Below are 71877 nucleotides of genomic sequence, written 5' to 3'. Positions count from 1 at the left end.
TCATCCGCCCTCTCTCAACCCTATCTCTCACACCACTTCCTTCACCGAGCTCTTGAGTGGCGGAATCGGTAATATCACCAACAATTCTACCAGCCCTAATTCCAACTCCGCCGCCCCAAGGCACTGGTCCTCCACCCCCATGGACTACTTCACCTCCGGCCTCCTAGGCCCGCCCTCCGCCGCTCGTCCCGCGCAAATGCACCTGCCGGCGAATCCCTACACCTCCGCCGTTGCTTCGCCGCTGTTCAGCATCGCCGACCACCACCACCCGGAGCTCCAGCACTTCTCCTTCGTGCCGGACCACTTAATACCAACCGTGAACGCCAACAACAACAACAACAGCGGCAGTGGCAGTGGCGGCAGCAGCATTGAGTACAATTTCAACTTTACGATCTCCTCTTCCGCCAATTCATCAGGCCTTGGTCATGGTGGCTTCAATAGGGGGACCCTTCAGTCCAATTCATCATCGCCGTCACTTCTGCCTCACCTCCAGAGGTACTCCGACGGATCCGCCCCGAGTTTCTTCATCGGCACGGCCGAAACCCACCACCAGTTCCTTTCTGGCTACGATCCCCGCGGCCTGCAGCTCTGCCATGGCGACGCCCACGCCAGCAGCGGCCGCCACTCCGCCCAGGGAGGAGGGAAAAGCAAGAACTGAAGCGACGTCGTCCAACTGGTAATCATCTTTACATTTTCTTTAATTTCAAGAACCACTCCGGCGACATTGTTGCCATATTTTTCAGTGCAGTACGATGAACATTAACAGCAGTAGTATCGGGAAAAGGAGGGATGGTATAATTAATTGAAGGGAATTTCTCTTCTCATTGCGTTTGGTCTTTTTTTTATTAAAATCCTCGCACGGTAATAGGGATCGGCTGGCTGTCTGTTTGTTTGGTTTCCTTGTGTCTAACACGTAATGAAGGAGGAGCCATGTGTTGCTCTACCATTCAAAGATGCACACTTTAGCATCTCCCTCTCTGTAACTAGGCTTTTACTGCTGTCTCCTCTAACTGTACCTGCTCCACCATTGGTCTCTCAAGCTCTCCTACCATCAACACTTGTCATTCCAACTTTCCCTTTTTTTTGCTTTTCTTTAATTTAATGATTTACAGTTTTTAATTACTTACATTAAGGTTTAAGTAACTTGGCCTTTTCTGCCTGCAAGTAATTATAACCGGATAGTAGATGATCCCTTCAATAATTTTTAGGTTCATGCATATCATAAGTTATAAATATATTACTGTAGTACACATTTTGACATTCTCCCATGGGTCTTCCAAAAGTAATTTCTGTTCCTTGTCTTTTCAAATTTCGGTAACAAATGTTGCGTTATCTTTGGGAGAAAATAGAAACTTTAATTTGGAAGAAATTCAGGTTTTCTTTTAGTGCCTATAAATAGAAGAGATTTATGCAGGAAAAAATGCAAATTTTATTTTCTAGCCTTTTTTTCACTAGCGACTCAGTCGTACAAAAATGTTGACATTGGTCTTCTGCCATAGAATAATAGTGCCTGAAGTGTCACTTGCTATTACAGTATAATCTATTAGAGCAGCTGAAGCTATATAATCATGTAGTTCTATCTTATGGCTAAATGTAATAATTTCATTTAGCACATACTCAATTTGAGGTAATGCAGAAGGCTTGAACTATTTTCTGCGAAAACAATCTAGGTGTGGTTAAAAACTTAAAATTAAGGAATACTTGGATTTGAACCATTGTTGAAAAAGCTTCTTTAGGGGACATGCCTTTCAATTTTCTGATACATATATAAAGTTTAATTTTTTTTCTTTATTGATTTTTTTAGGGGAGTAAGTATTACTAGCACTACTTTACAAGTTGCTCTTGTTGAATGAAATACCATATTTGGAAATACATTAGTCTGATATAAATACTATTCATGCCAAATTTAGGGGGCTAAACAGGGATGCCAAATTGGAACAGAGGATCTTAAATTCAGTGCTTCGTGATTTTACAGATACTGACTTTAGTTCAAATCTTGTTTATCCTAACTATTACAATCTCATTTCTTTTAGAATTCTTGGACCAATGCCCATAAGCAACCAAAACCAAACTGTTGTCTACTTGTCTGCCTATATGCAAATTGGATATGTATAGTATGTTAGTGGTTTGCAATGCAAGTATATGCTGAGGAAATGAACCCAACAGGAGACATTGCATGGCTTGAAACTTTGCAGCTTGATTTTCTCTTTGCAACATCACTACAGATTCAGCATTACTACATAATGCCATACTCTACTATACAGCACGTACAATCAATGTAATCGAATCATATGTTTCAAAGATTTCTTATTCATCTTCATCATCATCATCATCATCATCATCTCACTCATTTGAGGTCTAAACAAATTTGAATGGTTTGTTGCCGTGCAGGTAAAACGTGAAGACAAGAAAATGAAACAGGCGCAATGGCTGAACAGAGTGCCCTGTATTATGATTATTATGCCTCCGGATTTCTAATTGTTCTGTTCCAACTCCCATTCTATTAGCACTATCTGTTGCACATTGCTGCTCTATTATATATTGTGCCCAACGCAGCAGTTTGTTTGTGTTTGTTTGTTTGATTGATGAGAAAATGTTTTGCTGCATATCCTCTCATTTTTTTTTGTTTTTGTTTCTGTTTATGTTTCTGTTTCTGCCTGCAATCGACAATGCAAGTGTCTATATAATTTGCTTTAATTAGTAGCAATTTCGGTTCTGGCACAATAATGCATATAGATCCTGTCTGTGCAGCTGTTGCATTAAGACTATGTATGTGTAGTAGATTGCCAGATAATGAGGCACAAATAATTGAAGTTGTGAAACAATTTAGTATTTTCAAGAAAATAAAAGTAGCTGGAAACAGCTTGCTTCCTCAATAATAATTGCCCCTAGTTATATGGGTGCAACTTGTGAGTTGTCTACAGTGGTACAGCCTCAATAAACTATCACAACTAGGCATGCACAAACCGACCCGGCCCGGCGGTTAACCGGCGGGCCGTTAACCGCCGGTTCGGGCCCGCCGGTTCATGAACCGGAACCGGGCCCGGAACCGGCGGGTTGAACCGGCAGAAGGGTTGAAGGGTCGGAAGGGCCGGTTCAGGTTCGGCAATATATTGAACCTGAACCGGCGGTTCGAACCGCCGGTTCAAAGGGTTAAATAGTGTTTCGTAGGTTAGGGGTTCGTAGGGTTCGCATAGGGGTTTAGTATAGCCGTTGGAACCGGCGGTTCGCGGGGTAAACCGCCGGTTTGTCGGGGTAAACCGCCGGTTCGGGAGCCGGTTTCTGACTGTTCCGGCAACTTTTCAGAGGCTAGGCCGTAGGGTCAGTGTGTAGGCCTGCAAAACCGGTCAGAAACCGCCGGTTTTCGGTCAGAAACCGGCGGTTTCTGACAGAAACCGTGGACAACCCGCCGGTTTAGGGTTGAACCGCCATATGTTTTTGTATATGCAAAAACAATTACATAATTGTATTTGTATATACTCTAGTCGATGAAGTATATTTCTCTATACGACTAAATGAGGGAAACTTTTGACAATTCTACTATATTTGTTGATTGTTAGACGAAACTCAACATTTAAAGTTGAATTGCTAAATGTGTCCTTAATTTAGTTATGTAGAAAGATCTTCTTCGCCGGTTAAGAGTATATATATAATACACTTATACGTTTAAGAACTTCAACATCGTTTCTTGTCATTTGTAATTAGTTCTTCACTAGTAGTCTCATTTGTATTTAAATTTTGTTTAAGACTTCAAGACCGCCATATGTTTTCAATTTGTAATTGTTGTAACTTGTAACGTGTAATTTGTAAACATGCAATTTCAATAAAATTGCAACTTTATCCGTATTTTTTTCAATTTTATTTACTCACATTTCATAAAAAAACAAACTTGAAAAGTGTAATGTAAGTTGATTAAAATTGAAAAGTTGAAAAATGCAAAAAAAAAAAAAAATCGTCGAACCGGCCCGGAACCGGCGGTTCAAGCCGAAAACCGGCGGTTTTGAACCGCCCCGTAACCCGCCGGTTTTTTGAACCGGAACCGGAACCGCCGGGAGCTAGACGGGCCGGTTCAGGTTCATACATTCCCCGACCCTTGAACCGCCGGTTCATGACCCTGAACCGGCGGTTTTCGACCCTTGTGCATGCCTAATCACAACTAAATACTCTCCATAACCATTAGAAGTCTCACTGGCACTTTAATGAATGTTACAATACATTTATAATGAAATGCAAATGCAAATGAAATGAGTTAATGGGCGCGTGGGTATAAGGGGATGGAAGGAATATTAACTACTATGAAAATATGCAACCGACAACTTAGATATGTTGGTGAAATTATTGCATAGGATGGGATGAATGAAGTGTGGTCTTCACATTTTTTGTAGTGAAAACAAAATCCTTAATGGAACCAAACATGCATTCATGGAATTGAAACATCATCAATTATTGCATGCAACCACTCACCAACTAGAGGGTACTTTGGATGAGGAAAAAAGCAAGGTGGGTCAGTTCTATTTATTTCACTTTCTTAGCTTATTTTATGAAATCAATACCTCTCCACCTTATTTGAGACATCAAAACGGCTGCTACTACTATTACATCTAATGGGGACCCTATTTCCAGTTGGGATTCAATACGCCCTTCCTTACACGCTTCACATCTAATCACCAATAACATCTTTTCATTTTCACCAATATATATCAAATCATATCAAGTATCAACACCAAGGTAGAGGCGTTTTAGCATTTATTAGAAGGTAAATCAGCTGATATAATATGCAGCTGAACCTTTAAGAAAGGGGAGGGAGATAAACATAGTCATCATACCTACAATATTCACATATACATATATAACTAACAGACAGATTTATCAAAATCTCATTACTCTTACAACATGATTATCCAGTTGCATAGCATGCGCTCTTTGAAGTATAGTGTGGGTTCGAAACGAAAGCAGTTGCCTATTCTCCAATTGCAGAAGGTGTGCGGCTAGATCACCTGACTTCTAGCACCGCAGTCATAGCTGAAAGCTGTATAAATTCTCCGCAACTTCGCATGCAGCTTGCTATGCTCTAAACAAATTTTGCACTCTGCGCTTTTGGGATCTTCAGTAGCCGCGCTTTACCTGAAGGATACTTGGCTAAGGAAGTCAGAATAGAATCACCAGTGTCATAAGCAGAAAAATTAATCACTAAAGAAATCAAAGCTTAAAAGATATGGCGATATTGCACAGAATCCCTCCAAAAACTAGTATTCAAACAGGAAATTGGTGGACAGTCACTCTCATATAAAGTAAGATATTTGTGTCAACAGTCCCTCTCACAGCAGCTTAGATATAAAAATGTTAACTGAGAAACGTAAGATATATAAAAGCCATCATGGAAAAACTATAGTCTAAGTCACTCAACTTCACATTGGTTTGCCACCAAATCAAAATTAGCATTCACAATGTGCAGCAAGACACAGAGGCATCATATCAGAATGAAATATCCACCCATTTTTCTAGCAATGGAGATACATAGTACCCTTCAATAGTTCAATTCCAATTAAGATAAAAGACGAGGAACAGATCACAACAAAGCATCTTCTTCGTTTGGAGTTAAATTCATAAATTGTGGCAGACTGCAAGAGAATAAAATGGTGGATCTAATAACAAGAAATCATTGGAATAAGACAGAAGCAAAGGGAGTCAATAGCTTCAAGCACCTCTCTTATGTGAAGTAATTGAAATTCCAATATGCAATGTAGAGAAAAATCAGAATCAAATGGTATGAGAACTTATTCATGATTTTCAGAAACCAAGACAGCAATTTAGCATCATTGAAACAACAATATTATACTCAGATTAAACTAACAAGAGACAATTCAACTTCGAACCTAAGGTAAAAAAAAAACAGAATGGATAATTACACTAAACTAGCTAGCATTAAACCACAGATCTCCAAAATAATCAAACACTTATTCAAGAATGCAGTAAAGAAAACGAAAATACCTCTGCATCTGTCTCTTCATCCTTAGACAAGTCCCCCCACCCTCAGAAAGAGTTCATTTCGAGGCAGTAGGTCCTCCTCTTCACCAACATCCTTGCAGCAGTCCCAAATGGTTCCTCAAACGCCGATGCAACCCAATTCGCCTCCGAACCCACCACCTCCTTCTTGGGCTGCTCACTCGGCCTGATCGCGACCAAAGTCGCTCCTTTCAACACCACACCGTTAGGCAGCTCGAGCTGAGGAGCATACCACAACCGCATGTTCAGAGCCGGAACAAGAGTCCTCTTCGAGGCAGACGACGCAGATAGAGGCTTCACCCTGAGCTCCTCCAGCTGCTCCTTATTCATCGACAACACCCCTTGCCCATCAGCATCTGTCAAAACCAAGCTCGCGAGCGTCTTGTGCTCCGCTATTATAGGCTGCAGAAGGTAATGCCTGGCGGAGGCTGCGATCAACGAGCTGATTGTCCAAACCACGCGCAGCTTCAGACCTCCATTGGTGTAGAATGATTCCGGTATGCTGCCATTATCGCTCTCCACTCCATTATCACTACTAATTGCGGTGGTGTTCGAGCCCTGCACGACGCTGGAAGCTCCGAGGATCACGCAGCTATCAAGGGTGGAGCCGAATTCCGCCTTCCACTTGAGCAAAACGCCCTCATCAATCCCTAATTCCCCCGTGGGGAGCTCTATCCTGAGCAGCTTGATCTCGTTGAAATTCTTCAACACCTGCGTGGGCGAATGGTGCGTGACGATGCTCTGCTCCGCCTCGCAATCGAAATCATCCGAGAGCGGAAGGCGGCGCGCGGAGGGGACGATGAGCTGAGACAGGGACTGCAAGGGTTTGAAGAGCCCCGAGAAGAAGATGCGGAAGAGGGAGGAGATCGGGTGGCGCGACTTGTCGGCGGCGGAGGAGGCGGAGGACGAGGAGGATGAGGTGGAGGAAGGATCGTCGTCGGAGATCACACAGTCGACGCGGACAACGACGTTGTCGACCTGGGGAACAAGCGAGTGGAACCGCCTCGAAACGACGCAGCACCGCCCCAAGGCCTTGACGTCTCCGATTATATTGAAGATCAATAGGATGAGCGAGTCCGGCAACCGATCGAAGTCGTCCACCGGCTCCGGGTGGATTTTCCGGCTCAGATCTGCTCCAATCGAACCCATGGATATCGGAAACAATCAGAGCTCCTCCGCAGCCGTAATACCCCCAAAAAATTGGCGGAAAATACACGAGAATCGGAAGGTAATCTGAAGCGAGTTCCGGCAGAGAGATGTAAAGGGAGAGATTGAGTGTAAAAACTGAATGGATCTGAGAGAAAGAGAAGAGAGAGAGGGGTTAATTGGAGGAATTAGGGTGGGAGATTAAGAAGGTGGGTGGAATTTGGGGGAAGCGAGTGAAGGAGAAGGATGAAGAAGAGAATGGTGATGGCGAGCTGTTTTGGTGTGTGTTGTGCGTGTTTTATTAATTCTTTTATTAATTCTTTTTTAGCTATTTTAGTTCGTAAGAAAACAGTAGATATTGGGACAGTTGAAAATCATTGCTGCTCAACACTGTCGTCTCTTTTCATTTTTTTTTTACTTTTTCTTTTCCACTTCAACGCTTTATTTTCTAGTACCCCTATCCTACTAATTTGACAATAAATAATTTCTTTTTAAATATATACGTACGAGATTGATTTGATCCAAATTGGAATTTGAGTGAAACGAGAGAAGCATAATCGTCTTAATTTAGTTTTATGTTAAAAAAAATCTATATGTGACTAACAACAAATATGCATTTTATAACAAGAAAGAGAAGTATGCAAGGTTCTATTGCAATTTACAATTATAGTGCATATTGCTGAATTTAAATTAAAAATAAAATAAATAGCTGCCACATGTCGCTTATCTAGTGTGTTGGCATGCCCTCAACATGATGTCAAAATTTAATAATTTCAAGAGCCCAATCCTACATTACCATTTCTTTTAAGTGGTGATTGATGAGGTATAAAAGGATGTGGAGAAAATGGCAGTCACAATCAAGGGATAGATAAAACACATATATAGTGTGGTTCGTAGCTTATAACCAATATTTCTTGATTTATACCAAAATATCCAAGAATGACTAAGCAAAATCAATTTGGATTGAACTATAAATATCCTTGAGAAATAGAAATGCAGAGATGTTTTTGACAATTATTGGTGGGTAAATCAGCTAATAAAATATGCAGCTGAACCTTTCAGAAATGGAAAGCATATAAGCATAAATTTGGTCATACCTACAATATTCACATATACATATATACAAACTAACACAGACAGATAGATAGATGATCAAAATAACATAATCCAGTTGCATAGCATAGCATAGCATAGCACCTACCCCCCTCTCTCTTTCAAGTATTCAAAATGAAAGCTGCAGCCTATCATCAACTGCAGCTTCTTCCTAGGCCGACTTCGCCTGTCCGCGCAAGGCAAGTCATCACCAGAAGCTGTATTAGCTGGCTTACAGCTTGCTCTTCTCATGACAAAATTTGTGCTCTGCGTTTTCCGGACCTTCTGTTACCGCCCTCTACCTGAAAGATCGTTGGGTATTAGATAACGAAATCAGAACTACAGATCGATTAAGGAGAGAGATCAGTACTATAAGAAAGAAGAGCTTATAAGAGATGGCGATATCGCAGTGGCAGCACCGAATTTCTCAAAAACTAGTATGCAAAGACGAAATTGATGAGCCGGGAAAGTGGTTGGACTTGGCCGTAGCAACTTAGGCAAGGATAATGACAAGCTTAGAATATCAAACGAGAAACGCAATACATTCAACTGCAACTTTATATTGGCTTGCATAACCACAATGACAACACGTTCAATGTCCCGACCCGATGATGGATGCATCACAGTGGAATGAAATTTCCACCTAGCTTTTCTAGCAATAAAGATGCACATGCCCTTCCACCCCCAATTAGATAAGATGATGGACCAATGAAACAGTATTACAACAAAGCACCTTCATTTGGAAACATCAAAACAAATTGACAAGAGCCAACAAAAAATAACGGCAAGGAAATATGGCAAACTGCAAGATAATCCACGGCGGCTATAAATTAAAGGCAACATTTGAACCAAACTGGCAAAATTTATTTAGTTTAAAGCGGACGCAAAGGGAGTCGATAGCTTCAAGAACCTCTTTTATGTAATTGGGATCCAATTGTGCAATTCAGGGCAAAGCCGGATGCAATTAGTATGGAACACATGATTTCATAAAAAGCTATACAAAGCAATGTACAATTAATAAGAAAGAATAAACTCAAAACAGGCATTAAACAAGAGAATTGATAATTAAACTTGGAAGGGAATGTAAAAAGCAACAGAAAACAGAGCTGAGAGGAAGTACCTGATGCATCTGTTTCCAATCTTGATCCTAAATCAAGGTTTCTCGATCAGAAAGAGTTCATTTCGAGGCAGTAAATTCTCCTCTTCACCAACATCCTCGCAGCAGTCCCAAACGGCTCCTCAAACGCCGATGCAACCCAATTCGCCTCCGATCCCACGGAGGCCGCCTCCATCTTCGGCTGCTCGCTCGGCCTGATCGCAACCAGAGTCGCCCCTTTCAACACCACCCCGTTAGGCAGCTCGAGCTGAGTAGCGTACCACAGCCGCATATTCAGAGCCGGAACAAGAGTCCTCTTTGACGCCGACGACGCAGAGAGAGGCCTCACCCTCAGCTCCTCCAGCTGCTCCCTGTTCATCGACAAAACCCCCTGCTCATCAGCATCCGTCAAAACCAGACCGTCCAGCGTTTTGTGCTCCGCGATTATCGGCTGCAGAAGGTAATGCCTGGCGGAGGCCGCGATCAACGAGCTGATGGTCCACACAACGCGCTGTCTCAGCCCCCCGTTTGTGTAGAACGATTCCTGCGTGCCACCATTGCCGTTCTCCGCTCCATTATCGCTCACACCGCTGCACCTGCTGTTTCCGCTCTGCGAAACGCTCTCAGCGCCGAGAATCACGCAGCTTTCCAGAGTGGAGCCGAATTCCGCCTTCCATTTGAGCAAAACCCCCTCATCAATCCCTAATTCACCCGTGGGGAGCTCGATCCTGAGCTGCTTGATTTCGTTGAAATTCTTCAACACCTGCGTCGGAGAATGGTGAGTCACAGTGTTCTCCTCCGATTCGCAGTCGAAATCCTCCGGCAGCGGGAATCCGCGCGCGGAGGGGATGATGAGCTGAGATAACGACTGCAGGGGCTTGAAGAGGCCGGAGAAGAAGATGCGGAAGATGGAGGAGATCGGGTGGCGCGACTTGTCGGCAGCGGCGGAGGAAGGAGAGTTGGAGGAGGAATCGTCGTCGGAGATGACGCAGTCGACGCGGACAACGACGTTGTCGACTTGGGGGACGAGCGAGTGGAAGCGCCGCGAGACGACGCAGCAGCGGCCGAGGGCCTTGACGTCGCCGATTTGGTTGAAAATCAGGAGGATGAGGGAGTCGGGGAGGCGGTCGAACTCGTCGACGGGGTGGGGGTGGATTTTGCGGCACAGATCTGCAGCAATGGATCCCATGTTTTGCAGCAAAAAAATCCCAACAAATAAGGAGAATCGAGAGGTAATTGAGAGGGAAAGATTTATAGAGGGAAGAAACAGAATGTAGAAAAGTGAATGGATCTGAATGAAAATATGTAGAGGAAGAGAGGGTTAATTTGAGGAATTAGGGTGGGAGTTTAATGAGGTTGGGGGAATTTGGGGGAAGTGAGTGAAGGAGAAGGAGAAGGAGAAGGAGAAGAAGAAGGACGAACAAAAATGGTGGTCGAGGGTTGGTGTGTGCTGTGCGTGTTTTTTCTTTCTCCTTTGCTTAAATCCTTTTTAAATGAAATACCAAATGTTCGATTTTTGAAGTTTAGTTTTATTTAATGTACTTATACTTTCTATACTAAACTGATTTGTCGTGAAATTAGCCGATAAATTTTGACTTAAGGATAAAGCCAAGCCTCTTTACATTACATTAAACTTATCTAATTACTATTACTTACTTTCTCTCGGCTCAATCCAAATAGAACATGTCATATTGGATATGATTTTCATTTCATCCATGTTACTACAAAGTTCCCGTTACACGAAATTTAAGAAATATAGAAAAAAAATGAGTAAGAAAAAGATTAGTGTAATGTTAATTCTATTTTTATACCGTACTATTAGTTTTTATAATGAAATGTGAATTAAATAAAATTATTGGAATGTATGGTTATTATTAAAATAGTGAAAAATAAATGAGACAATTATTGGTGGAGGAAAGAAAACGACAAAATTAGAGGTTTATTAGTTGACGGAGGGAGTATATTTTATGAGTTGAATAGAGAAAAAATAAAATATGAAAAATAATAAATAAATATAATAATATTAATATTTTTATTTAAAAGTTATACTTATATCAATTAAAGTATAATCTTCCCAAAAAGAAAAATATGTACTCCATGTATCCCAGCCTCCATTTTCACAAATATGCATAGAGCTCTACACATAATTTTGGGATAATGTTACAAAGAATAGATGATTAGTGTTGTTTATGTGAGTTTTGGACTTCTCCTTTAATAAATCTAATTTTAAGTGATCTTAAGATTAAATCAATGTTGATGTACGTTTTAAAAAGGTATAAACAACATTTCGCCTGGTCCTTTCCTTTCCATTAGTTTCGCAATACTCGTTTCTTTTTTCTTTTCTAGTAAATAGGATAAATTATTTTGCTTTTTCAAAATTTATAGAATTAATGCATGTTTTGTAGCAATAAACATAATTATCCAAAATGTATTCACGAATATTAATCAGGGGTTCAATCATTTAATCAATGATTGCCTAAATGTTGGACTTTCTAGTCCCTATAAAAGGAACAGTACTTTCTTAAAGAATGGAGTAATTTTATTATCAGATTTGTATTAGTAGTATTTGTTTAATTTAAGGGTACGGCAGTGATAATTAATGAGGGACAAAATAAAAGGGGGTGGAGAAAATGGCAGTCGCTATCAAAGGATAATTTATAAGATATCATATGGTTGTTTTATTTTTATCTATTTACTTTTACTATGACTTTTAAGTGCAGTAATATCATATGCATAAATAATTAAATGAGATTATGATTTGACAGAATTCTAATATAAATAGAGATGCATGATTGCACCATTATAAAATTTCAATGAACGTGTTGGCAACATCATCTACGAAATTATAAGGTTTCTACTCGTACAGATTCGATTGAAATTTGAAATTATACTCAATAATTATTAAGATGAAGATTAATTGAGTTTCTTTATTTAATGAGTAATTCACGCGTTGGTTGAAAAAAAGCAAAATATAGTATATTGGAAATTAAAAAAAGAGCTATTTATATAAATAGTCGTCGATAAATTTTTTTAATCAGAAACTCCCTCTGTGGGTGGGGGGTTTAGGCAGACCCCCAACCCGTAAATAAAATCAAAATGTAATGTTCCAAAAACATGATCATAGCCCAAAAGTGACTGAGATATAAACAAGAACATGAAGGGGCAAATAGAGGTCCCACAAGTTGGGATCCTCCATTCTACAAGTGGAAAAAAGATGACTAAATACACTAAAGGGGGAAATGAAAAAAGACCAAAACCAACCACCAGAAGAGCTAGATCAACCCACATCTCTACGTCGGAAGCGGAAGTTAGGATATCCCAGCTGGTCCATCCTAACTAGCGCTTTCAGGTACCGAAGCGCAGAGATTGGATCAAAATATGTAAGGGTAGGGGTCTGGACCCCCTACCTGCCAGGAAATCAGCGGCCCTGTTTCTTTCTCTGTAGAAGTGTGAGAATCCAACATGCCGCTGAGCTGTCATGCTCCGGATCAAAGCCATATGGTGTCTAAAATCCGCGGAGCCAAAGTGTCTAGATGACAACAAACTAACCAGAGCCGCTGAGTCCAGCTCTATCCAAATGTGAGTAGAAAGCTCCATAGCCATCTCCAAACCCCGAATCAGAGCCAAAAGTTCCGTTTCAAAGCTCGATGATGCAGCTATCGGAGCACAAAAAGCCCGCAGAAGGCCTCCATCAGACTCACGAACCAATCCTCCCTCCCCCGCCGCCAGTGTCGATGTAGAGAATGCACCATTTGTATTCATCTTTTGACCGAGTATTTAGTGTTAGGAGTTTATAAGCTTATTTTATCAAAGACTTATTAAAACATTCCTAAATCTTTTAAATTGTGTTTAATCCACTACCATTTCCAATAAAAAGCACATCTATTAACTAGGACTCGAATTGGATTATATTTTTCATAAGTTATTCTTATTTTTATACTATTATATTATTTCAAATAATTAAGGAAGTGTATATTTAATTTAGTGACAGATCACTTCTTAATACTCCCATAATCGTAGTTAAGTGAATTATTATTTTGATGATGCATTACAAGCTGTCATAGATCCACACTTTAATGAATTATCTATGAATTATGATTTCTTGATCCATCCAAGTTACTTCCAAGAAACTAACTAAAATCATCAATTATCAATATCACACGCACACATATAATTAAATTTACATCATTTAGGTGACAAATGTATGAACGGTTGCCAAGATTCAATTATTCTGAATCAAACCACATGCATTATTATAGAAAATACATGTGCACATAATAACAACACATGTAATTCTTCCTCACCAAATCACATACGATTTCAAAAAGGTGTATTTGATCTTCTAAATTATCAACCACGTAACAAAAAATACATTGAAATTTTTATAATTACACTATTAAAACAACTAAAAACTACACTATTAAAACCCTACACATCCTTAAAGCATGTCTAGATTTCTTCAACTAAATCATGTTGGAATCAGTTGTTTGAAATATACTTATATATTGGCTATTTAATTTTCTTTTATAAATTATAATTTCAAAAAAAATATAGGTGGCCGTATTTGCTCACCCATTAACGAAGGAAAAATGTGCTTGGGCACGCTAATGCGTATAGCTGCCACGTGCTGAGTGTTTCCACTCAGCACGCGACTGCAAATGCCCTTAGTCTCTTGATTTTTTCTATTTATTTTCATAATGACAATGATATGCTCATTAAAAAAAACAAATGAGGTATCAAAATCCTTGTCCATTTTAGATAATAATTTTATTACTGCATAATGAACAATTTGAGATATGAATAATAAATTTTCCTTATCATTTGAATGAAACGATTTTTTGTATGGAATTGGCTAAAGATTTTCCTTATCAATTAAAGAAAGATACCCAACTTTTTGTATGGAGTTGGCGAAAGATTTTTTCCTTGAGAATTAAATTAAGTGGAACATGGGATTAAAAAAGATGTGTGCAATTATGGCAATGTAGGCAAAATAGGAGTACAAGTTTTCATGTGCAATTGTAAAAACCTTAGATCTAGGATCATATTTATTAATTAATGTAATAAAAGTATAAACACCATACCACACGTTACTCCATGTTTACATGTTTATGTCCATTTTTTAATTCTGTTAAAAAAAATTATGTAACCATTTCTAGAGGGTATTTTATTCAATAAATGAGAAAGATCCAAATTTTCACATCTTTCAAGTAGAGATCTATGGAACCATGCATTGCCGTGCAATCCGTACCAAAACAGATAGAATCAACATCGCCGTTGCCGTATAATACTTCAAACTAAGACCACCAATTTTTTATTTTAATTCCTTTTTGTTATAATAATTTATTTCAAATAAAATATAAGTACGATTTTTCTGAGATTAATATTATCGCAAAGGACGGCCAACACTTATAAATAAAATTAATTATATGTATTGTTTCAATTGACTATCGAATAATATTTATAAGATTCAATTTTGCCTAATTCGTCAAACCGCTTTTAATTACAGTTGGTTTTTAATAAATCTTGATATGTATACTCTACAACATTTATGAAGTGGACCGATTTGTCATTTATCATTACAAATATTTCTACAATTAGACGGCTAATTTGCTCGTTTTATTATTATAAATATGGTCAGTGCAATTTATGGCGCAAACATTTTAGAAACAAAATCTGAACTTTTGTTAATTTATTTTTAAAACTTCAAAATTTGCAGAAAGATTGTCCACGGTCGAGAAATTAGCGAGCTCAAATCATGGCATGCAATATGAATTTTAGTTTAAAAATGATTATATTATATTATTATTAGTAGTAGTAGTAGAAAAGTCTTATGTTAAAAATAATTATAATTGTAAGTGAATAAAATGGGTCTAACTTTAAAGCATAGTACATAGAAATTAAATGTCAATTTTTGGTGACCGGCTTTAAATGAATAAACAGCATGTCTATTTTTTTAGACTGGTGAATGATAAGCTAAGTAAGATTTTGATAAAATTAACAAAACTTATAAAGACAGATTCACCATTTAAACTTCTTCAATGTTAAATTCAGTTATAAAAATAAAGGAGAGTTCATATCAATTTTCAGTTAATCCTCGATATTAATATTATACACGTCGGCAAAATCTAGTCATAATAAAAAAAAAAGAAAATAAAAGGAAAGATTGATGATGATCATCATCTAATTTGTCTGGTCTGCCAATAAATTGGAAAAAGAACGCAAGGGAAAATGTCTACCTCAGAAGAATTCCATCTTTTTCATTTTAAATTTCTCTCTTCCTTTTAGGTTGGGAATTCATCATATTTATGGTCCATGCAATGTTTCGCCATCATATTTTCTCACACTGTATTTGTTTACTTAATTAATTATTTTAGTTTTTTGGTGGAATCCATCTTAAATCTTGAAAATGACTTTACCAAATACATAATATAAAGATGAATCATGAACCCATCCCCACAAAACCTTCTTCAATGCCAATCAAAAGGAGACAATGAAGTCCCACGTTAACCTCAAATTGATTTAATTTATTGCACATCTACATAAAATGGAATATGATACACACATACTAGTACTATGTATGTGTATATTTTTTTTCATTTGATACCTACAAAAATATGATTATATTGTGGAAGAATGAAGTGCTTTCGAACTCCACAATATGAGAGCATCCACTACGCTGTCCCATCACCGTTCCTTAAACTACTATTTGAGGGCCCCACTGTACTTTATTCCTCCATCACTTAACTAAGGGACGGAACCTGCAACGCTCCGTCCCTTAAATTACTATTCATTCAATTTCATTTTTTATTTTTTCCCAACCAAATTCAATTAAAACAAACACACTTTATTAAAATTGAGTGGTTGGTACCCACCCGGCGTCGCCGAACCCTGGGTCCCCGGCGTTGATGAACCGGAACCTCCCAGTGTGTTGATCATGGTCTCCCAATCGCCGAAGGCGTTGAGATCCCACCCGCCGGAGCCGGAACCGCCGTAGTTGCCGTCGCCGGACATCTTGAGTTGTTATATGAAAATTTGAGAGGAAATTGAGATGATAGAAAGAATAGATGTGTAGTTGTGTTTGAAATGAGGATGAGTTTATGAGTATTTATAGAGTAAAAAATTAATTAAAAAATAAAAAAATTAAAAACAAAAAACGGTATTATTACCGTTAGTATTTTTTTCCATTTATTTTATTTTTTTTAAAAAAAATCGAATTTTGTAAAAAAAATTTATTTATTGCGTCAGCACGTGACGACGCCCACTCGCGGCGAGTGGGCGTCACGCACGACGCCGGGTCGCGCCACGTCGCTTAGGCGCGTGGCGAGTCGGCCCGTCGCTTGTATCGGCGACACGGGACGCGGGAGGGCGAGCTGCAACGCGTCGCGCGACGGACCCGTCTCTCCGGGATGGGTCGAGGGACGCCGGCGTGGCGCGTAGTGGATGCTCTGAGGCATTGAGAGAGATGGAGAGATGGTTGTGTACAAAGATATAGAATGTGCAAATAAAAATAAGTAAAAAAATTAATCAAATTCTACTTATAAAAATAATTATATAAGAATCTCATACTCTTCTCTACATTTTCTCTTTAGTCTATATCTAATGATATTTGTCGGCCCAATTCATGCATAACAACATCATAGTTAAAATAATAAATTTATGCATTTAACGGTAAAATGCAACATTTGTATATGTAGGTGTTACACTTGGCAATAAGGTATGACAAAATTATAAACCTTTTGTCGTTTAATGATAGAGGAAAAAAACTTATAAGTCACAATCAATTTATACGTACGTTGAAATTATTCAAATATGTTCGTTCATAAAGTAATGAGAAATCATTAAACTTAAACGTCTCATTGGAAGTTATTTTACTTATTTTCCTTCATTTAACTGAGGCAAATCTAATATCTTTATTTTTTTTTTAAAATAAAATGATGTTGTTTCTTTCATAAAACTTTCTAGTGATACATACTCCTTAGACAACATTTAATGAAAACAAGAAATAACTTTACTTATCTTTAAATTGATTTATTTTCACATACAATATTCAAATTACTTTAAATGATATCGAAGCGTATAGTGTGGTGGTAATGGTGGTATGGGTTTAGGACTAGCGTAACGTGATGAAATCCAAACCCACAATTTGGGCTTTAAAAATAAAAATTAGATGCCCATGCTCTATCTATATACCATATCACATTCTTTCATCATTTCAATTTTATTTTTATTTTTTGGTAACTAAACAATAAAATTTCATTGAGTATGTGTAAAGTATACAAGTTATGTAAAAAATTAAGAGAGTTAATTAAAGCTGGCTGATCAGCTATCAACTTAATACACTGTCACTATATTAATCCCTATCCACTCTACATTATTTTACATTTGGTGATTTAATATTATATTAGAAACAATACTATATTTTGTTGCTACACTATAAAGTAGCTAAATTTTATTTTGATATAAAAAACTGCTGAAGCTAGGAAATGTTTTATTAGGCTCTCAACTTGAATGGTGAAAGACTCGACGAAATTCAAACTCATAACTAACTACGGTCTACGGTCATAGACTCGTAACACCATAGGTAGAGACTATAGAGTTGTCAAAACAAGCCTAGCACATGACAGAACAAACACGCCCTTGGCCAGAGCAAGCCAGATCCTGGATTGGGCCGGGCCATGCCTTTTCGGGACCAAACTGTATCCGATCCGGCCGGGCCTGGCCCAAAAGTTCACTGCAACAACGATGACTCACACTACGAAATTGTCGTCTTGCCAATATAAAACAAAATCCAGCTAAGCTCCTCAAGGCTCAAACAACACCAAGAAGTGTAGAACTTTTGTGAAGAGGTTAGTTAAAGTGTGACTCTATATTGTTGTGGAAGGGGACAGAAGCTAGATTTATATTCAGAGAACAGCAATCCAAACAAAGATCCAATTTTTTCACAAAACAAATGATCAACATTACATGCTTTATTGGGCTGACACGGCCCAGCCCAGCCCAGCCTGATCATATGTTTTCAAATAAATTTGCTTCAATGCTCATTTGTTTTAGGCTGGCCAGAAGTCGTAATTAAACAATTTCCATTGAATATAACTTTAATATATAAACCCTTTAATTTATATTAATATCAATACATACGTTAAAATTATTTTTATATTAATATCATATAATATTGGATGAATGAATTGGAAAATTCAGTAAAAAAATATTTTGAATTTTAAAACATCAATAACTCAAGATTTGTCAAACGTAATTATTATCCAATTTTATATTTTTAAATTTTTACTAGTACTATTATCTTTAATTTTGAAAATGTTTATACATTATAAATATAAATTAATTGTAATACTTAGCTTGTAGCCCGATTAGTCTTCTGGACAAGCTGAAACAAGAACATTTATTGTTATAGTTGGAAATTTCTAACCCGATATATAACAATCTAACTCTAATAGTCCATAATCCGAATGGGGCTGAGCCAAAATCTGATGTACTGGCTCGATTGACATCTTAGTTATATGCGATAGTAATTCTTTAGGTGAAAAGTTTATGATCCATCAACGATGCAATTAATCTCAAATAAATGATATGAAACTTTGTTACTACGAGAGAAAGATCATATTCATATACTCTCTCTCTATATATATATAATTGGAAATAAGCACAACAAAATCATGATAGCTACGCTACCACGTATGAAAATTATGAGACAGCAAAAAACAAAAATGGGTGCAGCAGCAATCAGGCCAAGGGTCGTCGGTTTCTGACAGCTTGAAGCCTAATCTGTCGGTTAAACCTTCGAATAAACTCCTCAACTCTTTCATTCACTTCTTCATCCGACATTCTCGAGTACTCGTCTTCTTCCCTTTCAGCTTCAGACAACGTCTCCACCACCTCCTCTTCCACTCTCTCAATTTCACTTTCTTTCTCATCATCATCTTTTCCGCCTGTCTGTTTTTCGATTTCGAGGGTTTCTTGTGTCAAGACAATGTGATCATCATCTGAAGCAGCAACAACCACCACTTGTATTATCTTTTCTGGAGGTTGATCGAGGCTGTCGTCTTGTGGCGTGTGATGATGATGATTTGGTGTTATTGTTGGGACATATTTGGTGGGGAAATTATAGGAGAGAGGAGTTGGTGGGAGGTTGTCTTTGGCGTAATCTTGGAGGGAGAAGGCGCCGGAGTCAGCGGCGATGATGAGGATGAGGGTGTTGGACATGATGAACCAGAATTTGGTGGTGCGGATTAGAGTTGAAGGGGAGAGATTGAAGATGTAGAATGTGGAAATGTACATGATTATGAATACAAAGAAGAAGTAGAAGGAGTTTAGATTGGATTTCTTCTCCATTTTCTCTAAGTTTAAGAGTTTCTCTTTGTGATTTAACAATGCCATGCCCATTTTTGGGTGGTGGGGTGGGGAAGTTGAAGATGAAGAGGGAGGGGTATTTATAGGGGATTTTGAGTTGAAATAGGAGATGGGATCATAGGAGATCCTCTATTTCGATGTTTTTGTATATTCTAAATTATTGCTCTATTATTTGAAAAGGGAAGATATATTGTTTATCAATCAAGTCGAGATCAATAATATTAGAATTGGACTAGGAGCATAGTAAAAGCAATCAAGGGCATGGAATAATCTATTAAGGAATGAAAAATCTGATGCCAATATTTGGAGGGCGTACTAAAAAAACCCAGACTTTATTTAAAATAAAATCTTGCGGTAACTATTCGGACCAGAAATTTTACATGTACTGGAAATTTTTTGGCTAATTACACCATTTCCAAATGTTCCGACAATTCTTGCACATGTTCTGAATCGAAGTGTTCGAAAAATTCTAAGACTGTTTATGCTCGGTAAAGTCCATTTTTTTGTAGTGACATAAAAGATGGAATTTTGTCGACAAATTTTTACCGACGATCAAAATCCATCGGTTAAATTTTACTGGCGAAATAATATTCAATAAATAAGTGGGATTAGATATAATTTTAAACATCACAAATCCAAATAAATTTGAGTCAAGGCTGTAATTATGTTAATATAGATTTCGAATTTAAAATTTTGACCTCTCTCACCGTAAATTGGAGACATGACGACACCCCCTTAAAATCAAAATAAACAATTCATATGGATTGATCATGCATGCATGCGAGTAGTGAGTTGGCTTAGTTAATAATTGAGAAGTCATAAAATTACAAATAATGTTAATTACCCATGACTTGTTTGTCATGCTAATAAACAATATAGTGCTCATACGTGCACTTGCTAGGGATTCAAGGCCCAATGTATCTCCCCACCTATTAAAGACGAGTCGTAGTAATCAAAATTTATTTTGCAAACTATTAATTTTGTTGCATTTTATTGGTGCACTAATATGTTTACCAATGTCATTAAGCTTACAAATAACATAGAAATTTATGAAATTAGAAAGAAAATGTACTCCACTTTGTAACATAAGATCTCTCGTGATGAATTTGACTTATTCTCTACTTGCAATTGACAATATATTTTTGTATAAAGTAAAATATTATGACAGCTAGTCATAATCCTTTTTTTGTCCTTAATATTTTCATGTAGGATATTAGGTAGACACGAGGGATGATTTAAAATCCGGATAGTTATAATAAAAATTAATTAAATTTGAAAATTGAGATTTTGTTCTATGTTGTAGCTTTAATTCTATGGCAAGTTTATTTCTCTATCTAATCTCTAAATTATAATAATATTGGGATTTTTAGAAATTCAGTGTGAAGTGTTTGGCTCCGTCACTTTATATATCAAGAAATTATAATAAAATAATAACTATTTAATATTTTGTTAAATTTCTATTTATTGAGGTTAATTTTTAATTTAGATTTTAAAGGGAATTTTGCTGAGCAAGCTATGAAATGTTTTGTTGAATGAGGAATGCGATATCAATCATGATTTAGCAATCATTGCATAAACTAATTGCGGCTCAATCTCTATCTCCCCTCAAGTGTAGTTTTCAACATTGATGCTAAAATCCACAAATTGTGAATAGTAAAATGACCCCATTTTCCAAAAGTCTGCAAAATAACCTCATCTTATGCTACATAATTGTGAGATGTAGACCTCTCATCCAATTACCACTTTTCTCTTGTTCCACAAGTGTACGCTTCGAAATTCACTTAAAATATAAATTTAGGTGATGTGGCATCCCAATCATTGTGTGCCGACCGTTGGATTTTCGCCACGTGTAACCTTAGTGGCATACATGTAGCACATTTTAATCACCGGCACTTGTTAGTGCCAATTAAATAATTGTGACAAAGCCCTAATTTGCGAGATCTTTTTGAAAATATTTTAGCTACTTCAATGTTTATAAAAAGATTCTTGGCCTATGCCCTAGGTATGTGGCAATTTTCAATTCAAAATTTTTGTCTGGATTAGTTGGATTGGTTAACATGAATTTATTAATTGTGTGACAAAATGAGTTCTTCAAGAAAACTCAAAATAATACTCCTAGTTACATTTGAAAAGGATACCAAGAATATAATATTAGTCTAGGTCAATGGTTTAGATTGGGCTTTTCGTAAATTGGTAATGAATAATGGGCTTATAAGTTACATAATTAGTGCTATAGCATATTTTTGGGGGCTGTCTTGCTATTTGGGCTTCACTCAAGATTCATTTAAAGCCCAACGGTTTGTAATATTGAACTAGACCTAAGTGACATAATTAGTGTATTACCATCTGTTTCGTTAGAAACTCCAAAAACCAAAAGGATATAAAAAATAATGCTCACTCCGTCCCATAAGAGTCACACTTTGCCATTTTTATCCGTCTCATAATAAGAGTCACACTTCTTTTTTTTACTATAAAAAAGTGGGTCTCATATTTCACTAACTTTTTCAACACACTATTCTTTATATTTCTTAAAACTCGTGTCCACGATAAGAGTGACTTCTATTGTGGGACGGAGGGAGTATGTCAGTGCAAAATTTGAAGTAACTCATAGACTAATAGTTACCTAATAAGAAGTTTGAGGCGGAAAATAAGTGTAGAAAATGAAACGCCTCTATTAAGATGGAACGGAGGTAACATATATAGTTAATTTAAATAAGTTTATCTATTTAAATAAAAATGAGGTACATTAATTTGAAATTAATTAAAATTATTAAAATTGTTTAAAATCTGGGTAGGGCCGAAATAGATGGCAATATCTTTTAGATGGGCTTGTTATAAATAATATTTATACAAACAAAAAAATGGAGCTAGCCCATTGTTAGAAATAATTCAAGACATGACACGTGTTAACTTTCCTTGATGCCATATAAAATTAAGAAGTTATGAATTTTCATTTCTTGCATCTCACTTCGCCTCTCCTCACGCTCTAACCCATTTCTCTTTTTTTAAAACAAAAAAAGAAATCTGAATTGTCTCCACTTTCCCTCTTCTCACGGATGTCCGTGGGATCGGACACCGATTGAACTCGCTTTTGGTGGCTCTCCGGAAACTCTGAGGCCAGTGATGGGTATGCCAACCCTACTAACCGGCCCCACTTGGCTCTACCCCATCATATGCACAAACATATACTCTCTCTGTCCGCCATTAGGAGTCTCATTTCTTGGTGACACAGGTTTTAAAAAATGTTAAGAAAAGTGGGTAGAAAAAAGTTCGTGGAATATGAGTCTGACTCAACTTATTTATAACACAACTATACCTGCAAGTGTACGGGCTAATGTAGCAAGCAGTAAGCAAGAGTATCGTATCCACGGAGACAATATGTGTTAACCTAAGTACCACGAACCAATCTTAACTACTATCTAGAAGAATCGAAAGGTTTTGGTTTTCTAAATCTACTTGAAAGCAAAGCATAAACAATAATTAAAGTAAATAAAAAGAACTTAGACAAATAACGGAAAATGGATGTAGATCAAGGATGAGGAAGGTAGAATCTTACTGGATCGATAACAACTATCCTATGCTCAACTAATTTCCAAACTATTCTAACAAAGAGTCTCAAGGGTTATTAAGCTATCACTAAGGTGAAACTATCTTCTCTCGAAGCATATAATTTGTAGATTTTTACCTAGAACTGAAGTCTCATTCCTAGAACTAAGGCAACAACTCCTAATAGCTCCTAAGATACTTAGCTTCATTCAAAGGCTCAAATCTCTTGATTATATAGGCAAAGACGTCAATCTCTTCTCTTTCAAATTAAACTACTCACTTCTTGTAGTAAAATCCACATGCATTTATAAGGTGATCAGTCATATAAATGTATAAGCATAGAAGAAATAAAAATAACCACATGAGCCAAGGAATAGAAAAATGAAATCAATTAAACACAAGAATCATTGTATTCCCCCGTAGAACTCTACGGAGGATTTAGCTACTCCTGTTCAACACAAAAGTCAAAGAAATATTCAAAAACATTGTTTGAACAAAAATAAAACTAAAATATGAACTCCTAGAATTGGATTGGGCGGATTGGAGGCCTAGTCTTCAATATTGCGATTGATACTCGTCCTCTGCTTGTTCTCCTCTTCTTTCTAGGTTAAAAACTAGTATTTTTTGGGGTAGGAGACGTGTAGAATGTGTTGGTAGGTGTTTTACTAGGCATATATATATATACCTAGGGTTGACTTTGGGCGCGAAATAAGCTATCGGTTGAACCTGGCAGGTCGCCGGGTTCGTTGTGCGTCGAAGCTGGCGAGTCACCAGCTACCTACGACGTTTTTCTCGTGCTTTACTGCCGGGTCGCCAGGTTAGTATGCATGCAAACCCGGCGGGTCGCCAGCTATGTCACTACTCCGCGCAGTCTTTGTAAAATAACCATAACTTCTTCTACCAAACTCCAATTGAGATGTTTAAGATATTCACGCGAAGCTCTTTCGAAGACAAAGAGAATGGTATGCATTATGGACTAATCGGACTTCAAAATATCCAGAAAAACTGTCTCGATCCAAAGCTGCTGCACATCCACATATTTTGTACATTTTTCTACACATTCTTCACAAATGATCAAAATACCAATATCATATAGAAGTAGCTATAACCATGTCTCAAAGTACACAATATATGATCAAAACCAAGTAAAACTACCCTCTAAAACCATGTAAAATCCAAGTGAATCAGAGTCTCACTTATATATAGTATAGTTTTAAATAAAACGTGAGTGAAATGAGTTAGTGGAATGTGAACCCTATTACTTCCATTTATAGTAAAAGTGAACCGGAACTCCTATTCGCGGATGGACTAAAATAGAAAACATGACTCCTATTTGTTAATGGAGGGACTACTACTTTTAATTTACAAGCGTGCATTATAAACAGTGAGAGAAGTCATGTTTAACTAATAATAAGTCCAAGGGAATGATAACAATTTCGATAAATATTGTGGTCACCTAATAGTAATACTCACCAATCACGAGACCACAAATAATTTCTTAGTATATTACTAAGTCCGTTCCTTGTTAATTGAAACATTTTTTTTCGATACGGAGATTAAAAATAGTATATGTTAAATGGAAGGTGAATAAAGTAAGGGAGATGTAGAGAGAATAAAGTAAGAGAAAGAACTATTTTTTTTATCAAAAGTGGAAATGACTCAATTAACATAAAACTTTCTAAAATAGAAAAATGACTTAATTAACATGGAACATATTAATTAAGCAATGAAGCACAATTAAACATTACAATGTGCAAAACGTATAGTACTAACAAACAACAAAGAATATATTTGAAACTATAATTTGCATTAATTAATATACTCCACATGTTTCATCAAACATTGCTAAACATCTCAAACCCAATACAACATTAATTCCCTTAATATGCATCTAATTAATAATAAACCATCCGCAAGCCCGGTCGAGCAGGATTAGTCGGATTCCGCCAAAAGGCTTGGCGGGTTCGGTAGTTAAAACCAAAATAATAAACCAACTCATAACCTAATCAATACTCAATCATTAATTAACCAACTAAAACCTCTATTGTCTGGCAATCGAGTATGGCGATATCGTTTGCGCCCTACTCTTTCTCTTCTCCAGAAATCTCTTCAGCGACCTCTTCATCGACAGCCCGGTCGCCGCACTATACACCGGCGAATTCATCGCCGGCAAATTCTTGTTCGATTTCTCCCCCGCTTCTCGGCTCGCCAGCGATATAATCGCTCTCGCCTGCGCCATAATTTATTCAAACTTACTTCACTATTATCAGCCCAATGGCTTCGCGCGCAACTTAACTTAACTTATGCTATGCATATAAAATAAAAATAATTTAGGCTTTTTACCTGAAGCTCCGTTGCATCACAACAAGCCATTTTCCCATTGTAGAAAATTGTCAGCTGCTGCTTATCGTCGTTCAAATCAAACCTTTTCAAATAAACACAAAAAACAATTACTCCCATAGTCACGTTACACTTTTCCCATAAATGGTAAATAAGTCTCACATTCTACTCGCATTGTATTATAAAATCAATATTTCACTAACTTTTTCAACTCACTATTATTTACATTTCTTAAAATCGGTGCTCACACCACAGAGAGAGAGAGAGAGTTACATGGAAGGCGTGACGAGGCGAAGCTCCAAATTGCAGTTGCGCTTCATGATGAAGAGATGAATCTAATGAGGAGAAAAGGGGAATGAGTTTGAAGGAGAAGAGGAGCGGTGGATGGGATTCTTATAAATAGGAATATGAGTGAGACACGAAACGAATACGGAAAAATAAAAAAAATAAATAGGAAAAAGAGAAAAGACAGCAGTTTAATGGCGAAATAAAATAAATATGTATCACGTGTTACATGAGTTAACTAGGTAGCGCAGTACTAGAATATCAATGCGCTCTTTATTTGTGCACCGCTTCTCTTTCGTAATTTCGCACGTGCTTTACTTAACTCGGCCTCCACTTTCTCTCCTTTCACCTATTTTCTCTAAACTCATTTTAAGTAATTTTTTGTATTTTGAGAAATTGGGATAAATTGGATTTTAGTTACGTAATTATGTGGGAAATATTGTCCGTGCCGTAATTACGTACTTGAGCTGACAAATATATTTATAAAAATAATTAAAGTGCAATTTTTAAGCTAGTATGAGTTGTGCTATTTTGTTACAAGTGTAGTACTATTATTATCTGAAAAATTGGAAATGTGTAAAAGGCTATATATGTGAATTGAACCAGTCACTAAGTTAAAATTTGGATTTTATTGGTTATACTACTCCTAAATTTTAAATATATTTCCATTGTGGCTGACTATAAATAGTACAGTAGTAACTAGTACTACTACATAGCAATTCAGCTTTTCATAAATTAATCAATTTAATTAATCTTAAAGTTTTCATGTCACGAACTTATGATTATATGAAGAATTGAAGTTTTTTTTACTATACTTGACGTATCTTATTAACGAAATTAAAATGCTATCTCAATTGACTGTATCTTTTTTTTTAATATATCCCATAAAAAAATGTCGATAAAATCACGTTAATAAGTGCGTTGGTTAATATAAAATTCTTTTATGGATTTGGCCGTACTTTTTGATTTAATCTTAATTCTTGTGTTATTAATGTAAACACTTGGTTACTAGATTTGTCATTTTCTGATAACTATACTTGCTACAGAGTATAGGTAATTTAAATTCTAATCTTATGACCTACTTGAGTTCCCACTTCCCATTAATGTGATTTGGATATATCAGTTGTTACTTTTCAAATTTTCGAAATTGTAATTATTTTCTTTAATTAATATGTGCTACCAAAAATCCAAAATGAATTAAGGTAGGACGACGGCGACCAGAAAGTAAAAAGCATTGCTTATCTAAATAAAATAAAGAGAATACATCCTAAATTAAACTAATCTTGAACACGGATGCTTCCCTAGAGCGGATATCTGGTCGTGCCTATGGCGGAGGATTGATTAGAGATGACGCAGGTAACTGGAGACATGGATTTGTGGCTAATATCAGGGTTTGTTCTATTCTGCTTGCTGATCGGATTTGGTGTATTTTTCATGGAGTAGAGTTGGCTAGAAGTTTGGGTGTATAAGTTTTGGAAGTAAAGAGCCATAGTCATGTGGTTGCTGCTATGATCTTGAGACACTTTGAAATCTCTACTAATTGTCGAGCCATAGTGTTGAGAATCTGCAAAATGCTTCAAGATTTTAACTCGGTCATGCTGCGATATGTGCACAGAGAAGGGAACTTTGCTGTTGATTACTTATCACCAGGGGCAGACCCATGTATAAAATGGGTATGGCTAAAGCCCTTAATAAAATTGTATTTTAAGTTTTTTTCTTTTATAAATTTTTATAATTTATCCAAATTTTAGACAAATTATTAAGTAAAGCACTCAAAAATATACTTTAAAATAAAATTTAGAAATCACAGCTTTTATCGTTATTTATTTCTGCGTCCGCCCTTGCTTATCACATTATGTTTATTCGGTGCACAACGACGTTCATGTGCTGGAGACTCCACCCACATAGCTCAATATTTGGCTTCTACATGATATGTTAGGTGCTTCTTATATTCTTTAGTTTTTTTCTCAAGCTTTGCCGTCTTTTTCCTACCAAAATAATAATAATAATAAATTAATAAATCATTTCTCAAGCTTTGCCGTCTTTTTCCTACCAAAATAATAATAATAATAAATTAATAAATCAAAATGATAATCTAGGTCTTAATTTGCTAATAAAATTCTTACAATTGCTGTCCATATAAATAACACTAGTATAAAGGAAAACAATATGCAACCACGATTACTGGAGTACAAAACTTTCTTAAACTAATATTTATGAAATACATTTTCCTGAAAAAATGTCAAACAATATGTTACACATATCCCTATTCAATTAGATTGATTGAAGACGAAATATATACCTGTTCAAAGTGGTCCATCTTTTTCGTGACTATAGTTGCTATTATCAGATATATCCTCGTGTTATTTTTTATTGATCAACTATATAGTGGATTGATGCTATAAAATATTTATGAGACGGGTCCACAATTATCGATATTTCTCATTAGTTGTTATGGGTAATAAAACGTTTCGATAATTGAGAATTTAGATTGACTTTGTACCTACTAAGGCATGGAGTACTAATTTTTTCAAATTTTGATATATAGAGGCATACTAATTTTTCCAAATTTTGTTAGTATCATGAGCACGACTCTGATTGTTAGTATGGCAAAGACGGTAGAAGAGGCTAGAATGGCCATCAATACAGCCTCTGGAGTAGCTTGTTTACACACCTTTATTAGTTGGCGGCCCCCTTTGCCGGATATCCTTAAGCTCAATACTGACGCCTCGCTAGAGGGAGGACCAGGACATGCTTTTGGTGGTGGTCTCATTTGTGATGCTGCAGGAACTTGGAGACATGACTTTGTCTTAAATATTGGAGTATGTACTATTTTATCTGCTGAAATTTGGTGTTTGTTTCATTGGCTACAGTTGGCAAAAAAATATGTATATTCAAAAGTTGGAGATGAAATTTGGTGTTTGTTTCATTGGCTACAGTTGGCAAAAAAATATGTATATTCAAAAGTTGGAGATAGAGAGTGATAACTTCATTGATATTATATTCAAAAGTTGGAGATAGAGAGTGATAACTTCATTGATATGTCCACGACTGTGAGAAATTTGAAGTGTTCATCAATTGCAGATCTATATTACGTACATAAAGTTATACTCCATCTGTTTCTTAAAAGCACAAATTCTTTTTTGTCTATTTCTTAAATATAGAAACTTTCCATTTTAGAAAACCTTTTTTGTTGGGTGCAAACTCATCCCACATCGGATGAGAGATAGAAGTTTGAAGGTATATATAATTCATGTCCAACCCCAATTAGTTTGAGGCATTTTGAGAGTGACCCAAAAATAAATTCATGCGAGCTTGACCCAAAACGGACAATATCAAATTAATGTAGCAGTCGGCGATCCTAACAAGTGGTATAAGAGCCAGGTGGCTTTGAGTCGGGCCTGGATGAGCCCCGGTTAGGGTCGGGCCCTGAAAGACTCGGGTTAGAGTCTGGCCCAGGATGACCCAAGGGCCAGGGCTGGAACGACCCATGTTCGTGTCGACTGTGTTCTTGATGTGGTCTCGGTTTGAGGGGAGGTTTGCTGGGTGCAAACCCACCCCACATCGGATGACAGAGGAAAGTTGGAAAGGGAAGTTGGAAGGTATATATAATTCATATCCAACCCGAATTAGTTTGAGGCATTTTGGGAGTGACCCAAAAATAAATCTGTGCAGGCTTGACCCAAAGCGGACAATATCAAACTAATGTTGCAGTCGACGATCCTAACAAGTGGTATCAGAGTCCAGGTGGCTTTGGGTCGGGACTGGATAACCCAAATATTTTCTCTCTAATGAGGTAAGACCCATTTTCCATATACATTTTCTTTCTACCTCTTATTTTACCAACTTTCATTAAAACTAGAGTCATTTCGAAAATTCTATTTTTAAAAAACAAAGGAAGCATTTACAAATCCTAAGTCCACTCGACATCCTCCGCACCATATACTGACTCTCAAGCTTATAATTTAGGATTCGTCCCACTTTGGAGAAAGATGTATTGATAGAAAATTACATAATTCATAACATGAGCAATAATGATAAACGTTGACCATCTCCATTATTTATAGATAAATATGTCCACTCTAATATTTTCAAATATCAAACCTTGTTTTGTAATGCTAGCTATGTGCGGGTAATTTATAAGGTTACTCCTAGGTACTCCCTCCGTCCGCTAATAGGAGTTCCGTTTTTCCATTTTAGTCCATCCGCGAATAAGAGTCTCGATTTACTTTTACCATAAATGGTAATAGGGTCCCACATTCACTAACTCATTCCACTCATATTTCATTTAAAACTAATATACACAAGTGAGATCCATATTTCACTAACTTTTTTCCACTCACTTTTCTTAACATTTCTTAAAACTCGTACCGCCAAGAAATGAAACTCCTAATGGCGGACAGAGGAAGTAGCTAGTAAGTTTTGTAAGGACCAGAAATTAAATTTTGAATTTATTTTATGGAAATTATTTTCTTTCCAGGGTGATAAATTTTATTTGTGTTATTTTTTTTATTCATGGTTATAATTCATTATGTTTCTATTATCTGATGTCATTTTAACTCGAATTTAAGAAGAAATACGATCATTAATTAAGTTAATTAGGGCTTACTCTTAATGCATATATATTTCAAAATATTTCTGAAATATTTTCTTGTTATGAAACGTCTTCTCAATTTTTCTGCATATACTTAGTCTAGTTCAAACCTCTTACTCATAAGTAGTTTTAGAGCTTTATAGCAAAACCACCACCACCCTCTTGTATAGCATCAAATAATCCGATCACATGTCAAATCAATTTGGAATCATAGGATTATATTATCTCCATTAATAACGCAAACAAAAACTTTATGGATAAGCAAGGAAATATCATTTCACAATATTTCCTAAAAATCCACTTGTAGATAAGAAAATATGTTATTTGGGCCACATCAGGATAACGAGGTACATTAATTCGTGGACAATTTTGCAAATGTGTCTCGTTAAAAATATACTAGTATACGATTAGTTACGTTGTATTCTTTAAAATGTAGATCCGCCTTGTCCAAGAGTACTATCATACTATACATTTAAAAAATGTGTTATATTATTTTATAATAAAATATAAAATTAAATTAGACTACGCATTAAAGGGGATATGATCAGTTGATAACTATCTTAAATGTACTTGATATACGTACGCATCAAGTATATTTAATTGACATACAAATGTCTTCGTATTGACATCTATAACACAGGTTGTTGGCATAATTGTCAGTTATCAATTTGAAAATATTATCAATTTAACAGGACCCCGCATTAAAATCTAGATATATAGTAATAAAGAAATAAGATAGAATGTCTCAATTTTGTAAGAATAGACATGTTAATTAATTTGGTTGGAAAAGAGACATCTATAATATTGTACTTGTACAATTCATACTCCCTCCGTCCTACACTCCCATTAAATAGTAGTATATGAAACATTAGGCAATCAGCACGAGATTTTATATAGTGTTGTTTTGTGAGATAATGAAGAGAGAGTAAAGTAAAAAAGATGAAAAAGTTGAGATAGAGTTGTTTCCATTTTAGAAAACGTTTTATTTTTAATGGGACAATTCTAAAAGAAAAACGTTTCATTTTTAATGGAACATATGGAGTATAATTAAGTACTAATATAAGAAGTGAAATGCATTTTAAACGAGAATTTTAATAAGGTGTGAGAGTTGAAAAATATGTTTAATTTAGTACTAACATAAGAAGTGAAATGCATTTATAATGAGAATTTTAATAAGGTGTGAGAGTTGAAAAATATGTTTTGCACACGAGATATTTTCTTTGAAAGAATCACATGAAAGATGTAGTACTTTTATATGTAGAGGGAGAAATATCATTTTCTAGTTCGTATATATCATAAGAGCATCCACTATAACACGCCCGCGGCTATAGCCGCGTTTGGGGCGGAAGCGGGGCGGAAGCGGGGCGCCTTATAGTGGCGGAGTTGTCCGCCCCGGAGGTGGACGCGGCGAGGGGGGAGGGAGGCGGCGGACGCGGGATAGCCGCGTGCGGGGCGAGGACGCGGCGATGGAGCTATAGCCGCGCCTATAGGCGCGGCGCCTATAGTGTAACGAGGAAGAAGCCGCGGCTATTCGGCGCGAATTTTTTATTTTTATTTTTACATTTCAATTCACCTATAAATACACCCCACTCCATTCATTATTTTCACACCATTCAAACACAACATCTATACAAATTTCTCTCACTACAATTTGGGGTCGGAAATGAACAATTTGTGGAGAGACAACTGAAATGCTCTGATTCAACAGGTGCAACAGGATGTAGCGGCCCGTTTGGCGGAGGAGGCGGAGGATGCGGAGGATAGTGGCGTTGTGTAAACTTGGTAGTGATTTGTACTAGATTCAATGTAGTGTGTGATTTTAATTTTAATTTAGTGTGTAATTCTAATTTTAATTTGTATTGTATTTGTATTTTTATTTTTATTTTTATTTTTATTTTTATTTTGAATTCGTATAGTCGGCCTTTCTTAATCCACTAATTAGAGCCCGATAAATTTGTTAATAATTACTTGATATATTATAAAATGAAAGTTGATTATAAAATTTTGGGGCTATTGGAGTTGTCCACTATAGTGGCGGAAATAGAATTTTAGGGCTATGGACAAAAAATTGGGGCTATGGACAAAAAACTGAGGCGGGGCTATTGGGCGTGTCCACCTTATAGTGGACACCCTAAGAAAAGCATGCTGCATTTATAAAACTATTTAAGGAAGGTGCGCTGAAAATTAAGAAATGCACGTTAATTTGTTTCAGCATTATAGTCAATAATTAATATCGAATTCAATATACACGTGTAGCCCAACAATGGAAAGGTGGGTAGCTGAAGAAAGGTAAAGTTTGATCGCTGGTTTTATCCCGTGAAAATATCCCAATTTTATGGTAATTGTAAAAAAACTAAAAACGTTTTTAATTTCACTTTAAAATAGACTAGTTCTGCCATTTTGGTTCGTCTACTAAAATTAGACTAATTCTAAAAATGTAACGTTTTAAACTAGTACTAACTCGACACATCATTCTAAATGTGGATCCCACAATTCAATAACAATATTTCCACCATAATTTCTTTCCATCTCTCTTGCTTTACCAATTGCACATTAAAATTCACGCTGTTTACAACTTTTTCTATACTTTGCAGACGGAGGAAGTATTTTTAATGTAGACGGGACCAATTGTCCCTCAAGTTTATTTAAGTATAGTATATTAACATGAATGTGAAATTGGGAGAGAATGTCGGGCCAAACAATTATATCCTAACCTAAGATTAGTGTTTAAATTAGTGTTAGTTGGTGGAAAGTTGAATTAAACATTCTTCCCAACATGAGCAACATGCCGCCTCTTGCGTGAAAAGATTTGTTTTTTGCTCCGAAATAAAGTAGAAACAATTTGATTTTAAGCCGAAACTTTTGTTGAATATTTGACAAATTATACTTGTCTGTCACGAAAGGCAACCTACAATTTTCTTCTTTTTAGTCACGCTTCTTATGTTCATGGCAGCGGTGTTTACCTTAATGTTATTATACCAAATTAATATTTTGACGAATCGACATTGGAAAGTGTAATTTGATACGATCGACCAATATTGAGATATCGGTAAATTTTTCTGAGGGCAAGAAAGTGGAAATAGTTTTTCTTATTAACATATCAATGCAAACAAAACTCGAGGGACATCCACGGCAAGAAAGCAAAAGGTTGGGGAAATCTGTACTTCATCCTCTCGCCATATGACCATTTTCTTCTCGAAATCCCAATCGAGTTTGAAATCCTGGAATACAATTTTATTCGGAATATCTCAAACCGACCACAAAATGAGAAAGAACATGAAAGTCCGCATACAAGAGTTTGTTTAGCCACTGTGGCTCCGCGGACGACGGACGATGCGTCGTCCGCGTCCTACGCTTAGTCCGCGGACGATAGGGCATCGTCAGCTCCACAGTCCGCCCACTGTGGGTGCCGCGGACGATGGCGCGGACGATGCAACGCGTTTTTGTTTTTTTTTTTTTAATTCGAAATTTGTCTATTTAAACCTTGATTGTCATTCTACGAATATTTCTCGCATCTCTCATTTCTCTCATCTCTTACGTTTCTCCATCTCTCACAAACCAAAATGAACCACGACGACGACAGGAGTTCCTCGGAGGACGGTAGTCCGACCTTGACTCGAGCCTTAAATGCAGTCGTGCACGACGCATTAGCGGAATGCTTAGCCATAATGCAACGCGAGGAGGCGGAGGCGGCAGCGGCGGCGGAGCAGATCCGCAGGCCTATTCGACGTCGGACGTTTGTCCCACGCGAACACGACGTAGCTCACGAACGTCTATTTGCAGACGATTTTACCGAGCAACTATGGTGGGGCCCGACGATTTTCCGCCGCCGGTTTAGAATGCCTCGTTACCTTTTTTTCAGCATTGTCCAGACGTTGGAGTCACGTGATGAATACTTCCAGTATCGGGAAGATGACATCGGCAGACCCGAACTTACGCCGTTGCAGAAGTGCACAGTTGCACTCCATCAGTTGGCCTACGGCACCGACGCTGACCTGTTCGACGAGTACCTCCACGTCGGGGATACAACAAGCCGCGAGTGCCTGCAGAGATTTTGTAGGGGAGTTGTGGAGGCCTACAACGACACATATTTGCGAAAGCCGACAACTGTAGATTGCCAAGGCCAATGAGAATGCACGAGACGGCGCACGACTTTCCTGGGATGCTAGGGAGCATCGACTGTATGCACTGGGTGTGGAAGAATTGTCCGACGGCGTGGAGAGGACAATTCACTAGTGGATACAAGGGCAGCCACCCGACGATGATCCTCGAAGCCGTCGCTGACCATCGGCTCTGGATCTGGCATGCTTACTTCGGTGTAGCCGAGTCGAACAACGACATCAACGTCCTCAACTCATCCACCCTCTTCACCGAGCAATGCAACGGCAACGGCCCAGCTATCGAGTTCACTGCCAACAGGCGCCAATACCACATGGGGTACTACTTGGCCGATGGCATATACCCAAGGTGGCCTGTTTTTCTGAAGACGATCAGCTGCCCAATTGATGAGAAGAGAGTTTTATTTGCGCAAAAGCAAGATGCGGCGTGGAAGGATGTGGAGCGGGCATTTGGTGTGCTCCAAGCACGGTGAGCAATAGTGAAAGGGCCGTGCCGTCTCAGGTTCAAGGAAGTCCTCGCTGATGTCATGTATGCGTGCATAATCTTGCACAACATGATAGTCGAACATGAAGGTGGGAGCATCACCGATTGGACCGATGACGAAATTGCATCTAGCTTCTCCAGCACCGCGACCGAGCCCCCCGCTCGAGGATTACCGACGGGCTTCAATAAGGTTCTATCTAGACAGACCTCAATGCGCAAGCAACACGACCATGCGCAGCTCATGAACGACATGGTTGAAGAAGTGTGGGCCCGTAACCGCCGTCGATGAGTTTGAGGTTTTTTTTAGTTCGCATTGTAATGTATTAATTTTATAAATGAAATGAAGGTTTTCTCCAATTTTTGTAAAGAAAATGCTTAGGGCACACTGCAGGTGGAAGGGCAGAAGGATAAAATGCTGACGTGGCGGTGCATAGGACGGGCTTTAGGGGCTGTGGATGCTCTAAGTGGAGCACCGAGCCATGAGAGCGAGCATACCTTGTGGGATCTTTGGGAGACACATATAAAAATATAATACACCCTCCGTCCCACTTTAGGAGTCCCATTTGAGTTCGGCATGAGATTTAAGAAATATAAAAGAAAGTTGCTGAAAAAAGATAGTGGAATGCGAATCCTACTTTTATAGTATATTATTTTTATAATAAAATGTGAGAGGAAAAAAGTTATTGGAATGTGAGGCCTATTACCATTTATGGAATATTTCAACCGGGACTCCTAAAGTGTGACACACAAAAATGATAAACCATGACTCCTAAAGCGGGACGGAGAGAGTAACAACAGTGACTATTAGCAAATTTGCAGCATAAGAATAGATGTTTAATTGCTTCCGGTTCTACCTTGCGCAAAACACAACTATCATGAACTTCGGTTGCACCAAATCTGAGTAATGTTTCATTGGTGTTGAGTATTCCATGTAAGAGAAACCACACTTGAAGTTGAGCTCGTGGCAGGGCAACGTTCGCATCTTCCTCGAGTGTCCGCGTTCTCTATGAGCTTCGTGTCCTACATAATAAACACAATGAAGTCAGAATTTGAGAAGGAGCTGAAATTATCACTCAACTACACTCTCAAATCACTCTGTTTTCTCTTAGAATGGTGCGACTCACAGCATAAATAAAGTTTCCAAATAATTTTTCCTCCTAGGCTAGGCAAACAAATTCCTTCTTGAGCTGAAGGTCCATCTCCATTGTCCATTAACCCAACACCCCATCTCTTGAATAATATAGCCTTTCTGACTGAACAATCTTGGGAATTTAAGGATTTACTCTCCGGTCCATAGATCGAACCAAAATCTTGATTGGGCTCCATTCCCAACCCGAACCCAAATAGTAATAATAATATTAATCTCTTGGTGATGTATGAGGAATGCATACAATAAAAATAGCAAGTAAAGACTGAGATAAATAAATAACATTACAAGGACAAAAATGAAACGAGTGATAACTGTATATAGTTGTTTCAAACAATAAAGAAAACATAAACTCATTATAACAAAATATATAGAAAATACCTCGTAACCTTCATAGTACAACACTTGAATGCACGAATTGAGGTAACACTTCATGGATGCAATGGACGAAGCATAAGGTAAAAATCCTTCATACATGGCAAATGTACCACCATCACAAGTTCACAACAATTTAATATGTAGAATTATATTACATGGCAAATGATTGAGAATGCTTTGATTTTGTGCAGACACAACAACACATACTTACAAGTGTTAGATTCAACACCAGGGCCATTTAGCATCAGTCCAAGTGAAGCAGTGATTATTTGACATTTTTGTTCCTTCTCTCTGATGGTTGAGCGCCTCCTTGTTCCCAAATGAGGGACACAAATGGATACCCTCATCGCGTTTTATAGCATCTTCTCGATATGTTGAATTCTGATATCTCGGGTGCTGTACAAACGCTACGTTTTTCCACCAAAGCTTGAGAGCCTATCACAACAGATCAAGAGAAATAATCACAAAGCCAAACAAACAACTTCAAACACATGTTTAATCCAAATAATCCTATTACTACAATACAAAAGTGAAGCAGCACGATAACCTGAATCATGTAATTGAAACAGAATTCAGTCTATTAGAGTACTTACATGCCAATATATCCATAACGCGACTTTATGGGGCATCAACCAGAAGAACCACGAGCGATTGTCTGATGCTGAAGATGCCACTCTTTTGGCTGTCAATGATGCAGTGAAGTAGTTACCAAGTTCGGGGTGCTGTACTGATATAACTATATGGAGATTATCAGCAGGGTCGTTTGTTCTCAAGCTCCACTTCCCCATCATGTCCTGTGGTCAGGACATCGGAGATTAAAACATAACCAAACGGTGAAAACAGAAGTCAATCCAGTAGCTCAAATCAGACAATTCTCATACTTTAAAAAGCTGCAAAAGTAATTAATGGTAAGTTGGTAACCAACCATGAAAGGGCTGACATGAAGAGGCTTGGCAACTAAATCCGAGTTTGGATTGAATAGAAATGTCACTCTTTCACCCCAAGGAGTATTAGTAACCTGAAGCAGCAAGTTCAATTCAATGTCATCAAGAGGCTTTCTTCCGTATCAAACGGAAGTTGTCAACCACTTCCAAGAAGGCTGAGAAATGTATACTTCTAATTGAGGATTTGGCAACGCATACACACCTCAGCAATGCATTTTGTAAGAGTTTTCGTTTCGCCTTCAATATCATAGCAATAATACACACTCAAGGGATTTTGCTCATATCCCACGCTTGGAGGTATAGTCAATAGAAAACTGGTAACATAAGGCAATTGATCAGTCTAAAGCCAATGTAAATCAGTAAAACCTGCTAGTTCACTAGTGCCCTATTTCCACTTCTTAATCGAAATTTACAGTTTATCTACTTAACACAGTATGATTTGGAAAATCAGTTCTCAGATGGCAATGCACCACTTTTTGAATCGAACAGTTGCAGATAATATCTCACAATCTAATTTAACCATTACATGATCTGAAAACCTCAAAATTATGAATTGAGTTTGATTAACCCTATCCGATAGGACTAGAAAGTAGCAGTTGACAATTAAAAGATGCAGAATTAAAAGAGGCGAAAATGCAAGGATTCGATTAGAGGCTGAAGGAGAGAGGAAAATTACACCGGTCCGTTGGTGTGGGAAGCTGAACGTGCTTCCTCGGCGGAGAGGTGATTGGGCGGTGGATGCGGCGCATTGTCGAGGTCGATAAGGGCATAGCGGACGGAGTAGCGGAATGAGTGGTGCACAGGGCGGCGGCGCTCGTGGAAGACGATGCCTTGGTAGAGAGAAACGGAGTTACGGCGATTCAGTAAGGCATCTGCGGTAGAGATGCGGCGGAAGGGGAGGAAGACGGACAGCAGGAGGGAGGTGATGGTGGTGGAGATGATGGAGCACAGGAGATACAGCAACTCCATGTTTTTTTGACTCTCCTTATCCAAACCAATAATTTTCTCTCTACAATAATTTTCATAGAAAATTGGAAACATAAATCGACCAATTTGACCCATTTTTAAATATTTATGTTTGATTTTGTTTACATCTTCAGTTAAGATTTATGAAATGGAGTTGTTGTTAGTCTTTGGTTCACGTGGGATTTCTCGTCAAATTTAGTGTTGGGACTTTTCTTGTTATTGTGTGTATGAGTTTTAAATTTCACTTTAAGATTTAGTTAAGGTTTTTAAAATGGCTGTCAATAGAGAATTCAAAAGTTTTGGGAAGTTTGTGAAAGGTATTTAGGAAGAAAATTCAGGTTTTAAATTTTTAATTGTTTTAGGAAGAAAATCAAAGTTTAAATTTATGATTCATTTAGCAAGCATTTTCTCAATCCTCACATTAAGAATCTTTGCACCTCGAAACGGGAGGTTTGCCTTCTAAATTATCAATTTGCAATTGCTCAACCACATTAATCTATGAATGCATGGTATGGATATTATGATTCCAATAAATACTCCGAATGATCAATAGGGCTTTCTAGCTAAAACTAATATCGAGACAATAAAACGTTGTATTTGTTAACTTAGTCAATAACACATTTTTTCATCCAATCAAAAAGTCGAGAAAATGGAGAACCATCAATGATCCTCTATGAAAAACCAATAAACGGAAATAGATTTGGGAGTGTTCGGTGCGTGTGTATGCGTGTTAGTTAATCAAGGATATAGTGTGGAGTTAATCCATTTGGTGAGAAATAATAAAGCATGTGTTTGCAGTTTGTATATCAGTATTAAGCCTACCATAATGATATTTATTTATGTGTTGTGATTCAAAACATCAAGTCGTTGTAGTATAGTGGTAAGTATTCCCGCCTGTCACGCGGGTGACCCGGGTTCGATCCCCGGCAACGGCGTTAATGTTTTTGCATAATAAATTAATCATTTCTTTTTACAGCGGCAAAAACTATGTCTGAGCCCGGGTTCGAACCGGGGACCTCTAGTGTGTGAGACTAGCGTGATAACCGACTACACCACCCAGACATTGTTGCTCCTATTATATGAAGCTGATAAATATATAATCCCTCTGTCCCAAGGTACTTAGTGAATTTCTTTTGGCCACGAGATATAAGAAATTGATGTGTTAAAGACCAAAGTGAAGAGAGTAAAGTACTGGAGAGGATAAAGTTTTTACCAAAAAAGGAAATGACTCACTATCTTAGGGCAACCCAAAAAGAAATGAGTACGACTCAACTACTTTAGGACGGAGGGAGTACTACATATTGAAGTTTTAAAATTTTATTTTGTAATCATTTAAAGTTACTTTGTATATCGTTCAGACTTTAGAAACGGAACAAGGATTAATACAAAAATTGGTAAAAAAAATAGAAAATATGGTTGAAATAGTATTATTGGATAGTAAGACCTACAATAGCAACCCACGTTCCACAGTAAGTGAGACATTTATTTTGAGCATAAGTTTTAGAAAAATGATACTCCCTCCGTCCGCCATTAGGAGTCCCATTTATGGGCGGCACGAGTTTTAAAAATATTAAGAAAAGTGAGTGGAAAAAAGTTAGTGGAATACGGGCCCCACTTGTCTATATTAATTTTAAATGAAATGTGAGTGGAATGAGTTAGTGGAAGGTGAGACCCTATTACCATTTATGGTAAAAGTGAACCGGGACTCCTATTCGCGGATGGACTAAAATGGAAAAACGGGACTTCTATTTGCGGACAGAGGGAGTATTAAATAGTTAAAGCGGATAGAGAATAAAACAAAGAAGATTATTCTCTTCATTTTAACTATTTAACAGAATTATTATTCTAAAATTCATGCTTAAACAAAGTGACTTATTTATGGTACGGAAGGAGTAGTATATAGTTGTGAAAACATTTTTCCAAAATGAATAGTAACTATTTTGGGACGGATGGAAATAACAAAAAAATATCACTATTTTTTGGGGAAGAGGAAGAGGAAGTAGTTGCGAAGGCTTAATCTTGTTTCTAAAGGCAGAAAAGTAAGATGCTGAAACCTCCACTTGGATTCGTTTCGCGTGAAATAAAGATTCACCTCCACTTGGATTCGTTTCGCGTGAAATAAAGATTCATATACTATTGTAAAGCCATTTACATCAAAATGAACAAATCACGAAACGAAAAGCCAAATAATTCAGCTTCATAAAGTTTAGTATTTTGCATGTATGGAATCTTAATATTAACTTTGAATAAAGCATATTGTAAAAAGAATAAGAGTTGATAAGGGCACTCACAATGGGGTGCCCGATGGCACACCCGATGGCGGCTATCGTCCTCGAGCGCGGACGATGCCTCCATTGTGGGTGCCCGCCATCGTCCGCGCCCTACGCCCACGCCCAATGCATCATCTGCGGAAGAAGCGCGGACGATGACCTATCGTCCGCGCCATCGGCGCCCCATTGTGGGCTAGGCGGACGATGGCACGCGTTTTTGATTTTTTTTTCCGAATTTTATCTATTTAAACCTCGTTTCTCATTCACTTGTTCATACGAACATTTCGCCTCTCTCATTTCGCTCATCTCTCACATTTCTACCTCTCTCGCATACCAAAATGAACCACGACGACGACACAACTAGTTCTAGTTCCTCGGAGTCAGGTAGTTCGACCTCGGAAGCCTTAGATGCAGCCGTTGAAGAGGCCATGGCGGAATGCTTAGTCGAAATGCAGCGCGAGGAGGCGGCGGCGGCAGCGGAACGATGATAGTCGAGCATGAAGGTGGGAGCATCACCCAGTGGAACGATGATGACGGTGCATCTAGCTCGTCCAGCACGGCGACCGAGCCCCCCGCTAGAGGATTACCGACGGGCTTCAATGAGGTTCTATCTAGACAGGTCTCAATGCGCAACCAACAAGACCATGCTCAGCTCATGAACGACATGATTGAAGAAGTGTGGGCCCGTAACCGCCGTCGCTGAGTTTGCGTATTTTTTTAATTCGTATTGTAATATATTGATTTTTATAAATGAAATGAAGTTTTTTCTCAATTTTTGTAGTTATTTAAATATTCAATTAAAAAAAGCATAAGGCGCGCCCCACTGCAGGTGGGGGTAGGAGGATAAAACTGATGACGTGGCCTAAGGAGTATTTATATTGAGGCACTCTCATCAATATACGTCTATTACATTTGTTGCTGAAATATTCTGAATCCCGAAATAATTTCGATTTCAAACCATAAAAGTATATAAAATGGTGTGTGTATCATGTATATATACGCTTTAATGTTTAAATCTTTATTTCCATGTCTTGGTGAAATATAATAGTGTGATTATCTGTAAAAGTATGGATTTAAGACAATTTCGTAAGTTAACTAAATTAACTTAGTTTTATTAATAGTTAGAGAAGAAACCACCGGGAAATGTTATGTGCCCAAAGTTAGCATCATATATCAAAACAACAAGAGGGTATAAAGTTCGAATTTTTATTCTCTCTTTATTCTATTATATAGGTTCTCACGTTATGTCATGATCAACTTGGTCCCTAACCCTAATAGTAGGTCGAAACTCGAAAGATATAGAATAGTAAAATTTATTTTTCTATCATGAATTAACTATAATTTTAATTATCAGAAAAGCATTAAACTAAATATACTCATGGTAGGGGTTTTATAAGCGCCGATTACTAAGTCACTTGGAATACATTTTCAGAAGCAATATTAATAATCTCATCTTCCAGAAAACTGTAAGTTTGAATAGAAAAGGTTTGAAAAAAATTAAATAAACTTAGAGAATAAGTGTTTGTTGGATAAATATAATAATAGGCCTTTATTCCTATCAGATTGCGAGCACCGTTGTTTGTAGTAAAGATTGAAGAAAACAATAGCAAAACCTAGTTGAAGTTCTAGGTAAAACAGGGTCCTTCGAGAATTGAAACTTTATTTCATATATCTCGATGATTTTGACTCTCTAATGGATCCTATTATTTATAGAATCACAACCCTGCTTGATTCGACTCTACGATTCGGGAAAGAATCAAGAAGAAAACCCGAAAAGATTTAGTAAATAAATCCTAATTGTAAAAGGTCCGATGAAAGGAAATAAAAAGCAAAATAAGGAAAAGAAAACAAGGAAAAACAATTAATTAATATCTATCTAATAAAGCTCATAATCAGCGAGGTGTTTTGGCATGCCCGCGTTGCGCTTCGGTCGTCCCGATCCTTCGGTCACGGGCTGCTCCTCCTCATCGTTTGATTTGTCGACTTCTTCATCTTCTACTTCTGTTCCCAGTGGCTCTTCTTCATCTTCTACGTCTGTATGGGGTGGCTGGTGCAGGCCCCTATCATATAAGGATGAGTCAAAATAAAAATGATTTTGTTATGAGGCGTAAGAATACTTCAATTGAAAGTGTAAAGTAATTGCAACTTAATGTGTAAAGTGATTGTTCTTTTGTGCTCTTGAGTTTGAATTCCATATGGACCGCAATTTACAATAATTTACAAGTTACTGCAGTTACTTTATAAGTTAATTAGTGTAATGTTTATGTTCTTTTTAACTTAAAATTAGATTCTCATGATAACCTAACCCTATATCTACATATATGTGATAATACAAAGATTGTCAAATGAGAATCTTTCTTATCGTGAGTATCATTTTTAGTATGAGTATTTCGATCGTTAAGATATAGACATCTTCTTGATGGATGGATGGATGGACACATATCATAACTAGGTTGAATACCAAGGCAACATAAAATGTACATCCCCCGTCCCATAAAAATAGGTGCAATGGGTATGGCACGTAAATCAAGATAAAATTGGTAAAGTAAGAGAGAGAGGATAACGGTATGGTAAAGTAAGAGAGATGAGGAGAATGGTAGTTAAAGTAGTGTTAGTGGATAGTGAGACCTATATTATTAAACTGATATAAATTTCTAAAAATGGAATGCACATATTTTTATTGGACGGACGAAAATGAAAAGTGCGCATATTTTGATGTTACAGAGGGAGTATGTAAATTAATGGCAAATGCAATAACTTTATATGGTTCAGTACAATATTTTTGGTAGGAATGGAATAAAATTTGGCTAGCTCCTTTTGTTCTTCCAACTCCAATTCATGACGACACTATTATTAGATCATGATGTGATAATACTTCTTCATATTTTTTCCACTTTAGAGAGCATGATACAAAAAAAAGAGGATAACTAAAATGTGGTAAAAAGTTTTTCATCTTTCCATCACTTTTTATAGGAGTATTTAATTATGGTAGATTGGCATAAACCTTGATTCTAGGGCACCTGTGGAACAAGGGATACCACTGTACCCCCAAATATTAACGTCTTAATGTATTATTGTAGTGAAACTTGGCAATAGCTCTTGTGGTCGAGTGGTTCAGCAATTGGTCTTCCTACTTTTTGGCCAGTGTTCGAATCCCCCTTATGCATATTACTTCTAAATGCCGTGCATTTCCTTTTACTATTAGACATATCAGGGAGTTCAATTGTTTTATTTTATTTTATCTCAATGATCTTATTTGATTTTACTTCTATCTCTAGATAGTTTTTTAATATTTTTTTACTTTTATTTGAATTATATTCTTAATGTGCTATAAAATTGAAAATTCAACTAACCTCGAATATTTATAAATGATCTATTGCAATTTATTTTTATATCTATGTAGTTTTTTTATTACATTTTTACTAAGTATAATATGAAATATATTCTTGATGTGATATAAAATTTGAAAATACAATTTGAAAATACAGTTAATCAATTTTCTTTTTCAAAGATTAGGTATGTACTGCATTTTTTTTTCAATTATATTCTTAATAGTAAGTACTATGAATTTTAGTTTCTTTCAAAGATTAGGTATACATATATTTTTTTAATTTCAGTTATAATTTTAATGCTTATGTATGAATTAAAGTTTAAAATTGAATAGTTTACTATTTTTTATTTTGTTTTGTGTTTTTTTTACAAATACAAACTACTTTATTAGTTTTCTTATGCTACTATTTTTGTATTATTTTTAATACTTCTTATATAATATAATTATTTGTCGTACAATTCGTACCCCCAGATTAAAAATTCTGCATCCGCCACTGCTAGGGCATGCTTTCACAATCAGTAAAATAACGTTGCATCATATTCCAAATCTTTTTTTATCTATATAGAGCAGAATGGTCCACAGAATCATTGGTTTACTCACTGGAAATCATTCTTAGTAAATGTGATTCGAGTGCCACATGTACTCGATTGATACACTTATATTACTCCCTAATTAAGCAAAATTATTCATATTATTAAGATATAAGCATCGTATAAGAATTTTTTTAATGAACTTTATTTAGGAATTAACTAGTAATTAGAAAAAAAGGCCTATGGTCTCAACTTGGTACTAATTATTATAAATAGAAATAAACACGAATATTATCGTAATTCATATGTATTCGTTATTTATGCCAAATTTAGGATAGGAAATTCTTGGCCAGAGTCAATCTACAAGTTTTGGTGCTAGGCCTTTCCAGCAAAGAGAAAATTCACATCCACATATGGCACCCAAAAGCAAAAAGTGCAATATAATGTTATCTTTTTATATTTAATTATGGTATATAGATTGTCCTAATATTCCAAATCTCTTTCTATCTATTGTAAAAATCATGGATTAAATATGCCCGGTCAATGGTTTTGACCAAAGAATAAATGTGACGAGACATTTAATTTTGTGAAATTAAATGATATAGCGTCGATCTACATTTTACGTAGATAAATGTAGTATATTCACTTTCTCAAATCCGATTTCCGGTGAGTGAGAAATAGTGGATTAAAGTTGGGCATAATTAGCTTTTAATTAAAGCTTGGAGCATGTGCTTAGGGAATAATTAACTAGTGTTAATTATCACACATTGGAAGATTAATACATCTTTAATGTGTTTAAATTAAGTGACTTTATGTTACATAATAATTATAGTGGATCAAGATGGGTGAAAAAGCCCACACGCGCGCACACGCGCGCGCCGCCGCCGCCCGCCCCGCCCGAGGCCGAGCCCGTGCTCGTGCTCGTGCTCGTGGGCGTGGGCGTGGGCGTGGGCCTCGGGCCCGATCCCGATCCCGATCTCGGGCCCGATCCCGATCCCGATCCCGATCCCGATCTCGATCCCGATCCCGATCTCGATCTCGATCTCGATCTCGATCTTGATCTTGGGCTTGGACTTGGACTTGGATCTTGGCAATTGGTCTTTGGGTGGTCTTTGGGCTTGGGGCTTGGCCCAAACTATTCTTTTTGGACCACCGCCGAGTCAGCAATCCAAGTGGCTTGACACGTCGTCAAGTAAGGCACAGTCACGGCTGCCACGTGAGAAATCCACACGCTCCACATGCGATAGGCACACGCCTGCCACACGCTCGTAGCCGACGGCGGTTACGAATCTGCCATGATGAGCCTTCATGGCTCGGTTGACCCTGCATGGTGGCTTGGCCTATAAATAGGCTAGCCATACCACTGCATTAATACACACCATTACAAGCCTTCTGCATCATAATAAGCTCTCTCCCTCTCTCTGCATTGTCCTTCTGTCGAAGCTCTGCTCTCTCCTCCATCCCGTTCGCCGGAGCTCTACTGATTGCGGTGCTGCATCAATAGAGACGTAGCCGTTTTACCTTTGGGGACGACACGCCAAACCGAAGAGCACTACCGGGGCGTATCTCGTCTTGCGGGAAGAGGCCTCCTCGACTCGGCTAATCATACTGGTTTAGTAGTTTCGATTCTACGTTGTAATTTTTAAGTTCAGTTCCTCCTTTTCTTTTCTTTTGGGTTGTATTACGCCCGGTTTTGTTATCTCTTGTAATCCAGAAACCAACATCTATATAGCCATATATGGCTGAATGGTCCACAGAATCTCACTGGAAATCATTTTAGGAGGTGTGATTGGAGTGCCACATATAGTCGATGGATTGAGTATATTAGGGCACCCATAGTGGGGCGGACGATAGGCGGCCCGATGCCTCGGGCGCGCCATCGTCCGCCAGTGTGGGTGCGCGGACGATGGACGATGCGTCGTCCTCGCCCGACAGATAGTCCGCGGTGGAAGCGCGGATGATAGGGCATCGTCCGCGCCATCGTCCGCCCACTGTGGGCGACGCGGACTATGTCGCGGACGATGCAACGCGTTTTTGTTTTTTTTCCCAATTTTTGTATTTATTGACATATTCAAATAAAAGAAAATGCTTAGGGCGCCCCATTGCAGGTGAAATGGTAGATAGAATGATAAAATGCTGGCATGTCGGTGCATAGAGCGGGCTTTAGGGCGCCCCAATGCTGATGCCCTTAATGAACTTAACATTGATCTTCATCTAACTTAATTAATGAACTTAACATTGATCTTCATCTAACTTAATGAAATGGAATATGTTTTTAGCCACGTGGGATTAAAGTTGAGTGAGAGTCACTTGTTTAGTTACCCTCTATTTTATTAGTTATGTTAATGCAATAAGACAATAAAACATATACGTATGGCAGTATTGGTCAAATTTAATTACTATAATATATTTTGTGATTTTTATAAATATAGTCCTAGTTTTTTGTTTGGAATTAAATTTGAAGAAGAAAATAAATATAGATTTATATTTTCTCATGTGGTGATATTTATCAACTTCGAATATACAACTTTCATAATTATAGTGATATTTATGTTTATTGCACCAATCCAAGATTTTTGGAAACTATGATAAAGGCTAAATTGCACCAATTATCTATATGTTTATTAGTATAATAATTTAGCACTACTCATAATTTTTTTATAAATTAACTCTAGGTGGGAATAAAGATTCAGGGTGTCCACTTGGAAAAATCCTTGGCCATGCTCAATCTACAAGTTGTAGTGCTTGGCCTTTCCAGCAAAGAGAAAATTCACAGCCACGTACATTGATAGGGTTTAAGTTCCCTATAGAGAGGTTTGTAGAGCACACGAAGATTGAACGGAGCGAACGAGATAATTCCCTAGTTGAAGTTCTAGGGTTTTTGGAACAAGAATGAGAATAGAAGTTTATTTCATATTACTCGAATGAAAATACTATAGAATTCTAAACCCTAAAACGTATCTTGCTAATCAAGCAAGATAATTAATTAAAATGCTTACAAAAGATATGGAAAATAAATAAGGATAACTAACTAAAATAAAAGATACCGAATCAAATAAAATCAAGGTATATTGGGATGAACTTCGCGAGATTTGCTAAATCGAAGACCATATCACACATAGTCACCCAAAAGGAAAAAGCGCAGTAAAAATAACCTTTTCAATATTTCATAGCATTTTATTCCAAATCTTTTTCTACCTATACAGAGATGTATGGTCCACAGAATCGTTGATTTGCTCACTGGAAAACATTTTAGGAAATGTGATTCGAGTGCCACTTATACTCCATGGATAGAGTTACTAGTGGAATAAGATAAATTATTCATATTAACAAACACCATAACATATTTTTTAATAAACGAATACACTCCTTAGGCAGAGAGGGAGGGAAAGAGGAGGGAGCAGTGCTGGCCGGCGAGACGAGAAAGAGAGGGGCGAGAGCGTGGCGGATGTGAATTAATTATGATTTAGCGACAGATTATCGACAGACCGAAGTCAATTGTTATTGTCTAGATTATAATTTAATTTCAAATTCATAAATATGATTAATTGGATTGAATAGAAACTACCAATGATATATCATTCCGTCAGTATTTACTGATGGATAAATTATGTCAGTAAATTCATTTTACTAGTGGAAAGTAATTCCAACGTAAAACAATGGTTGTGTTACAAACATTACTAATGTTTATTGGCAATTCATTTTAGTGACTTGGTGTGCACGCATCGCACCATATCATCTACAAAAATTAGTTGTTAATTAAAATACTATTTTGACCATGAACTCTAACTGAAAATAAAGTTTCATATCTTCAACTTGGAACTAGTTATAAATATGAATTGACTTTAAAATTGTCATAATTTAGGAAATAGTTCATTTGTTATGCTTAATTTAGGATAGGAAATTCTTGGCCAGAGTCAATGTACAAGTTCTAGTGCTGGGCCTTTCCAGCAAGTGAAAATTCACAACCACGTATGTCCCGGAAAAGTAAAAAAGTGCAATAAAAAGGTTACCCATTTAATATTTAATTATGGTGGATTGGCATAATCTTGATTCTAGGACATGTCCATTATATTCCAAATCTTTTTCTATCTATATAGGGCTGAATGGTCCACAGAATCGTTGTAGAAAATGTGATTCGAGGGATGAACAAATTATTTGTTATGCTTAGTTTAGGATAGGAAATTCTTGGCCATGTAATCGATCTCCAAGTTTTAGTGCTGGGTCTTTTCAGCAAAGAGAAAATTCACATCCACATATGTCTTCAAAAAAGGAAAAGTGCATAGGCATGTGTGAATTGAGCTAAGGTTCTTGCCATATAAGTCCAAATAAATATTTTATTTTATTTATTTATATTGTTTTTCTACTTAAAGATAATGTTATTGTCCTCACTAATTGGAACATATATGATACTCCTATATGGTTATCATACTTAATTTTCTATTTGTGGTAGACGGTTTTCTATTAGTGTGGTAGCTTTTTCAATTCTATTTAGAGTGACGTAATTAAACAACCATATTTTACATAAAAGAAATTTAATTTTACTTTTTAAACAATAATAGCAAAGAAAATTAAGTACTTGAATAACGACGTAATGCATATAGCTATTCTTTAAAAATAGAATAGCAAACGAAATTAAGTAGTACAGTAGTATTGATTAACGAGGTAATGCATGTCGCAGTTATTCTTTACTTTAGTTAAAAAAAGATAAGGGAAATTAAACTCGTAAAAGTTACTATATTCAATCTACTTCGGGAGTGATATTTTAGAGCTCTATTTATGGAGTCAAGAGTTAAGCAAATAAGGCAAGTGTTAAAATTAATATCGTACAACTCTAAATATAGCAATTGTGTCAGCTTCAATCATCCAAAATGGAATAAAATAAGAATAATTAAACAAAACCCTTTTAAATAAAATTACATGACGTTTTTTAGTACTATTATTTTATTCGTGTCTCTTTTGGCTCACACTTATTCAGTTCATTTTTTGACATGATCATATGCACCACATGTCATCTTCAATGCCTTAAGTTAAATGAATCTTGCATTTGCTTTTTTATGCATTGTCCAACACAATGTAAGAGAGTTAATTAAACAATATTGCACAGTGAAATACGATTAACATGGTAAAATATCAATTATACCACAAAAAATTATACTTGTACACCCGAAAAAATTGACTTCAAATTTCCGTCATATAACATAGTTCAACATATACCTCAAGTGAAACACACCAAAAGTTAGTAACCAGATTTTTAAACATATATGTTCTTGAAAACATGATTGGATAGGTAAAGTTTTTTAACTACACAATTTTGTTGTTTAATCGAAACATGTTATATTTGCGCTTTATAGTTTCTAGAGTATTTTACGTGTGTTATCTGGTTAGTTTTAGGGTTTATGACATGGTATGCGGTTTACAAGAGGGGGCACAGTCGGTTTTAGGGTTAAGAATACATGTTAGTGCGCACGACGCACCAAGTCCTTAAGCGGACGACCATGTCCATCCGTGTCCATCTATGTTCATTCGTGTTCCGCCTTTGAAGGAATCCCGTGGAGTACATTTGTCTCTTTACAAATTATTATCTTTTTAGTTAGTATTATTATATACTCCTATAATAAATAGCAAAAGATTGGTTGACGAACTTATGCTAATTCTATGATAGAATGCGATTCCCATGGTCCACAAATAAAAACAATCCTATAATATGTGACGAAATACAAATACATACCTCTTAATAACTAAGGGATTAAGTATATAAAATGAATAAGGATGGAAATTGTTTGAATTTCTTTTATAAAAGTGTAAAAGAAATAGCGATGTGTAGATGAGTTCCTTTTATCTAGAAAAAGAAAAAGACAAAGCACTTTTCGGGAATAATCCTAGTGTTGCCTGTGCCACGTAAAAAAAAAAAAACTATTTTGATAAAAAAAAAAAGAAAAAAACCGGCAGTACAAATAGGGCTGAGATGAGGAAGAAATGAAGGCATTGTAGCATGCTGCTGTAAGAATAATTAAAAAAAATGCAGAGAGACACGAATCCGCTAGTGCTGAGCCGTGTGATCGGAGATGTCATCGATCCCTTCACTCCCACCACTGATCTCCGAGTATACATTGATGGCCGGATCCTCTGCAACGGCTACCGCCTCCGCCCTTCTCAGATCGTCTCCCGCCCTAGGGTTGAGATCGGCGGCCAGGATTTTCGCACTCTCCACACTCTTGTAAGTATATATATATACACAAACACACAATCTCTTTGTGTTTGTGTGTGTGTGTGTGTGTGTGTGTGTTTGTATTTGTTTGTAGGGTTTTGACAGTGAAGACAAAATTCAATTTTCAAGGTTCTGGTTGATGCTGATTCTCCAAGTCCTGGAAATCCTTACAATAGGGAGTATTTGCACTGGTCTATATCTTTCTCTCTTCTGTGTTTGTGTTGGTTTAACATCAAGTTAAGGAATTAAATTATGGCCAATTAGTTGATCAGAAGGAAATTGTTATTTTAAAGTTAAAAGTAATTGAAAGTAATCGAACTATTTGTGGAGGTAAAAAAGCGTCTTACCAATTGAGACGCACGTACTAGTATTAAAAGAAACTTCATAAGATAATAGAAGTTACATCTTCTTAATTGGACATTTTTCATAACTTTTTGTGTTTTATATGGAAATAGGTTGGTGATCGACATCCCCGGAGGCATGGGTCCGGACTTCGGTGAGCGAAACACCTTAATTACCTACTGGTATTTTTATTTGTATCGGCGGACACATGAGAAGAGATTGGTTAAACTTAAAAGCTTCTACCAACCATTTAATTTTTACTAAATTCACGCTATTGATGATTAAATTTTGCAAGATTTGAAAGATTAAGAAGAGGTGAAATTTTATAAAGAACGAAAGAACAAAGAAACTCAGTGCAAAAGATGAGTTTGTAAAAAAACAATAGGAATACAATAAAAAAAATATTAATACTGTAACTTTATAGTATAAGAAAATAAGCTAATTAAAATAAACTTGTATCAACATTTTACCCTAAGTCGTCGCGGTTGCAGTATAAGATATAAATTTGATTTATAGCAAGATTAATTTCGAAATTAATTAATTATAAATATGCAGGGAATGAGGTGGTGGAGTATGAGGCCCCTCAGCCATCGTTGGGAATCCACCGCCTTGTAATGGTGGTGTTCCGGCAGCCACGGCGGCAGATGTTGATCGCCCCGGAGTGGCGCAACAACTTCAACACGCGGCAACTTTCGCAGGTGTACAACCTCGGAGAACCGGTGGCCGCCTTCTTCTACAACTGCCATAGGGAAAACGGCACCGGTGGCCGGAGAGCCTAATTATTTTAAGCTAAAGGTGTTACTATTGCCAACTTAAATAAAATGTGCGGCGATCACTCCTCCATATATCTATAATTTTAATGTTTTCAATATTAAGTAATACCTCGAATGTGAGTTTTCGTGTTATGATATGTATAAATGCATGACACTCTTGTCCCATTATAAATTAGATATTACCATATGAATGTCATACTTTTTTTTAGAAGCAATTGATTTATTCGATTAATTAAGATCAAGAACTATGAAAATGAAGGGATTTTTGTCCCACAATTTTCTTCATGTATTACGGTAATTTGCTAGTAATAATTAATGTTTCAATATATTGCTTATGGGTGGCGAAACAGGTCACCCGCAGGTACCTACACCCAACAAGTTGGGTACTCATATCCGATTTTAGCCAAATTTGTTGTCTCAATATCCGACCCTAACATATTGGGATTACGCGATACCCGTGTCGGGTATCCCGTACCCGATATTGCGGGTACCCGTACCAGACTTGAAACCCTGATAGAAAATTTAAAAACCCTAATAACCGACAATGTTCCCTAATTTACTGATGGTAAGCTATGCTTTGAATAGATTGAGTATAAAAGTTAGGGACACTCTATAGCTAGTTCCGGTGAGTTTTCAATTGTATGTTCGTTGGAATATAAAAATATTTCAAAAAAGAACTCTTAGATTCTATAAAGTATTAAAAGATGGTATATGTCTAATATCTGGTATTATCGGGATTAACCCACAAAACTCTAAAACACACTACCCGATCCCGGCCTATTTCCCATTATCGTCGGGTAACTGGTACTCGATATTCGGCGGATAACAGGTCGAGATGGAAATTACCCAGTACCCGCTACCCATTTTGCCACCCCTAATATTGCTAGGAAATAAAATTTTATTATTATGTTATAAATCATGATTAACATTTATACTTAAAATGTTATTCCTCCGTCCCGGTTAAGATGTCCTAGTTAAGATGATACATTTCCTAGTCTGCACAGGATTTTAGGAGGTGTTGGTTAATGTAATTAATTGGAGAGAGAAAGAGAGAGTGTAAATATTAAATGGAGAAAGAAAGAGAGTTGAATATTTAATTGGAGTGAGAAAAAAAATAGTTGAGTGTATTTATTGAATAGAAAAAGTTATTAAAAATAGAAATGTGTTATCTTGATTGGGTCAAACTAAAAAAAGAAAGTGCATCTTCTTAGTTGGGACGGGTGTAGTAGAAGTTTAGAACTCTTTTAATCACGATAAATCATGTTGTACTCTTTTTGGCGACTTGAATTATAAAAATAGTGAAGGAATATGAGTGAAAAAAAATTAGTGATATATAATCCCACTTTTATATACTGATGGCACAAATTTTAATACTTCATCCGTCCCCAAAGAATATGCACTTTGGGTTCAGAACGAGTTTTAATGTAAAATTGGTAAAGTGGGAGAGATGTAGAGAGAAAAAGTAATTAAAGAATTGTTAGTGGAGAATGAGTCCCACCTCGTTAAAGAGAAAAGACTTTCCAAAATAAGAAAGTGCATATTCTTATGGGACGAACTAAAAGGAAAAGGGTGCATAGTCTTGTGGAACGGAGGGAGTATAAAATTAGGAAAGAGAGAGTAAATTATTGGAATATTGTAGGTAAAGAATGAACTCTATCACATTAAAGATTAATTTACCAAAAATTAGGTGGCTAGGTTTTATAGACTGTCCGAAATAGAAAAAATATGACTATTGATTATGGGCGAGGAGAGAGTTAATTAGTTTTATATTCACAGTGTCCCCTATTAAGAAGTCTGTTTTTCTATTTCAATTTATCCCTGAATAGGAGTCTTAGTTTATTTTAACTTTAAATGGTAATTGACCTAACATTCCACTCACATTTTGTTAGAAAATTAATACTATTTCATATGTCCCATAAATATAAATATTTTTGGGTTGATATATATTTTAATGTATAATTGGTAAAGTATAAGAGATAGAAGAAAAAGTTATTGAAGTTTTGTTGGTGGATGTGACCCACATTCCACTTTCTTTAATCCACCAACTTCTTTTAACATTTCTCAACGCCTAAGATAATTGAGACTACTAATAGGGGACTGAGAGAGTAATAAAATGAGAGTGATGTGAGTAATTAAATGTATGACCTACTTACCTAGGAGAAATGAAATGAGAAAAATAATAACAACCAATCTAAATGTCAAAATGGGACCTATAACCATGAACTAAAAATGTAATAATTTTAATTGTAATATACTACATTCTTCCTTTAAAAATAGAAACTATTTTCATTATATTCTGTTTATTAAAAATTAGAAACTTTCTATTTATGGAAATTATTTCTCTCTAATGAGACGTGACTCATTTTCCACTAAGAATACGTCAATCAATTTTTCTTTCTATATTAATTTATCAATTGTGCACTCCATCTGTTTCCTAAAAATAGAAATTCTTTTCTTTTTGGGTCATTTCTAAAAATAGAAACACTGTCATTTTAGGAAAATTCTTTCTTTCTACGAGGTGTGACCCATTTTCCGTTACACACCTTTTCTTTCTTACTTTTTTACTTTACCAATTTTACATCAAAACTTGTATGGTTTGAAAAGTTTTTATTTTTAAAAAATGGAAGGAGTATTAAAATCCATACTGCTTCAAAGGTACATTTCTAATTAAAGATGGAGAAAGTAGAAATTCTTATCAAAATAGAGAGTATTAATGGGATGAAATTTATTGTTGGGCATTTTGCCCTTTTGCATTTAAATCCTTTAATTAACTTAGCTTTGATTTCTAGACTAGAAGTTTTTGTGGGAAAATTAATTATAAAACTAAAGTTTATATTGTCATTTTAAATTTCAAATTTATATAAACGAATCAAAGTTCATATATTTTGTTATAATATCGTTAAAAGTGTGCCAATCTCTAATCTAATGCATATTTTATTAATTTTTTATATATGTATATATACTATAATTTATATAAATACATTGGAATGTGATATACGCAAAACTAATTTTTAGTGCCAAACCATCAAACCAAAAATATAATTTATTACTACTCCATCTATCTTATCTCAAGTGATTGATTGTTTTTCAGCACATGTTTGAGAAAAAAAATGATATTAAATAGTTAAAGTGGAGAGAAAGTAAAATAAGTAAGAGAATAATATAAATATAACTCTCTTCTATATTATTCTCTTTCTTACTTTAATTTCCCTCCATCTTATCTATTTATTACCATCTTCGCAAAATAACAGCAAAAAAAAATCAATCACATAAGCTGGGACGGAGGGATTATTAAATAACAAATAGTAGTTCATTCTAATATCATTTTAGTTCAGTCTTTTTGTAATAAAGTAAAAATCTAATAATGAAGTCCGTATAAAATGAAGTAAAACTATCTAAAAATAAAATAAATAATTTATTTTATCGATCTTTATATATTTATATAGTATTATATTGTTATAAATATAGTAGACATTTTAAATGGGCATAATAAAGATACTATAAGTCCACTACATAACGCATTAAGTATAATAAAATATTATTGCAAGTAGTATTTGTTAAACAATAGATAGATATTTTATTTTGTATCCTTGTGGCAATAATTACGAGCACACATAACAAGTAATATTTCTTTTTAAAGTTTGAATACAGATACCGAATTTTTTAGATTCATATAGAATAATTAATTTAACGATCAAATTTTCTTATCTTCAATATCAGAGGCTGGCTAGTTGGAATATTATATTCCCTCAAAATTTGTTATTCATTTTCTAAATTTTGATTCTTCCACATACATTAATCTGTATATATTTGATAATATTTAATGTGAATCTTAAGGATTCAAGAAACATATGTTGCCCGGATTTGTTCTCGTAATAATATCCAATAACCCAAACAAGAAATATGGCAATAAAAAGATGGAAAAGAAGAAGAAGATGATAAGTGTTATGATTTAGATTCAAGCTCAAGAAAGAAAACCCAATGGCTACTTCCATAAATAAAAACCTAATGGCTCCACAAAACTAGCAACACAAGAACTAGTAAAGCATACCTTAACATTCAACCTAAGCCCAGCAATAGATTGGAATGCAACCACAAGTGATTTTGATAAATCTTCAAAAATGAAGATGGTGCTCACAATGGAGTCTTTGTTCTTTCAATATCATTCAAAGTCTGCCCTCAAAAACCCTAGACATGAGTATTTATGCAAGAGAAAAAAAAGTGCTAAATAAAAGACACAAAAAGAGTCCAAAAATTCAAGTCGCGCAAAAAGCCCGGTCGGGCGTTTTTCCTCATGTAAAACGTCCGGTCGGGCGAACTCTCTAGAGTTCTCGACCAAAAACTGTCAAAACGCCCGGTCGGGCGTTTTCCCCTTGCAAAATCGCCCGCCCGCGCGTTTCGTTTTACATTGCGCGTCTTTCGTAAATCGGCCATAACTCTCACCACCGGACTCCGATTGAGGCGTGCAACATACTCACACGACTCTCTTTCGAAGAAGAAGACATTGGTGGTCTTTGGAGAGCGTTTGGACGTTATCTTAATTAAGCGATTACTGATTGAATGCAGCTGCAGTAGACATCTTTGATGCGAGGCTTCCATGGTCATATCATCCTCCCCTTCTTGGAAAGGATTTTTTCTCAAATTCGTGCATTCTCCTTTCCTATCATCCTCGGGAGGCCATCGAGCTTTGTAGAATCCTTGAAGTGTCTTCGGTCTCATCCTTGGACCCCAATCAATCAAAGAAAAACAACTGTGTAACTCTTTAGTCTCATTCGGATTGGCCTTTTAGGCGGGCCGATTCGGTAGAGACACCCCGGGAAAGTAATCCATTTGATGTTCATTTCCCCTAATAGGTGGTAGCTCATTGGGAAACTCTTCCGGGAACACATCTTCAAATTCCTGCAAAACAATTTGAATAGGTCTTGGAATTTCCTCAAGGTTAGTGTTAGTCAAGCAAATTTTCCTTGGAATGGCAAGGAGTAAAGGAGATTTGCTTTTTAGTGCCCACCCAAGCTCGGATTTAGTAGCTAAGAGACACTCTCTTCTCTCGGAAGTGGAACGGGGAGCACTCATTTTTTTTGGACTTTCTCTCTCCATCCCCACACTCACTTGGATTTTTTTTATCTCACAATCTCTCTCAAGCCTTTTTTTCGTCTCACGCTCCTTGCTCAAATGCTTATGGGCCTAAAAAATCTCATTAGGAGTCAAAGGCTTCAATCGAATCCTTTTACCGCGGGAGACAAATGAGTACTGATTGGTGTAACCATCCTTTGTCACCTTGTTGTCGTATTCCCAAGGTCGCCCAAGTAGTATGTGGCAAGCGGACATTGGAATGACATTACAAAGCACTTCTTCCTCAAACTCGCCCCACACTCATTGGGACCTTGACTCGTGTAGTCACCTTGAGATCCCCACTATCTCCCAACCATTGTAGCCGGTAATGGCTTGGATGTTTCATTTCTTGTAGTTTCAACTTGGGGACTAGCTTGTCACTAATCACGTTGGTGCAACTCCCTCCATCGATGATTACTAAGCAAGTTTTGGTCAACACCTTGCACTTCATGTGGAAGATATTAACGTGTTGTTCCCTGTGCTCCTCTTGCCTTGGTTGTACATTTAGCACCCTTAGGACCATCATGTTGTTCATTCTCTCAGTCAATTCATCCTCACTTGAAAACTCAATATTAGTATTTAGGCAAAGCTCCTCGTCTCCACCAATCTTCGACACATCTTCATCTTCACTATAGATATCTCCATCTTGCCCTATCACCATCACCCGTTGATTGATGCACTCCCGGGCATAGTGACCATACCCTTTGCATTTGAAGCATTGGGCTCTCATCTCGACCACTTGTTCCACCCCCTTTGCTGGTGGTGGGGCTGGTAATGCCTTCAATGGAGTCTTATTGATGGGGTTAGCCGCATGGCCTAACCCTTCCTCCCTAAGGGGTGCACTCCACCTACTTCCACCGGCTCCCGCCGAGGTGTGTTGGGTGGTCACCTTGCCCTTGCTCACAGACTTCTCTTTCCATTGCCTCTCAAATATCTCATCAAAACCAACGACTTCGTCCATGGTCAAGCCCCTCATGGCTTCAATTTGGACTTTATGTTTCAAGTGTACGTTGAGGCCGTGAATGAAGCGGTCTTGGGTAACTTCTTCACTCTCTTCATGTCCCACTTTTCCCTTTAGAGCTATCAACTCGTAGTAATAGTCCATGACATTTTTATGGTCTTGTCTCAAGTCTTGTAACTCCCTCTTAACTTGTGGTAATGAGACTTAGGCACGAATGTAGACCTCATTACATTGCTCAACTCGACCCATGACCTCACTTTCCCTTTCTCGCGGCTCGCCTATTTCTCATAAGTTCGGTCCACCAAGTGTTGGCATGCCCCCGGAATTCGGCTAGGACGAGTTTGATTTTATCCTCCTCGGAGTAGTTGTGTAAGGAGAATATCTTGCCAACTTGGGATTCCCACTCTAGGTAGGTGTCGGGTTCAAACTTCCCGTGGAATTCCGGAATAGTGTGGTTGAAGTTCTTTGATGTGTCATCATACTGGTCTCCTCCCCTCTCTTGCCCACCTCGATTGTTTCCACGGCCTCGATTGGCGCCATATCCTCCACCTCTCCCATTATGATGTTGCCATGCGCCCTCGTGCCATCCCTCCATATCATAGTAATGATGTTCGCTTGGGTGGTTAGAGTATGTAGCCTCACTCCTTTTAGAATTTCGTCCTCATCTACTTCCGTCATGACGACTAGATGGTAATGAGTAATTTTTTTCTATTTGTTCCCTTAGGATAGCAACATCCCCATGAAGTGCCGTGAAATCTCCTTGCATTGCATTCATATTCCCTCACACCTCATGTAACTCCTTCATAATGGCGGAAAACATCTCCTTTGTAGTTCCATCGGAAAAGGAAGCAACTTCCCTAACGGGTGAGTTGTGCCTCGAGTTTGTATTTCTAGGTTCCACCATCTTGAGTACCTACAAAATAATTTTCACAAAGCTAGGGACAAGTCCCTCTTGTTAGTAACACAAAAAAACGCACACACCCGAAAATAGAGGTTTTAGTGAGGATCTCACTTCCCACAATGTAAAATCTCTTTTCCCCAAACTCACACCCAATGTCACTCAAAGGGCTTAGAAATTTGGTGGCTAAGATACTCTCCCTCACTTTCTCTCAAGGAATGTTCATCCACAAGTCTTGTAATCTCTTTTTTTTGGTTCAAACTTACAAGAACAAGAACCAATGACTCTTGATACCAAATAATGTAAATCTTAAGGATTCAAGAAACATATGTTGCCTGGATTTGTTCTTGCAATAATATCCAATAACCCAAACAAGAAATATGACAATAAAAAGATGGAAAAGAAGACAAAGATGATAAGTTTTATGATTTAGATTCAAGCCCAAGAAAGAAAACCCAATGGCTACTTTTACAAATAAAAACCTAATGGCTCCACAAAACTAGCAACACAAGAACTAGTAAAGCATACCTTAACATTCAACCTAAGCCCGGCAATAGATTGGAATGCAATCACAAGAGATTTTGATAAATCTTCAAAAATGAAGATGGTGCTCACAATGGAGTCTTTGTTCTTTCAATATCATTCAAAGTCTGCCCTCAAAAACCCTAGACATGGGTATTTATGCAAGAGACAAAAAAGTGCTAAATAAAAGACACAAAAAGAGTCCAAAAACGCAAGTCGCGCAAAAAGCCCAGTCGGGTGTTTTTCCTCATGCAAAACGCCCGGTCGGGCGAACTCTCTGGAGTTCTCGACCAAAAACTGTCAAAACGTCCGGTCGGCCGTTTTCCCCTTGCAAAATCGCCCGCCCGCGCGTTTCGTTCTACATTGCGCGTCTTTCGTAAATCGGCCATAACTCTCACCACCGGACTCCAATTGAGGAGTGCAACATACTCACGCGACCCTCTTTCGAAGAAGAAGACATTGGTGGTCTTTGGAGAGCGTTTGGACGTTATCTTAATTAAGCGATTACTGATTGAATGCAACTGCAGTAGACATCTTTGATGCGAGGCTTCTATGGTCATATCAATATTACTCATTAGTATTTTTTCTTCCTCTCACTTTTTCTGCTATCATATTCATCCACACACAACAAATAATATTTTAATCAATTTTTGTCCCATACTTTGTTAATTGTATATACTCCGTCCATCCTAGAAAATTTATCAGTTTGCCCACAAAGTTTGTCACATATTATTTACATATATTAAAAATCCAACCCTTGACCCACACTATATCCTCTGCCCAAGTCAAAGCCCAATACTAAGCCTAGCCCATATCCGCACTGAAAATCGATTATATTTTGTTGGATTGAGGATGATTATATTCATAGCCCATATATTTATGGGTATAATTCACAAAATTAAGGCGACAAATTTATCCTAGATATTCATTTTGGCAATCAATATATCTTGGTCTCTTAAAAGAAAATAATTTAATTTGGGCCGAATTCTTTCATTACGGGCTCAGTAGTGCTGCAATCAATATAACTTGGTCTCTTAAAATAAAATAATTTAATTTGGGCCGAATTATTTCATTATGGGCTTAGTAGTGCTAACATACGTAAGAAGATTTGGTCCACAAGTCACTAGGGTGAGTATTCGGTTTTCGGCTTGGTTTTTTACCTAAATCGAACCAAATAAAAAAACTGAAACATTTTGAAATTTGAAATCGAACCGAAACCGAAAAATCAAAAAATCAAAACCGAATCATCGAAAACCGAATCGTAAGCAAGAATAGGAAGCAAGAAAAATATAAATGTAGACATAATACAATAAATACCACATGGAGAGAAAAAATACATTTTCAAAATATATCAATATTTGTGTTGGATTGGTAAATATATATTCCAATTTGTGTTTTACCATAACGTAATATATTAATATTTGTGTTAAATTGGTAAATATACGAATTGCTGCGAAATGCAAATATGGAACGGAAACTGTAGACGGGTTTTAGGCCAATCTGAAAACTGTTAACTCTGTAAGAGTAATGTCAAATTTTAGATATTATATTCACCCATAAAAAATATTTTAGTAATAATGGTATCTAACTTTTGTAAAATTGGCAAAATAAGAGAGAGATATAGAGTTAAAATTGAAGAATTATTAGTGGAAAATGAGTTTCACCTTTTCCCAAAGTTTGAAAAAAATTAGATAGAGACTAATTTTAGTGGACGAGCCAAAACAGAAAAACAATACTGCCTTCGTTTCACCATAAGCGAGACACTTCTTCTCTATATTTTTCTCTCTCTTAATTTGCTCTCTCAACTTTAACTATGATTTTTTTCTTAAAACAAGTGCTTAAAAAATGTCCCGATTATAGTGAAATAGAGGAGGCAGATACATAATTCATTCAAAATGTCTCAACTTTTTTTAATTGATTGTTGATTTTTTTTAATTAAATGTTTTAGCATATGAGTTGAAGTTTTGGACAAGCATAACTATTAAGCTACAAATGAAGAATCAAGCCAAAAAGCATTTTTCATATAGTATATAGTGTTGAAAAGTAAAATGCGGAAAATAAAATTGAAGAACTCTTGAAGACTACATTTTGATTGATTTGAATTATTTTTGTGATACATATTACATCCCTATTTATAGGACTATAGAAGTAAATGTACCTAGAAACTAATGAACTTGAGACTCTACATATTAATGAAATATTCCCTAGAGTCCCTAAAGGTACACTTTCCCACAATCTTGAAACTCTCATATTATATTTCCAACACTCCCCCTCAAGTTAAGTATCGAACTTTTCGATACTTAACTTGCACGATCTCCACTTTGATAAATAGTTTATACTCATATTCAGGAGTTCTTCAATTTAGGCTCGTATCATAGAGCTTCTTCAAATCATCATTGATATTTTAGACTCATATCAAGGAGTTCTTCAATTTTGGTTGACAGTTTTTGCTCATGTCTTAGGAGCCGATTCCGACAGTTTTAACTCATGTCTTAGGAGCCAATTCCGACAGTTTTTGCTCGTGTCTTAGGAGCCAATTCCGACAGTTTTTGCTCTTGTCTTAGGAGCTAATTCCGACAGTTTTTGCTCATATCGAGGAGCTCATTCGGACAGTTTCGACTCGTGTCGATGAGCTTTTTTTCTGACTGACAGTTTTTACTCGTGTCGAGGAGCTTTTTTTTATTGACAGTTTTTACTCGTGTCGAGGAGCTTTCTTTTCTGACCGACATTTTTTACTCGTGTCGAGGAGCTTTCTTTCTGACTGACAGTTTTGACTCGTGTCGAGGAGCTTTCTTTCTGACTGACAATTTTGACTCGTGTCGAGGAGCTTACTCGTCTTTGGACTGATTTAATTTGCAGCCTAAAGCTTAATTTTGGAATGCCATTCTTGGCCCATTTCGCTCAAATACAATGAATACATATTTTTTTCCCTTTTCCTTTTTTACTTTCTTGAGCCCAATAAGATCAGCCCAAATTTTCTTGCAAACCCAAATTGAGGAGAGAACTAACAGCGCCTCCTTTTTCTCCTTCTATTCTCATCTCCAACAGAACCTGCCGCTACTTGTTCGGCAGACTACACTCCACCTCACATTTTGCATCTCCCTTCTCCGGCTATTCTCATCACTAGAAATGCGTCGATTCATCTCTCAAAACGACGTCGGGACGATGCCGTAACCTGCACCGGCGATAAGATTGTCGGAGACGAAGCTGATAATTCCGTCGATTTCAGCCTCCGAATCGGTTCTCTTTGCAAATCTGCCTTTGACTCTCGGCCGCGTTTCTGCGTAGGCCTTCCTCGACGTGTAACGGATCGTCTTCTCGAATTTCCGGTTTTTCTTCTTCTCCTTATACCGTAATACTCTGGCTTCTCTATCCATTCCGGCCTCCGGCGTTACGTGATTCGCGATCGGATCGGAGATTAAGCTAAAAGTGAAAGGATAAGATGTTTCCGCGTTTCCGTCTGGCACAAAGCCGACCTCGATTGACGATGACCATGCCTTTTTATTTCCAAGAGCAGAATAATTCGCACCATCTCCCTTGTCCTGACATTAGTGGCCTCCAAAGCCGAAGTCGCAGCTGCTCTTCACCAATCGTGCTGCCACTCGCTCCTTCTGATCAGACCCTTTCGGAAAGCGCCGTTGCTGCGGTCGGATTACCACCATTAGGTGGCGGTCGGTTATCGTCTTCACTGCGTTGAGTCTTCACGACTGCCCTCGACGGTAGCTTTACTTCTCAGCCAACATATATTTGGAGAGGGGTTGTTCGGTCGGATACTTATTCTCCCCCTCGGCCGGATAAACCGAGGATTCTTCCGCTGATTTCTTCTCTTGACGGCGGCAGGGCGGCGACGCTCTATCGGTGACTAGCAATGAACTCTTTTCCTTTTGGCGTCTCCATCTCGGAGACTCTTGATTCCTTGGTTGGGCTGCTACCTTCTCGACAGCCTCAAGCTCTTCTTTCGATGGTGTCTCGTGCTCTCTTCTCGGCATTCTTCTACGCACGATGAATCGTTTGGCCGTAGCTGTCGCCTCCCCTCGCCAGACGATTCCTCGAATTCTCTTCTTCCGTTTATTGTGTTTAAAAGGATTTGGACTATCCTCTGTAACACCAGAAGCCACCAGTAACATGAGATTGAAGCATAGGCTTTATGAAGCTCGGAACATCCTGGTCTAAACTCGAGTGAAGATCCTCTGCTCTTTTCACAGCATACTGCCGCTCTTCATCCCCGGCATACACTGTGTTCAACAGATCCCTTCTCTGATAACTCCTCGGCTTCCCCATTCCTTCGAGCACATAAACCTCTTTGTAGCTTTTGGGCGGCAAATCTGCAACACGGCTAGATTGACGGACAGAAGAGGGATCCAAAGGCTGTTTTGGCAGCTGTGGGTTCACCTTCTTCATCGTAGAAGGCTTGGATTTGGTTTTTTTTTTTTTTTTTTTGAGATTTTGGGGTTTAGGATGAACACAAATTCAACTACACATTTTTTTTCATAGAGACAGATCGATCCATGCAAGGATCGAACCTGCTCTGATACCACGTTGAAAAGTAAAATGCGGAAAATAAAAATGAAGAACTCTTGAAGACTATATTTTGATTGATTTTGAATTATTGTTATTGATACATAGTACATAGGTATTTATAGGACTCTCCATATTAATATACCTAGGAACTATACTTATTGGAACTCCACATTATAAATATTATTCTCTTCCCAACATACTTGGGACTCCACATATTCTTTTCTCAACATACTTGGGACACTTCAAAGTTATCTTTCCAATATATAGTACTATAAATATTTTTGGAGCGTTTTGATGGTGAGCCTTTTCCACTAAAAATAGCATACAGAATAATTGATGTGCATATCCCATGTAAATGAAATCTCTTTAATAATGCAGAGAATCATGAGTCACATTTTTAAAGGAGCTGCATATTCAGGAACAATATGGGCAACAACTTGCAGAACAAAACAGATGGAATCTTTAATCGAATTTCTTCGATGGTGTTTGGGGTCCTTCCACTATCATGAACAAAAAATTATATGAAAATTTAATTCTTTATTATAATTCGCAGAGTTTAATTAGTTGCAATTCATTATGTTTCGCTTAACAATGAAATATTAACAAGGCTTTTCAAGATACCTAGTATAAATAGAAACTCCAATCTAATCTCTTATACTCCTTTCATTTCATAGTAGTAGAGTCATTTTACCATTTTGGTATGTTCCATAGTAGTAGAGTCATTTCCTTTTTTTGTAAAAGGCAACACATTTCTTTTCATTTACTTTTCCATCTCTCTCTTACTTTATTCCCTCTACATTTTCCTCTCTCATACTTTATTATATTTTTATTTAATACATTACACACCTTTTTCTTAATCTCCTTGCCGAAAAGAAATACTCACACTACTATGGAACGGATGGAGTATAATCTTAGTCAGTTATTTCGATTCTAACCGAGCCTAAATTAATGTCTGTTAATCAACCATGAAACTGGAACCAAACCGTTGTAGCGACCGATTAGTTGGCTAACCGATTGGAACTGAATTGGTGACCAAATTTTATAAAGGGTATTAATTTCTTCTATTTTCACTAATTTCCACCGCAATATATATATCCCTCAATGATATACTAATAGGTGAAATGTAGCTTATGACAATTAACTATATTTATAAATAGATTCTACATGCATACACAGTGTCACTATATTTATTTTCGTGGATTAATATTGCAGTAAGTACAACCAAACATCTCTATCCTTTGAAGCAACCCTGTTGCTAGTTCATTGAAGAGAAAACTAGTTATTAGACGAGAAATGAGATATATCCACTAGCCAAAATTACAATTAATTTATTTTTATTCTAACTAAAGTTCAAAATTGATCCGTATAATTCTTCAAATATTTTTTTATGTATGATAGCTTTTGATCCTAATCAATATATATGTTGATCCACATTAACGGTTCAGTCAAAAATTAAAGAAGTAGAAGCCTTGAGCACACTTAATTATTTTCCACGTCACCTATGCACAAGCACTTAGGAGAAATGGATAATGTCATTTCGAAGTGTCCTATTAGTAAAGAGTGGGAATTTCTATACTGAAATTTGTCTTGGAATAGCACTAGTTATAATTAAGCACGTTGCACCTTGTCCATGTATCATGTATGAATATGATGAATCTACCAATTATTTCGTGTGAAAATAAAACTAATGAATGAATATAGTCTATATATTTAAGCACGTCATATAAACCTAGTTCACCGAATATCCAAGTAAAAAAGTATAGAGATAAAGGGTATATATAGTACAGAGTGACTGATTTCAGCAACTTGCAAAATCTTATCCTTGGAATATTGATGACAACGTAATACACTACACCACTAGTATAAGAGACAAAAAATTGATAATGATTGTAGACAACTGTGTCGTAGTTGGTAAGATGTTTTTCTATCGACTAGTACAAGACTATAGATTGAGTTACTAAACGGGTCTTTCGGTTACCATGAATACTTGTGATTAAAAGTCATGACTAATCTTATCTCTTGTTCAGTTGCATTCTTCTCAAAAGCTTTGCTTGTGACAATGTATCTTGGCTGGCCTCTATAATGGCCAGATTAGATTGTATCTCATGATTAATCATCCCATCTCCACGCCTATGACTAATTTAATTCTATACGAATCCTATTATGGCTATCTCATATTGTATCTCATTATTATCTTCATCCAATAAACTGAATGCCACCTAAAAAGCTTACTACTCCATATATGTGTGTGAATGTATGCATGACTCATTCAATATAGCATTGGTTGCAAAAGATACAACAATTCTAACCCTAGAACAATTTAAAGTATTTTGTTTTCAATTTTTTTCAGGCAAACATAGAATCAAGGATGATCGATGCATGTATTCTTTTTCATGGAAAATTCATAAACTTTGGAATACATTCTTTTCAACTGGAGGATATCTAATAGAATATGGTACTACTACTTCTACCACAAGCAATTCTCCATTTTCCATTTCTTAATTCATTATGGTACTACTCCCTTGCAAAATGTTGGTGATATATAATGGGCCCTGAAATAATATTTTTTGTTCCTCTCAACGTTAGAATCAGATGGTTTGCAATTGGACTTTGTCTAGGTGAGGATAATGGGCGTTTAACTATTGTATTAAAAAGCCTCCTGCTATTGCTGTTTTGCCCATACACCTTCGGACCATTTACATATTCAAAGGAGAAAAAAATGACCTTCTCAAATAGCAGAAAAACAAAAAAGAAGACTCTCCTATCTTTTCATTGCCCCACTCCCATCCAATATCTGCAAAATAGATGAAGTCCACTCGAAATAAAAATATAGCATTAGTAAATTTTATTCTTAATTTCTAGGCAAATTTTTTTGGTGAAATTGTATCTGAAACGACAACCAGAAAATCACATGGATGTAACCCGTCTGTGAGTTGAATTGAATGGTCGTCTCTTCATATACAAAACAGTGTGTTTGGTTAAAATTATCAAAAATATTTAACATGTAGGCAATCAAATTTTTCATTGTGGAATTATTACAAAAAAATACAAATCTACTTAATATTTTCAATTAATTTTTAAAGTTACTTGAAAAAATTTGTGGTTTTTCAAGCAATTGCTCCCAGTGGAATTAATCGTCTCGGTAGCAGACAAGGATAGAAGTATTCAATGTAGTGTTTTTTTTATGGATAAATGAATTTAAATATAAAAATTGTGCCATGGAGACTGAGACATTTGGCATTAATCTTTCTACTGCTTGGCCAACTCAACACACAGTGTTTTTCTTTTTCTTATTATGGAGTGTGGGGTTATTCTTTGTGTTTAATTTTATCTTATTAGGAATTTTCAAGTGGTGGGGATTGTAATGAAAAGGTAAATTCATTTGCATGTATTATAATTCTTTTTTAGAGTTATCAAGATAAAAAGGCAAAAGGGCTGAATTAGCTGTTGATATATGACTAAACTAATTAATAAATTGCGAATGAGCTGTAATTGGCGATAATAATCTACCAAATTAGCTTATTATTAATTAATGTGAATACTGAAACGCAAGGAACACACAGAATTACGTGGTTCGACAATGCCTACGCCTACTGGCGAAACGTTGAACTCTTATATGATTGTACACACAAAAATGGATTACACAACAGCTCAACTAACTCTAGTTCTCAAGGGTGAAGAACATTCGAATCAAGAACGACGGCCATATGGAAAACTCGATCCACAACCGCCTCTCAGTCAACCAAAACTCTCCTTTCTTCTTCCTCTCTGTTTCTCTCAGGTCCGTGTTTTCGAGTTTCATATCTATATATCTTATCTAGAAAACCAAACGAACCATAAAAATATAAATAATAGTTACATATCTTATTATATCTTATCCAAAAAAATCAAACAAACTCTAAATGTACAAGTATTTACGATGTGATTGACATGAAAAGAAATTGGGCATGATTGAAAATGGTTCTTAGAAGATAGTAAGACCAATTTACAGTTATAAAAAACCTAGCACGTCCCATGTATTTACACTCCCAAACTAAAATGTGCAAGAAAAACAAATAAAAAGTGATGGAAATATAACCATCTGTGGCTTTCAACTCCTCAACTAGCTTATCTTATCATTGAAATTCGATTGAAGCATGATTTATAAAAGAAGACAAGAAAGAAATGTAGATACATCATACATAGTCCTCTTTTAACTCCATTTTCCTACAATGTAATGACCTTTTCCACCATGCCTACATCATGAAATTGGCCCCCACCATATCTCTCTCAATCCATCAATCCAATTAAAAGCTATCCAAAAATCCCTGTAAACAACTGCATGTTTTTGTTCAAACACACGCCGAAAAAAACAAATTAAAATATAATTATTATTAAAAGAAATTAAACCCCACATTGCATGTCTTTCAAATATTTTCAGGCATACACCAATAGAAATTCTCCTCTCTTTTATGCTGCATTCTTTAAATCTTCCTTTATACTACTAAAATGGCTTTACAAAAGCACTATCTTATCACCATGTCCTTCTTTAAAATCAATTCTATCTCTAGCACAGTTTTAATCTCATCCATTTACATCTTCTTTCGTCACCTAATTAGAAAAAAACAAAAGCCATTTTGGGGAAATTAAAAGACTACAAAGATATTTACATTTCATCAACCATTTTTTAAGTTTTGTATGTTTAACAAAACCTTGAAAACGAAGAGTATACATATAGCAAAATCGTTTCTTCGTGGTGTTGCATTTCACATCTCTGAAACGCCAGGCTACATTTATTTTAATTGTGAGAAAAAAAAGGTTGCTTGTTTGGTCGAAAATGGAAAATTAAATAAATTAGAAAACCCTAAAAAGGAGACAGCAGTGGATAATGCATGCATGTTGATGAGGTTGAATGGGTTGATGACATATATATTGTGGCCTTTTTGTCAGAAAATGAAAGCCTTCTTTTTATCTCTTTGCTCAGCTCTCCCCACATGCATGGTTGGGAGATTAAGCTATTCATTCCAGAAATGGAACCAATAGCACTCTAAATCAAATAATGTTTCTATCTTTAATATTTGGAAATATTTTTAAAAGTATATCGTTGAGAAGTGAAAATCCATGCAATTGTGGTTGAATCATAGGGCATGTTTGTTTATACTATCTATCTTCGTCCATGAAAGGTAGTCTTAGTAGTGGAACATTTGGAATATAAGAAATAAAATCGTCTATTAAGAGTTTCAACCTAATTGGGAGTTCAAGAAAAACACTTATTATGAAGACTTGACACTTGGACTCGAGGTTGGTGTCCAGTATTACTGTTCTCACTTGAACAAATGAATGATGGGTGGAAAGAAATTTGAACTTGGATAGAACCCAAGAATCAACGTGGAAACAAGAGTTCCTAACGGGACCTTGACAGCCTTCAAGAAAATGACTGAGAGGTAACCAGAGTTGATCATGTCCCTTTGTTTGACCTTGCTTTTTGTGTCTGCTCGTGTTTTGATCACGGGAGCTTTCTTTTGGTGGCGTAAGCGTTGTGTGTCTCTCTTTAGTGTTGTGCTCTCTCTGCTAGTTTTAATTTTTTTCTCTTGTTGATTTAGGGCTCGATGTCTCTGTGTTTGCTGTTTTGGCTAGCATGGTGGTTAGTTTTTTGCTTTGGTTGTGTTTATGTATATTTTTGTTAACTTATTGGACGTCGAAAAATAACTCATCGTAGCTACATGCTTGAGCACATGCTTTCTCTCATAGAGAAAAAAATTAAAAGAAAAAGTGATCAAACTATTATTAAAAAATAGAACTCTTATCTCATTATAAAGCAAAAACTTGTCATAAAGATAAAACTAATTTTTTATTTTTAAATTAATGTGTGTTTAGTTATTTTTATCTATTTAGTAAAAAGTAAGAACCAATAAAGGAGTTAGGAGTATAAAGTGAAACTTTTTAGAATTTTTTGTTAAATATATTTATTTATTTTAGGGTTCTTATATATTTATGTATATAGGAGTAGGGGAGTGATCAATTGCTAACTAATTAGCAATCACAAATAAAGATCAAATCTTAGCCATTAGATTAAGAGATCTAGTGGTTGAAATAATTATATTTTAAATTTAAAAAATTATTAAATAAACTTAAAGGTATTAATGTCAATTCTCTCTCATCAAAATCATCTTAAAACTTTAAATTTACGTAACTATTTCGATTTAAATTATTTTTTCGCAAAAAATATATCAAATTAAAGATAATTTTATAAGGATTCCAACGAGATCTCAATTGCATATGTTCCGACGATGTTCAGGTGATAAAATTTGATAAATTATATTTCAATTTTCGTACATATTGATAAGCAGCTTTTATCAACAAATGCAAATAAAATCTCAAAATAATGTATGCAAAATCTCAATATAATGTAAATAAAATATCAATAAAACGGTGCTGATATTTTCTTGTACTTGTGTTGATATTCTCATGTCATATTGTTGATATTTGTAATACACTATGTTGATATAAAAAAACACCCACGAAAATTATCATATGATAACATAATGACGATATTACCCCTTTGTTGATGTTTTGTCTATTATTTATTGATATTTTTTTATTCAATCTTAGCCTTTGATTTTTGCATCATATGGTTCATATTCAGTCTCAATTTGGGATTAAGGTGATAAACTCAGTAGAAGACGACCCTATAAGAGTATTATTCTTTTACAATTAGAAAATACTATTACTGTTAGTTATTAAAATTATTGTATTGTCCATTGCCTACTTAGTACTATTAAACATTATGTCGGTTAGTAATTAAACCGAACCTATAAGTTAAAAATTATTAATGTTTTTTGATATTTTTCAAATATAGATTAAGTAATCTATTAAAAATCATACCCACATTACTCATATTCCTTCACACTTTTTTACATGTAGAAAAGGATGCCAAGTTTTATGGGGTATACCAAATTTAGTTATATCTTATTTAGTTTATATATTCACAAATTAATTTGTGCAGAGAATTCTAATGAAAATTTATTGACTATCAAAAATATGTCGCTGCCGCCAGAAATTTCCACGATATTTAGCTTCGTTTATTTGTTGACTTTAAACGGCATTTATTAGTGGAGTAGAATTTAAAAAGGTTGTATAATTTTCAAGAAAAAAAAGGTAGTATGATCTTTATTGATAACAAAATTATAACTCTCACAAAAGTTCGTGGAGTATATCTTTTCGTTACTAACCTTTTTTTGCAAAAAACTTTTTGTTTATCAGTCTTATGTTGACGAACCACTCACTTGAATTGGGCCTCTAGTTACACAAATAGAAGAGCTTAGTCCATTTCAAAAAAAATAAATCAGTGGCTACAAATAGATAGTGATTAAAATACGTTATTAATTAATGATCATTTAAATGTGTGACTCGTTTGACTAAACCTCATATTTTATAATTTTGCTTTATTATAATGATATATTTTACCAGTCATTAATTATATTTTATAAGGTAATCATATTTACTTAATTTTTATAAATAAAAGGAAAAAGATGTCCGCATTTAAAAATATTTCATGTTAATTATTAGGATGATTTTTTTCATGGTCTCGTGGGCATATTTTATATTCTGTCATTTATTATTAATTTGCATCATATAGCTACTGAAAATTAGCTAATACATACTCTAAAATGTTAAGCTTATTGTAATAAAATAAGAAATTTATGTGGAAAGATGGATTCTCTAAATTTGTTTTTTCAAAGAAATTGATTCGTTTGACATTCTTGTCTGTGACGCATAATCAAATTGAATGTGATGGGATCTTATTAAATCAGCAGCAATTAAAGACTGAATCTATGTCGAAAATTGGGATGCCTAATTTGTTTAATTGTTGGTGTAAAGATGACGGATTGATGAGTAGGAGTGTGGAATTGTCAAAAT

At 36.3% G+C, this 71877-nt stretch overlaps 7 protein-coding genes and 2 non-coding genes across 17 annotated transcripts in view; 3 read left to right on the top strand and 6 right to left on the bottom strand.

Annotated features, from left to right (window-relative positions):
* The window catches only part of LOC121741989 (transcription factor TCP2-like), a 4557-nt gene extending 1951 nt beyond the window's left edge, over window positions 1-2606 (top strand). For all 3 annotated transcript variants that reach the window (XM_042134991.1, XM_042134990.1, XM_042134992.1), the window contains exons 2-3: window positions 1-676; window positions 2392-2606. The exon at window positions 1-676 is cut by the window's left edge and continues 1048 nt beyond it. In XM_042134991.1, coding sequence (XP_041990925.1) covers window positions 1-658 — 658 coding nt within the window. In that variant the 3' untranslated portion in view covers window positions 659-676; window positions 2392-2606. The remainder of the gene's footprint in view (window positions 677-2391) is intronic.
* Window positions 2607-4715: 2109 nt separating this feature from the next.
* LOC121811511 (F-box protein At5g46170-like) lies at window positions 4716-7465 on the bottom strand. The gene is made up of 2 exons (XM_042212390.1): window positions 5992-7465; window positions 4716-5124 (listed from the first exon to the last, which is right to left on the bottom strand). The coding sequence occupies exon 1, from the start codon at window positions 7153-7155 to the stop codon at window positions 6034-6036; it is 1122 nt and encodes a 373-aa protein (XP_042068324.1). The 5' UTR covers window positions 7156-7465; the 3' UTR covers window positions 4716-5124; window positions 5992-6033.
* Window positions 7466-8208: 743 nt separating this feature from the next.
* On the bottom strand, window positions 8209-10831 carry LOC121811512 (F-box protein At5g46170-like). The gene is made up of 2 exons (XM_042212391.1): window positions 9365-10831; window positions 8209-8546 (listed from the first exon to the last, which is right to left on the bottom strand). The coding sequence occupies exon 1, from the start codon at window positions 10527-10529 to the stop codon at window positions 9411-9413; it is 1119 nt and encodes a 372-aa protein (XP_042068325.1). The 5' UTR covers window positions 10530-10831; the 3' UTR covers window positions 8209-8546; window positions 9365-9410.
* An 8107-nt stretch (window positions 10832-18938) lies between these two features.
* Window positions 18939-19738, bottom strand: LOC121741239. Its single transcript, XM_042133950.1, has one exon. The coding sequence runs from the start codon at window positions 19736-19738 to the stop codon at window positions 19079-19081; it is 660 nt and encodes a 219-aa protein (XP_041989884.1). The 3' UTR covers window positions 18939-19078.
* A 5301-nt stretch (window positions 19739-25039) lies between these two features.
* On the bottom strand, window positions 25040-25990 carry LOC121741075 (protein TIFY 5-like). Of its 2 annotated transcripts, none has more exons than XM_042133767.1 (3): window positions 25865-25990; window positions 25595-25676; window positions 25040-25481 (listed from the first exon to the last, which is right to left on the bottom strand). In XM_042133767.1, the coding sequence occupies exons 1-3, from the start codon at window positions 25909-25911 to the stop codon at window positions 25293-25295; spliced, it is 318 nt and encodes a 105-aa protein (XP_041989701.1). In that variant the 5' UTR covers window positions 25912-25990; the 3' UTR covers window positions 25040-25292. The 2 variants fall into 2 exon arrangements, with proteins under 2 accessions (XP_041989701.1, XP_041989702.1); XM_042133768.1 differs by having other exon boundaries at window positions 25818-25942.
* Window positions 25991-35690: 9700 nt separating this feature from the next.
* On the bottom strand, window positions 35691-38575 carry LOC121742155. Of its 6 annotated transcripts, XR_006037985.1 has the most exons (7): window positions 38218-38575; window positions 37744-37855; window positions 37523-37615; window positions 37191-37391; window positions 36809-37032; window positions 36601-36686; window positions 35691-36092 (listed from the first exon to the last, which is right to left on the bottom strand). XR_006037985.1 is itself a non-coding variant. In XM_042135208.1 (6 exons), exons 1-5 carry the CDS (start codon window positions 38508-38510, stop codon window positions 36820-36822), a joined length of 912 nt encoding a protein of 303 aa, XP_041991142.1. In that variant the 5' UTR covers window positions 38511-38575; the 3' UTR covers window positions 35691-36686; window positions 36809-36819. The 6 variants fall into 6 exon arrangements, 3 of the variants coding, with proteins under 3 accessions (XP_041991142.1, XP_041991143.1, XP_041991141.1); XR_006037983.1 differs by having other exon boundaries at window positions 36197-37032; window positions 38218-38574; XR_006037984.1 differs by having other exon boundaries at window positions 36601-37032; window positions 38218-38574.
* A 795-nt stretch (window positions 38576-39370) lies between these two features.
* Window positions 39371-39442, top strand: TRNAD-GUC. Its single transcript has one exon. It is a non-coding gene; the product is annotated as a tRNA-Asp (tRNA).
* Window positions 39443-39495: 53 nt separating this feature from the next.
* TRNAV-CAC lies at window positions 39496-39569 on the bottom strand. Its single transcript has one exon. It is a non-coding gene; the product is annotated as a tRNA-Val (tRNA).
* An 11088-nt stretch (window positions 39570-50657) lies between these two features.
* LOC121740877 (protein FLOWERING LOCUS T-like) lies at window positions 50658-51970 on the top strand. The gene is made up of 4 exons (XM_042133525.1): window positions 50658-50858; window positions 50979-51040; window positions 51305-51345; window positions 51747-51970. Exons 1-4 carry the CDS (start codon window positions 50661-50663, stop codon window positions 51968-51970), a joined length of 525 nt encoding a protein of 174 aa, XP_041989459.1. The 5' UTR covers window positions 50658-50660.
* The last annotated feature ends 19907 nt before the right edge of the window (window positions 51971-71877 follow it).

Source organism: Salvia splendens, chromosome 7, assembly GCF_004379255.2.
Source record: "Salvia splendens isolate huo1 chromosome 7, SspV2, whole genome shotgun sequence".
In the NCBI taxonomy this organism is placed as follows: Eukaryota; Viridiplantae; Streptophyta; class Magnoliopsida; order Lamiales; family Lamiaceae; genus Salvia; species Salvia splendens.
Note: the sequence above shows the minus strand (reverse complement) of the source record. Positions and strands in the feature narration are given on the sequence as shown.

Bases quoted from the DNA above. Each gene is read 5' to 3' on its own strand.
- LOC121741075 (XM_042133767.1), bottom strand. From the start codon at position 25,911: ATGAAGCGCAACTGCAATTTGGAGCTTCGCCTCGTCACGCCTTCCAT. The intron at 25,677-25,864 runs GTAACTCTCTCT...TTATTTGAAAAG, and splicing joins CGCCTCGTCACGCCTTCCAT to GTTTGATTTGAACGACGATA. The intron at 25,482-25,594 runs GTAAAAAGCCTA...ATTATGGCGCAG, and splicing joins GTGATGCAACGGAGCTTCAG to GCGAGAGCGATTATATCGCT.
- LOC121742155 (XM_042135208.1), bottom strand. From the start codon at position 38,510: ATGGAGTTGCTGTATCTCCTGTGCTCCATCATCTCCACCACCATCACC. The intron at 37,616-37,743 runs GTGTGTATGCGT...TTGCTGCTTCAG, and splicing joins TTACAAAATGCATTGCTGAG to GTTACTAATACTCCTTGGGG. The intron at 37,033-37,190 runs GTAAGTACTCTA...CTGTTGTGATAG, and splicing joins CGTTATGGATATATTGGCAT to GCTCTCAAGCTTTGGTGGAA.
- LOC121811511 (XM_042212390.1), bottom strand. From the start codon at position 7,155: ATGGGTTCGATTGGAGCAGATCTGAGCCGGAAAATCCACCCGGAGCCG.
- LOC121740877 (XM_042133525.1), top strand. From the start codon at position 50,661: ATGCAGAGAGACACGAATCCGCTAGTGCTGAGCCGTGTGATCGGAGAT. The intron at 51,041-51,304 runs GTCTATATCTTT...ATATGGAAATAG, and splicing joins AATAGGGAGTATTTGCACTG to GTTGGTGATCGACATCCCCG. The intron at 51,346-51,746 runs GTGAGCGAAACA...ATAAATATGCAG, and splicing joins AGGCATGGGTCCGGACTTCG to GGAATGAGGTGGTGGAGTAT.
- LOC121741239 (XM_042133950.1), bottom strand. From the start codon at position 19,738: ATGGGCATGGCATTGTTAAATCACAAAGAGAAACTCTTAAACTTAGAG.
- LOC121811512 (XM_042212391.1), bottom strand. From the start codon at position 10,529: ATGGGATCCATTGCTGCAGATCTGTGCCGCAAAATCCACCCCCACCCC.